A 72,089-nucleotide genomic window follows, 5' to 3' on the forward strand; every position below is an offset into this window, starting at 1 on the left:
CGAGTTAAGTTCTCAAAAGCACAAAAACGTGAAAAGCTCCTCTATGGAGAGAGTAGAGCAACTCCAATGCATCAAAGTGGACCGTTATACTCTATTTAGTATTCTTAGAAGTCTAAGAAGTTAGTGTAGCTTTGGTATAATGTTTTGTAACCAAAATATACCGAAAGACCAAGTTATGTTTTTAAAAGCACAAAAATGTTAAAAGCTCCTCTATGGAGAGAGTAGAGCAAAACCAAGGCATCAAAGTGGACTGTTATACTCTATTTAGTGTTCTTAAATGTCTAGGAAGTTAGTGTAGCTTTCGTACAACGTTTCGTAACCAAAAGATACCAATAGACCAAGTTATGTTCCTTAATGCACAAAAACGTTAAAAGCTCATCTATGGAGAGAGTTGAGTAATTCCAAGGCATCAAAGTGGACCGTTATACTCTATTTAGTGTTCTTAGAAGTCTAAGTTATATGTGCGGCTTTCGTACAACGTTTCGTAACCAAAAGATGCCAATAGACCAAGTTATGTTCTCAAATGCACAAAAACGTGAAAAGCTCTTCTATGGAGAGAGTAGAGCAACTCCAAGGCATCAAAGTGGACCGTAGCACTCTATTTCATGTTCTTAGAAGTCTAAAAATTTAATGTAGCTTTCGTACAACGTTTCATAACCAAAAGCTCCCAATAGACCGAGTTAAGTTCTCAAAAGCACAAAAACGTGAAAAGCTCCTCTATGGAGAGAGTAGAGCAACTCCAATGCATCAAAGTGGACCGTTATACTCTATTTAGTATTCTTAGAAGTCTAAGAAGTTAGTGTAGCTTTGGTATAATGTTTTGTAACCAAAATATACCGAAAGACTAAGTTATGTTTTTAAAAGCACGAAAACGTTAAACGCTCCTCTATGGAGAGAGTAGAGCAAATCCAAGGTATCAAAGTGGACTGTTATACTCTATTTAGTGTTCTTAGATGTGTAGGAAGTTAGTGTAGCTTTCGTACAACGTTTCGTAACCAAAGGATGCCAATTAACCAAGTTATGTTCTCAAAAGCATAAAAACGTTAAAGGCTCCTCTATGGAGAGAGTAGAGCAAATACAAGGCATCAAAGTGGACCGATATACTCTATTTTGTGTTCTTAGAAGTCTAAGAAGTTAGTGCAGCTTTCGTACAAGGTTTCGTAACGAAAGGATACCAATAGACCAAGTAACGTTATTTAATGCACAAAAACATTAAAAGCTCATCTATGGAGAGAGTTGAGTAATTCTAGGGCATCAAAGCAGACTGTTGTACTCTATTTAGTGTTCTTAGTAGTCTAAGTTGTTAGTGTAGCCTTCGTACAACGTTTCGTGACCGAAAGGTACCAATAGACCAAGTTATGTTCTCAAAAGCACAAAAACGTGAAAAGCTCATCTATGGAGAGAGTAGAGTAACTCCAAGGCATCAAAGTGGACCGTTATACTCTATCTAGTGTTCTTAGAAGTCTAAGAAGTTAGTGTAGCTCTCGTACAACGTTTCGTAACCAACAGATACCAATGGACCAAGTTATGTTCTCAAAAGCATAAAAACGTTAAAAGCTCCACTATGGAGAGAGTAGAGCAAATCCAAGGCATCAAAGTGGACTGCTATACTCTATTTCGTGTTCTTAGAAGTCTATGAAGTTAGTGTAGCTTTCGTACAACGTTTCGTAACCAAAAGATACCAATAGACCAAGTTACGCTCTTTAATGCACAAAAACGTTAAAAGCTCATCTATGGAGAGAGTTGAGTAATTCCAAGGCATCAAAGTGGACCGTTATACTCTATTCAGTGTTCTTAGCATTCTAAGTTATTCGTGTAGCTTTCATACAACGTTTCGTAACCAAAAGCTGCCAATAGACCAAGTTATGTTCTCAATAGCACAAAAATGGGACAAGTTCGTTTATGGAGAGAGTAGAGCAACTCCAAGGTATCAAAGTGAACCGTAGTACTCTATTTCATGTTCTTAGAAGTCTGAAAAGTTGGTGTAGTTTTCGTACAACGTTTCATAACCAAAAGATACCAATAGACCAAGTTATGTTCTCCAAAGCATAAAAACGTAAAAAGCTCGTCTATGGAGGGAGTAGAGAAAATCCAAAGCATCAAAGTGGACCGTTATACTCTATTTAATGTTCTTAGAAGTCTAAGAAGTTAGTGTAGCTTTCGTAAAATGTTTCGTAACCAAAAGATACCAATAGACCAAGTTACGTTCTTTAATGCACAAAAACGTTAAAAGCTCATCTATGGAGAGAGTTGAGTAGTTCCAAGGCATCAAAGCGGACCGTTATACTCTATTTAGTGTTCTTAAAATTCTAAGTTATTCGTGTAGCTTTCGTACAACGTTTCGTAACCAAAAGATGCCAAAAGTTATGTTCTCAATTGCACAAAAATGGGAAAAGCTCGTCTATGGAGAGAGTAGAGCAGCTCCAAGGTATCAAAGTGAACCGTAGTACTCTATTTCATGTTCTTAGAAGTCTAAAAAGTTAGTGTAGTTCTCGTACAACGTTTCGTAACCAAAAGATACCAATAGACCAAGTTATGTTCTCAAAAGCACGAAAGGTGAAAAGCTCGTCTATGGAGGGAGTAGGGCAAATCCAAAGCATCAAAGTGGACCGTTATACTCTATTTAGTGTTCTTAGAAGTTTAAGTTGTTTGTGTAGCTTTCGTACAATGTTTCGTAACCAAAAGATGCCGATTGACTAAGTTATGTTCTTCAATGCACAAAAACGTTAAAAGCTGATCTACGGAGAGAGTTGGGCAATTCCAAGGCCTCAAAGTGGACCGTTGAACACTATTTAGCGTTTTTAGAAGTCTAAGTTGTTAGTGTATCTTTCGTACAACATTTCGTCACCAAAAGATTCCAATAGACCAAGTTATGTTCTTAAATACACAAAAACGAGAAAAGCACTTCTATGGAGAGAGTAGAGCAACTCCAAGGCATCAAAGTGGACCGTAGTACTCTATTTCAAGTTGTTAGAAGTCTAAAAAGTTAGTGTAGCTTTCGTACCACGTTTCGTAACCAAAAGATCCCAATAGACCAAGTTAAGTTCTCAAAAGCATAAAAACGTGAAAAACTCCTCTATGGAGAGTACAGCAACTCCAATGCATCAAAGTGGACCATTATACTCTGTTTAGTGTTCTTAGAAGTCTAAGAAGTTAATGTAGCTTTTGTGCAACATTTTGTAACCAAAATATACCAATAGACCAAGTTATGTTCTCAGAAGCACAAAAATGTTAAAAGATCCTCTATGGAGAGAGTAGAGCAAATCCAAGGCATCAAAGTGGACCGTTATACTCTATTTAGTGTTCTTAGATGTCTAAGATGTTAGTGTAGCTTTCGTACAACGTTTCATAACCAAAAGATACCAATAGACCAAGTTATGTTCTCAAAAGCATAAAAAGGTTAAAAGCTACTCTATGGAGAGAGTAGAGCAAATCCAAGGCATCAAAGTGGACAGATATACTCTATTTTGTGTTCTTAGAAGTCTGAGAAGTTAGTGCAGCTTCCGTACAATGTTTCGTAACCAAAAGATATCAATAGACCAAGTTATGTTATTTAATGCACAAAAACATTAAATGCTCATCTATGGGGAGAGTTGAGTAATTCCAGGGCATCAAAGTGGACTATTGTACTCTATTTAGTGTTCTTAGCTGTCTAAGTTGTTAGTGTAGCCTTCGTACAACGTTTCGTGACCGAAATGTACCAATAGACCAAGTTATGTTCTCAAAAGCACAAAAACGTGAAAATCTCGTCTATGGAGAGTGTAGAGTAACTCCAGGGCATCAAAGTGGACCGTTATACTCTATTTCAAGTTGTTAGTAGTCTAACAAGTTGGTGTAGCTTTCGTACAACGTTTCGTAACCAAAAGATACCAATAGACCAAGTCAGGTTCTCAAAAGCATAAAACGTTAAAAGCCCCTCTATGGAGAGAGTAGAGCAAATCCAAGGCATCAAAGTGGACGGCTATACTCTATTTAGTCTTCTTAGAAGTCTAAAAGGTTAGTGCAGCTTTCGTACAACGTTTCGTAACCAAAAGATACCAATAGACCAAGTTATGTTCTCAATTACAAAAAAATAGGAATAGCTCGTCTATGGAGAGAGTAGAGCAACTCCAAGGTATCAAAGTGGACCATGGTACTCTATTTCATGTTCTTAGAAGTCTAAAAAGTTAGTGTAGTTTTCGTACAACGTTTCATAACCAAAAGATACCAATGGACCAGGTTATGTTCTCAAAAGCATAAAACGGGAAAAGCTCGTATATGGAGGGAGTAGAGCAAATCCAAATCATCAAAGTGGACCGTTATAGTCTATTTAGTGTTCTTAGAAGTTTAAGTTGTTAGTGTAGCTTTCGTACAATGTTTCGTAACCAAAAGATGTCAATTGACCAAGTTATGTTCTTTAATGCAAAAAAACGATAAAAGCTGTTCTACGGAGAGAGTTGGGTAATTCCAAGGCCTCAAAGTGGACCGTTGAACTCTATTTAGCGTTCTTAGAAGTCTAAGTTGTTAGTGTATCTTTCGTACAACGTTCGTAACCAAAAGATTCCAATAGACCATGTTATGTTCTTAAATGCACAAAAACGTGACAAGCTCTTCCATAGAGAGAGTATAGCAACTCCAAGGCATCAAAGTGGACCATAGTACTCTATTTCAAGTTGTTAGAAGTCAAAAAGTTAGTGTAGCTTACGTACCGTAGTACTCTATGGAGATAGTAGAGCAACTCCAATGCATCAAAGTAGACCGTTATACTCTACTTAGTGTTCTAAGAAGTCTAAGAAGTTAATGTAGCTTTTGTACAACGTTTTGTAACCAAAATATACCAATAGACCAAGTTATGTTCTCAAAAGCACACTAACGTTAAAAGCTCCTCTATGGAGAGAGTAGAGCAAATCCAAGGCATCAAAGTAGACTGTTATACTCTATTTAGTGTTCTTAGAAGTCTAGGAAGTTAGTGTAGCTTTCGTACAACGTTTCGTAACCAAAAGATACCAATAGACCAAGTCATGTTCTTTAATGCACAAAAACGTTAAAAGCTCATCTATGGAGAGAGTTGAGTAGTTCCAAGGCATCAAAGCGGACCGTTATACTCTATTTAGTGTTCTTAAAATTCTAAGTTATTCGTGTAGCTTTCGTACAACGTTTCGTAACCAAAAGATGCCAAAAGTTATGTTCTCAATTGCACAAAAATGGGAAAAGCTCGTCTATGGAGAGAGTAGAGCAGCTCCAAGGTATCAAAGTGAACCGTAGTACTCTATTTCATGTTCTTAGAAGTCTAAAAAGTTAGTGTAGTTCTCGTACAACGTTTCGTAACCAAAAGATACCAATAGACCAAGTTATGTTCTCAAAAGCACGAAAGGTGAAAAGCTCGTCTATGGAGGGAGTAGGGCAAATCCAAAGCATCAAAGTGGACCGTTATACTCTATTTAGTGTTCTTAGAAGTTTAAGTTGTTTGTGTAGCTTTCGTACAATGTTTCGTAACCAAAAGATGCCGATTGACTAAGTTATGTTCTTCAATGCACAAAAACGTTAAAAGCTGATCTACGGAGAGAGTTGGGCAATTCCAAGGCCTCAAAGTGGACCGTTGAACACTATTTAGCGTTTTTAGAAGTCTAAGTTGTTAGTGTATCTTTCGTACAACATTTCGTCACCAAAAGATTCCAATAGACCAAGTTATGTTCTTAAATACACAAAAACGAGAAAAGCACTTCTATGGAGAGAGTAGAGCAACTCCAAGGCATCAAAGTGGACCGTAGTACTCTATTTCAAGTTGTTAGAAGTCTAAAAAGTTAGTGTAGCTTTCGTACCACGTTTCGTAACCAAAAGATCCCAATAGACCAAGTTAAGTTCTCAAAAGCATAAAAACGTGAAAAACTCCTCTATGGAGAGTACAGCAACTCCAATGCATCAAAGTGGACCATTATACTCTATTTAGTGTTCTTAGAAGTCTAAGAAGTTAATGTAGCTTTTGTGCAACATTTTGTAACCAAAATATACCAATAGACCAAGTTATGTTCTCAGAAGCACAAAAATGTTAAAAGATCCTCTATGGAGAGAGTAGAGCAAATCCAAGGCATCAAAGTGGACCGTTATACTCTATTTAGTGTTCTTAGATGTCTAAGATGTTAGTGTAGCTTTCGTACAACGTTTCATAACCAAAAGATACCAATAGACCAAGTTATGTTCTCAAAAGCATAAAAAGGTTAAAAGCTACTCTATGGAGAGAGTAGAGCAAATCCAAGGCATCAAAGTGGACAGATATACTCTATTTTGTGTTCTTAGAAGTCTGAGAAGTTAGTGCAGCTTCCGTACAATGTTTCGTAACCAAAAGATACCAATAGACCAAGTTATGTTATTTAATGCACAAAAACATTAAATGCTCATCTATGGGGAGAGTTGAGTAATTCCAGGGCATCAAAGTGGACTATTGTACTCTATTTAGTGTTCTTAGCTGTCTAAGTTGTTAGTGTAGCCTTCGTACAACGTTTCGTGACCGAAATGTACCAATAGACCAAGTTATGTTCTCAAAAGCACAAAAACGTGAAAATCTCGTCTATGGAGAGTGTAGAGTAACTCCAGGGCATCAAAGTGGACCGTTATACTCTATTTCAAGTTGTTAGTAGTCTAACAAGTTGGTGTAGCTTTCGTACAACGTTTCGTAACCAAAAGATACCAATAGACCAAGTCAGGTTCTCAAAAGCATAAAACGTTAAAAGCCCCTCTATGGAGAGAGTAGAGCAAATCCAAGGCATCAAAGTGGACGGCTATACTCTATTTAGTCTTCTTAGAAGTCTAAAAGGTTAGTGCAGCTTTCGTACAACGTTTCGTAACCAAAAGATACCAATAGACCAAGTTATGTTCTCAATTACAAAAAAATAGGAATAGCTCGTCTATGGAGAGAGTAGAGCAACTCCAAGGTATCAAAGTGGACCATGGTACTCTATTTCATGTTCTTAGAAGTCTAAAAAGTTAGTGTAGTTTTCGTACAACGTTTCATAACCAAAAGATACCAATGGACCAGGTTATGTTCTCAAAAGCATAAAACGGGAAAAGCTCGTATATGGAGGGAGTAGAGCAAATCCAAATCATCAAAGTGGACCGTTATAGTCTATTTAGTGTTCTTAGAAGTTTAAGTTGTTAGTGTAGCTTTCGTACAATGTTTCGTAACCAAAAGATGTCAATTGACCAAGTTATGTTCTTTAATGCAAAAAAACGATAAAAGCTGTTCTACGGAGAGAGTTGGGTAATTCCAAGGCCTCAAAGTGGACCGTTGAACTCTATTTAGCGTTCTTAGAAGTCTAAGTTGTTAGTGTATCTTTCGTACAACGTTCGTAACCAAAAGATTCCAATAGACCATGTTATGTTCTTAAATGCACAAAAACGTGACAAGCTCTTCCATAGAGAGAGTATAGCAACTCCAAGGCATCAAAGTGGACCATAGTACTCTATTTCAAGTTGTTAGAAGTCAAAAAGTTAGTGTAGCTTACGTACCGTAGTACTCTATGGAGATAGTAGAGCAACTCCAATGCATCAAAGTAGACCGTTATACTCTACTTAGTGTTCTAAGAAGTCTAAGAAGTTAATGTAGCTTTTGTACAACGTTTTGTAACCAAAATATACCAATAGACCAAGTTATGTTCTCAAAAGCACACTAACGTTAAAAGCTCCTCTATGGAGAGAGTAGAGCAAATCCAAGGCATCAAAGTGGACCGTTATACTCTATTTAGTGGTCTTTGATGTCTAACAAGTTAGTGTAGCTTTCGTACAACGTTTCGTAACCAAAAGATACCTTCTCAAAAGCACAAAAATGTGAAAAGCTCATCTATGGAGAGAGTAGAGTAACTCCAAGGCATCAAAGTGGACCGATATACTCTATTTTGTGTTCTTAGAAGTCTAAGAAGTTAGTGCAGCTTTCGTACAATGTTTCGTAACCAAAAGATGCCAATAGACCAAGTTATGTTCTCAAGTGCAAAAAAACGTGAAAAGCTAGTCTATGGAGAGAGTTGAGTAACTTCTAGGCATCAAAGTGGACCGCTATACTCTATTTAGTGTTCTTAGATGTCTAAGAAGTTAGTGTAGCTTTCGTACAATGTTTCGTAACCAAAAGATGCCAATTGACCAAGTTATGTTCTCAAAAGCACAAAACGTGAGAAGCTCGTCTATGGAGGGAGTAGAGCAAATCCAAATCATCAAAGTGGACCGTTATACTCTATTGAGTGTTCTTAGAAGTTTAAGTTGTTATTGTAGCTTTCGTACAATGTTTTGTAACCAAAAGATGCCAACTGACCAAGTTATGTTCTTTAATGCAAAAACACGATAAAAGCTAATCTACGGAGAGAGTTGGGTAATCCCAAGGCCTCAAAGTGGACCGTTGAACTCTATTTAGCGTTCTTAGAAGTCTAAGTTGTTAGTGTATCTTTCGTACAACGTTCGTAACCAAAAGATTCCAATAGACCATGTTATGTTCTTAAATGCACAAAAACGTGAAAAGCTCTTCCATAGAGAGAGTATAGCAACTCCAAGGCATCAAAGTGAACCGTAGTACTCTATGGAGAGAGTAGAGCAACTCCAATGCATCAAAGTGGACCGTTATACTCTATTTAGTGTTCTTAGAAGTCTAAGAAGTTAATGTAGCTTTTGTACAACGTTTTGTGACCAAAATATACCAATAGACCAAGTTATGTTCTCAAAAGCATAAAAACGTTAAAAGCTCCTCTATGGAGAGAGTAGAGCAAATCCAAGGCATCAAAGTGGACCGTTATACTCTATTTAGTGGTCTTAGATGTCTAAGAAGTTAGTGTAGCTTTCGTACAACGTTTTGTAACCAAAAGATACCTTCTCAAAAGCATAAAAACGTGAAAAGTTCATCTATGGAGAGAGTAGAGTAACTCCAAGGCATCAAAGTGGACCGATATACTCTATTTTGTGTTCTTAGAAGTCTAAGAAGTTAGTGCAGCTTTCGTACAATGTTTCGTAACCAAAAGATGCCAATAGACCAAGTTATGTTCTCAAGTGCAGAAAAACGTGAAAAGCTAGTCTATGGAGAGAGTTGAGTAACTTCTAGGCATCAAAGTGGACCGTTATACTCTATTTAGTGTTCTTAGATGTCTAAGAAGTTAGTTTAGCTTTCGTACAATGTTTCGTAACCACAAGATGCCAATTGACCAAGTTATGTTCTCAAAAGCACAAAACCTCAGAAGCTCGTCTATGGAGGGAGTAGAGCAAATCCAAATCGTCAAAGTGGACCGTTATACTCTATTTAGTGTTCTTAGAAGTTTAAGTTGTTATTGTAGCTTTCGTACAATGTTTCATAACCAAAATATGCCAACTGACCAAGTTATGTTCTTTAATGCAAAAAAACGATAAAAGCTGATCTACGGAGAGAGTTGGGTAATCCCAAGGCCTCAAAGTGGACCGTTGAACTCTATTTAGCATTCTTAGAAGTCTAAGTTGTTAGTGTATCTTTCGTGCAACGTTCATAGCCAAAAGATTCCAATAGACCATGTTATGTTCTTAAATGCACAAAAACGTGAAAAGCTCTTCCATAGAGAGAGTATAGCAACTCCAAGGCATCAAAGTGGACCGTAGTACTCTATTTCAAGTTGTTAGAAGTCAAAAAGTTAGTGTAGCTTTCATACCGTAGTACTCTATGGAGAGAGTAGAGCAACTCCAATGCATCAAAGTGGACTGTTATACTCTATTTAGTGTTCTTAGAAGTGTAAGAAGTTAATGTAGATTTTGTACAACGTTTTGTAACCAAAATATACCAATAGACCAAGTTATGTTCTCAAAAGCACAAAAACGTTAAAAGCTCCTCTATGGAGAGAGTAGAGCAAATCCAAGGCATCAAAGTGGACCGTTATACTCTATTTCATGTTCTTGGAAGTCTAAGAAGTTAGTGTAGCTCTCGTACAACGTTTCGTAACCAAAGGATACCAATAGACCAAGTTACATTCTCAAAAGCATAAAAATGTTAAAAGCTCCTCTATGGAGAGAATAGAGCAAATCCAAGGCATCAAAGTGGACCGTTATACTCTATTTAGTGTTTTTAGAAGTCTCAGAAGTTCGTGTAGCTCTCGTACAACGTTTCGTAACCAAAAGATACCAATATACCAAGCTACATTCTCAAAAGCATAAAAACGTTAAAAGCTCCTCTATGGAGAGAGTAGAGAAAATCCAAGGCATCAAAGTGGACCATTATACTCTATTTAGTGTTCTTAGAAGTCTAAGAAGTTAGTGTAGCTTTCATACAATGTTTCGTAACCAAAAGATACCAATAGACCAAGTTATGATTTTAAAAGCACAAAAACAATTAAAGCTCCTCCATGGAGAGAGTAGAGCAAATTCAAGGCATCAAAGTGGACCGTTATACTCTATTTAGTGTTCTTAGATGTCTAAGAAGTTAGTGTAGCTTTCATAGAACGTTTCGTAACCAAAAGATACCAATAGACCAAGTTATGCTTTCAAAAGCATAAAAAAGATAGAAAGCTCCTCTATGGAGAGAGTAGAGCAAATCCAAGGCATCAAAGTGGACCAATATACTCTATTTTGTGTTCTTAGAAGTCTAAGAAGTTATTGCAGCTTTCGTACAATGTTTCGTAACCAAAAGATGCCAATTGACCAAGTTATGTTCTTTAATGCACAAAAATGTTAAAAGCTCCTCTATGGAGAGAGTAGATTAAATCCAAGGCATCAAAGTGGACCGATATACTTTATTTTGGGTTCTTACAAGTCTAAGAAGTTAGTGTAGCTTTTGTACAACGTTTCGTAATCAAAAGATACCAACAAACCAAGTGATGTTCTCAAAAGCATAAAAAAGTTAAAAGTTCCTCTATGAAGAGAGTAGAGGAAATCCAAGGCATCAAAGTAGACCGTTATACTCTAATTAGTGTTCTTAGAAGTCTAAGAAGTTAGTGTAGCTTTCGTACAACGTTTCGTAACCAAAAGATACCAATAGACCAAGTTATGTTCTTTGATGCACAAAAACGTTAAAAGCTCATCTATGGAGAGAGTTGAGTAATTCCAAGGCATCAAAGTGGACCGTTATACTTTATCTAGTGTTCTTAGAAGTCTAAGAAGTTAGTGTAGCTTTCGTACAACGTTTCTTAATGAAAAGATATCAATAGACCAAGTTATGTTCTCAAAAGCATAAAAACGTTAAAAGCTCCTCTATGGAGAGAGTAGAGGAAATCCAAGGCATTAAAGTGGACCTTTATACTCTATTTCGTGTTCTTAGAAGTCTAAGAAGTTAGTGTAGCTCTCGTACAACGTTTCGTAACCAAAAGATACCAATAGATCAAGTTACGTTCCCAAAAGCATAAAAATGTTAAAGTTCCTCTATGGAGAGAGTAGAGCAAATCCAAGGCATCAAAGTGGACGGTTATACTCTAATTAGTGTTCTTAGATGTCTAAGAAGTTAGTGTAGCTTTCATACAACGTTTCGTAGCCAAAAGATACCAATAGACCAAGTTATGTTCTTTAACGCACAAAAACGTTAAAAGCTCATCTATGGAGAGAGTTGAGTAATTCCAAGGCATCAAAGTGGACCGTTATACTCTATTTAGTGTTCTTAGCATTCTCAGTTAGTTATTCGTGTAGCTTTCATACAACGTTTCGTAACCAAAAGATGCCAATAGACCAAGTTATGTTCTCAATTGCACAAAAATGGGAGAAGCTCGTCTATGGAGAGAGTAGAGCAACTCCAAGGTATCAAAGTGGACCGTAGTACTCTATTTCATGTTCTTAGAAGTCTAAGTTCGTACAACATTTCGTAACCAAAAGATACCAGTAGACGAAGTTATATTCTCAAAAGCACAAAACGTGAAAAGCTCTTCTATGGAGGGAGTAGAGCAAATCCAAAGCATCAAAGTGGACCGTTATACTCTATTTAGTGTTCGTAGAAGTTTAAGTTGTTAGTGTAGCGTTCGTACGATGTTTTGTAACCAAAAGATGCCAATTGACCAAGTTATGTTCTTTAATGCACAAAAACGTTAAAAGCTCATCCACGGAGAGAATTGAGTAATTCCAAGTCCTCAAAGTGGACAATTGTACTCTATTTATCGTTCTTAGATGTCCAAGTTGTTAGTGTATCTTTCGTACAACGTTTCATAACCAAAAGATGCCAATAGACCAAGTTATGTTCTCAAATGCACAAAAACGTGAAAAGCTCTTCTATGAAGAGAGTAAAGCAACTCCAAGGCATCAAAGTGGACCGTAGTAATCTACCTCATGTTCTTAGAAGCCTAAAAACTTGGTGTAGGTTTCGTACAACGTTTCGTAACCAAAAGGTCCCAATAGACCGAGTTAAGTCCTCAAAAGCACAAAAACGTGAAAAGCTCGGCTATAGAGAGAGCAGAGCAACTCCAATGCACCAAAGTGAACCGTTATACTCTATTTAGTGTTCTTAGAAGTCTAAGAAGTTAGTGTAGCTTTTGTACAACGTTTTGTAACCAAAATATACCAATAGACCAAGTTATGTTTTTAAAAGCACAAAAAGTTTAAAGCTCCTCTATGGAGAGAGTAGAGCAAATCCAAGGCATCAAAGTGGACTGTTATACTCTATTTAGTGTTCTTAGAAGTCTAAGAAGTTAGTGTAGCTTTCGTACAACGTTTCATAACCAAAAGATGCCAATAGACCAAGTTATGTTCTTTAATGCACAAAAACGTTAAAAGCTAATCTATGGAGAGAGTTGAGTAATTCCAAGGCATCAAAGTGGACCGTTATACTCTATTCAGTGTTCTTAGCATTCTAAGTTATTTGTGTAGCTTTCGTACAACGTTTCGTAACCAAAAGATGCCAATAGACCAAGTTATGTTCTCAATTGCACAAAAATGGGAAAAGCTCGTCTATGGAGAGAGTAGAGCAACTCCAAGGTATCAAAGTGGACCGTAGTACTCTATTTCATGTTCGTAGAAGTCTAAAAAGTTAGTGTAGTTCTCGTACAACGTTTCGTAACCAAAAGATACCAATAGACCAAATTATGTTGTCAAAAGCACAAAACGTGAAAACCTCGTCTATGGAGGGAGTAGGCCAAATCCAAAGCATCAAAGTGGACCGTTATACTCTATTCAGTGTTCTTAGAAGTTTAAGTTGTTAGTGTAGCTTTCGTACAATGTTTCGAAACCAAAAGATGCCAATTGACCAAGTTACGTTTTTCAATGCACAAAAACGTTAAAAGCTGATCTACGGAGAGAGTTGGGTAATTCCAAGGCCTCAAAGTGGACCGTGGAACACTATTTAGCGTTTTTGGAAGTCTAAGTTGATAGTGTATCTTTCGTACAATGTTTCGTAACCAAAAGATTCCAATAGACCAAGTTATGTTCTTAAATGCACAAAAACGAGAAAAGCACTTCTATGGAGAGAGTAGAGCAACTCCAAGGGATCAAAGTGGACCGTAGTACTCTATTTCAAGTTGTTAGAAGTCTAAAAAGTTAGTGTATCTTTCGTACCACGTTTCGTAACCAAAAGATCCCAATAGACCAAGTTAAGTTCTCAAAAGCATAAAAACGTGAAAAGCTCCTCTATGGAGAGAGTAGAGCAACTCCAATGCATCAAAGTGGACTGTTATACTCTATTTAGCGTTCTTTGAAGTCTAAGAAGTTAATGCAGCTTTTGTACAACGTTTTGTAACCAAAATATACCAAGAGACGAAGTTATGTTCTCAAAAGCACAAAAATGTTAAAAGATCTTCCATGGAGAGAGTAGAGCAAATCCAAGGCATCAAAGTGGACCGTTATACTCTACTCAGTGTTCTTAGATATCTAAGAAGTTAGTGTAGCTTTGGTACAACGTTTCATAACCAAAAGCTACCAATAGACCAACTTATGTTCTCAAAAGCACAAAACATGAAAAGCTCGTCCATGGAGGGAGTAGAGCAAATCCAAATCATAAAAGTGGACCGTTATACTCTATTTAGTGTTCTTAGAAATTTAAGTTGTTAGTGTAGCGTTCGTACAATGTTTTGTAACCAAAAGATGTCAATTGACCAAGTTATGTTCTTTAATGCACAAACACGTTAAAAGCTAATCCACGAAGAGAGTTGAGTAATTCCAAGTCCTCAAAGTGGACCGGTGTACTCTATTTATCGTTCTTAGATGTCCAAGTTGTTAGTGTATATTTCGTTCAATGTTTCGTAACCAAAAGATGCCAATAGACCAAGTTAGGTTCTCAAATGCACAAAAATGTGAAAAGCTCTTCTATGGAGAGAGTAAAGCAACTCCAAGGCATCAAAGTGGACCGTAGTAATCTATCTCATGTTCTTAGAAGTCTAAAAACTTGGTGTAGCTTTCGTACAACAGTTCGTAACCAAAAGGTCCCAATAGACCGAGTTAAGTCCTCAACAGCACAAAAACGTGAAAAGCTCGGCTATAGAGAGAGCAGAGCAAATCCAATGCACCAAAGTGAACCGTTATACTCTATTTAGTGTTCTTAGAAGTCTAAGAAGTTAGTGTAGCTTTTGTACAACGTTTTGTAACCAAAATATACCAATAGACCAAGTTAAGTTTTTAAAAGCAGAAAAACGTTTAAAGCTCCTCTATGGAGAGATTAGAGCAAATCCAAGGCATCAAAGTGGAACGTTATACTCTATTTAGTGTTCTTAGAAGTCTAAGAAGTTAGTGTAGCTTTCGTACAACTTTTCGTAACCAAAAGATGCCAATAGACCAAGTTATGTTCTTTAATGCACAAAAACGTTAACAGCTCATCTATGGAGAGAGTTGAGTAATTCCAACGCATCAAAGTGGACCGTTATACTCTATTCAGTGTTCTTAGCATTCTAAGTTATTCGTGTAGCTTTCGTACAACGTTTTGTAACCAAAAGATGCCAATAGACCAAGTTATGGTCTCAATTGCACAAAAATGGGAAAAGCTCGTCTATGGAGAGAGTAGAGCAACTCCAAGGTATCGAAGTGGACCATAGTACTCTATTTCATGTTCTTTGAAGTCTAAAAATTTAGTGTAGTTCGTACAACGTTTCGTAACCAAAAGATACCAGTAGACGAAGTTATACTCTCAAAAGCACAAAACGTGAAAAACTCGTCTATGGAGGGAGTAGAGCAAATCCAAAGCATCAAAGTGGACCGTTATACTCTATTTAGTATTCTTAGAAGTTTAACTTGTTAGGGTAGCGTTCGTACAATGTTTCGTAACAAAAAGATGCCAATTGACCAAGTGATGTTCGTTAATGCACAAAAACGTTAAAAGCTCATCCACGGAGAGAGTTGAGTAATTCCAAGTCCTCAAAGTGGACCGTTGTACTCTATTTATCGTTCTTAGATGTCCAAGTTGTTAGTGTATCTTTCGTACAACGTTTCGTAACAAAAAGATGCCAATAGACCAATTTATGTTCTCAAATGCACAAAAACATGAAAAGCTCTTCTATGGAGAGAGTAAAGCAACTCCAAGGCATCAAAGTGGACTGTAGTAATCTATCTCATGTTTTTAGAAGTCTAAAAACTTGGTGTAGCTTTCGTACAACGTTTCGTAACCAAAAGGTCCCAATAGACCGAGTTAAGTCCTCAAAAGCACAAAAACGTGAAAAGCTCGGCAATAGAGAGAGCAGAGCAACTCCAATGCACCAAAGTGAACCGTTATACTCTATTTAGTGTTCTTAGAAGTCTAGGAAGTTAGTGTAGCTTTTGTGCAACGTTTTGTAACCAAAATATACCAATAGCACAAAAACGTTTAAAGCACAAAAAGTTTAAAGCTCCTCTATGGAGAGAGTAGAGCAAATCCAAGGCATCAAAGTGGACCGTTATACTCTATTTATTGTTCTTAGAAGTCTAAGAAGTTAGTGTAGCTTTCGTACAATGTTTCGTAACCAAAAGATACCAATAGACCAAGTTACGTTCTTTAATGCACAAAAACGTTAAATGCTCATCTATGGAGAGAGTTGAGTAAATCCAAGGCATCAAAGTGAACCGTTATACTCTATTAAGTGTTCTTAGCATTCTAAGTTATTCGTGTAGCTTTCGTAGAACGTTTCGTAACCAAAAGCTGCCAATAGACCAAGTTATGTTCTCAATTGCACAAAAATGGGATAAGCTCGTCTATCTAGAGAGTAGGGCAACTCCAAGGTATCAAAGTATACCGTAGTACTCTATTTCATGTTCTTAGAAGTCTGAGAAGTTAGTGTAGTTTTCGTACAACGTTTCGTAACCAAAAGATACCAATAGACCAAGTTATGTTCTCAAAAGCATAAAAACGTGAAAAGCTCATCTATGGAGGGAGTAGAGCAAATCCAAAGCATCAAAGTGGACCGTTATACTCTATTTAGTGTTCTTAGAAGTCTAAGAAGTTAGTGTAGCTTTTGTACAATGTTTCGTAACCAAAAGAAACCAATAGACCAAGTTATGTTCTTTAATGCACAAAAACGTTAAAAGCTCATCAATGGAGAGAGTTGAGTAATTCCAAGGCATCAAAGTGGACCGTTATACTCTATTTAGTATTCTTAAAATTTTAAGTTATTTGTGTAGCTTTCGTACAATGTTTCGTAACCAAAAGATGCCAATAGACCAAGTTATGTTCTCAATTGCACAAAAATGGGAAAAGCTCGTCTATGAAGAGGGTAGAGCAACTCGAAGGTATCAAAGTGGACCGTAGTACTCTATTTCATATTCGTAGAAGTCTAAAAAGTTAGTGTTGTTCTCGTACAACGTTTCGTAACCAAGAGATACCAATAGACCAAATTATGTTCTCAAAAGCACAAAACGTGAAAAGCTCGTCTATAGAGGGAGTAGGGCAAATCCAAAGCATCAAAGTGGACCGTTATACTCTATTTTGTGTTCTTAGAAGTTTAAGTTGTTAGTGTAGCTTTCGTACAATGTTTCGTAACCAAAAGATGCCAATTGACCAAGTTACGTTCTTCAATGCACAAAAATGTTAAAAGCAGATCTACGGAGAGAGTTGGGTAATTCCAAGGCCTCAAAGTGGACCGTGGAACACTATTTAGCATTTTTGGAAGTCTAAGTTGATAGTGTATCTTTCGTACAACGTTTCGTAACCAAAAGATTCCAATAGACCAAGTTATGTTCTTAAATGCGCAAAAATGAGAAAAGCACTTCTATGGAGAGAGTAGAGCAACTCCAAGGGATCAAAGTGGACCGTAGTGCTCTATTTCAAGTTGTTAGAAGTCTAAAAAGTTAGTGTAGATTTCGTACCACGTTTCGTAACCCAAAGATCCCAATAGACCAAGTTAAGTTCTCAAAAGCATAAAAACGTGAAAAGCTCCTCTATGGAGAGAGTAGAGCAACTCCAATGCATCAAAGTGCCCCGTTATACTCTATTTAGCGTTCTTAGAAGTCTAAGAAGTTAATACAGCTTTTGTACAACGTTTTGTAACCAAAATATACCAATAGGCCAAGTTATGTTCTCAAAAGCACAAAAATGTTAAAAGATATTCCATGGAGAGAGTAGAGCAAATCCAAGGCATCAAAGTGGACCGTTATACTCTATTCAGTGTTCTTAGATGTCTAAGAAGTTAGTGTAGCTTTCGTACAACGTTTCATAACCAAAAGATACCAATAAACGAAGTTATGTTCTCAAAAGCACAAAAAGTGAAAAGCTCGTCCATGGAGGGAGTAGAGCAAATCCAAATCATAAAAGTGGACCGTTATACTCGATTTAGTGTTCTTAGAAGTTTATGTTGTTAGTGTAGCTTTCGTACAATGTTTCGTAACCAAAAGATGCCAATTGACCAAGTTTTGTTCTTTAATGGAAAAAAACGTTAATAGCTGATCTACGGAGAGAGTTGGGTAATTCCAAGGCCTCAAAGTGGACCGTTGAACTCTATTTAGCATTCTTAGAAGTCTAAGTTGTTAGTGTGTCTTTCGTACAATGTTTCGTAACCAAAAGATTCCAATAGACCAAGTCATGTTCTCAAAAGCACAAAAAAGTTAAAAGCTCATCTATAGAGAGAGTTGAGTAATTCCAAGGAATCAAAGTGGACCGTTGTACTCTATTTAGTGTTCTTAGCAGTCTAAGTTATTAGTGTAGCTTTCGTACAACGTTTCGTAACGAAAAGATGCCAATAGACCAAGTTATGTTCTCAATTGCACAAAAATGGGAAAAGCTCATCTATGGAGAGAGTAGAGCAACTCCAAGGCATCAAAGTGGACCGTAGTAGATATCTCATGTTCTTAGAAGTCTAAAAAGTTGGTTTAGCTTTCCTACAACGTTTCGTAACCAAAAGATCCCAATAGACCGAGTTAAGTTCTCAAAAGCACAAAAACATGAAAAGCTCGACTATAGAGAGAGTATAGCAACTCCAATGCACCAAAGTGGACCGTTATACTCTATTTAGTGTTCTTAGAAGTCTAAGAAGATCCCAATAGACCGTTATACTCTCTATGTAGATGCGCTTTTAATGTGTTTGTGCATTAAAGAACATAACTTGGTCAATTGGCATCTTTCGGTTACGAAACATTGTACGAACGCTATACTAACAACTTAAACTTCTAAGAACACTAAATAGAGTATAACGGTCTACTTTGATGCTTTGGATTTGCTCTACTCCCTCCATAGATGAGCTTTTCACGTTTTGTGCTTTTGAGAATATAACTTCGTCTATAGGTATCTTTTGGTTACGAAACGTTGTACGAAAACTTCACTAACTTTTTAGACTTCTAACAACATGAAATAGGGTACTACGATCCACTTTGATACCTTGGATTTGCTATACTCTCTCCATAGAGGAGCTTTTAACGTTTTTATGCTTTTGAGAACGTAACTTGGTCTATTGGTATCTTTTGGTTACGAAATGTTGTACGAAAGCTACACTAACTTCTTAGAAATCTAAGAACACTAAATAGAGCATAGCGGTCCACTTTGATGCCTTGGATTTGCTATACTCTCGCCATAGAGGAGCTTTTAACGTTTTTATGCTTTTGAGAACGTAACTTGGTCTATTGGTATCTTTTGGTTACGAAACGTTGTACGAAAGCTACACTAACTTCTTAGAAAGCTAAGAACACTAAATAGAGTATAACGGTCCACTTTGGTGCCTTGGATTTGCTCTACTCTCTCAATAGAGGATCTTTTAACATTTTTGTGCTTTTGAGAACATAACTTGGTCTATTGGTATATTTTGGTTACAAAACATTGTACAAAAGCTACATTAACTTCTTAGACTTCTAAGAACACAAAATAGAGTATAACGGTCCACTTTGCTGCATTGGAGTTGAGTAATTCCAATGCCTCAAAGTGGACCATCCTACTCTATTTATCGTTATTAGATGTCTAAGTTGTTGCTGTATCTTTCGTACAATGTTTCGTAACCAAAAGATGCCAATAAACCAAGTTATGTTCTCGAATGCACAAAACGTGAAAAGCTCTTCTATGGAGAGAGTAGAGCAACTCCAAGGCATCAAAGTGGACCGCAGTAATCTATCTCGTGTTCTTAGAAGTCTAAAAAGTTGGTTTAGCTTTCGTACAACGTTTCGTAACCAAAAGATCCCAATAGACCGAGTTAAGTTCTCAAAAGCATAAAAACATGAAAAGCTCGGCTATAGAGAGAGCAGAGCAACTCCAATGCACCAAAGTGGACCATTATACTCTATTTAGTGTTCTTAGAAGTCTAAGAAGTTTGTGTAGCTTTTGTACAATTTTTTGTAACCAAAATATACCAATAGACCAAGTTATGTTTTTAAAAGCACAAAAGCGTTTAAAGCTCCTCTATGGAGGGAGTAGAGGAAATCCAAGGCATCAAAGTGGACCGTTATACTCTATTTCGTGTTCTTAGATGTCTAAGAAGTTAGTGTAGCTCTCGTAGAACGTTTCATAACCAAAAGATACCAATAGACCAAGTTACGTTCTCAAAAGCATAAAAACGTCAAAAGCTCCTCTATGGAGAGAGTAGAGCAAATCCAAGTCATCAAAGTGGACCGTTATAGTCTAATTAGTGTTCTTAGAAGTCTAAGAAGTTAGTGTAGCTTTCGTACAACGTTTCGTAACCAAAAGATACCAATAGACCAAGTTATGTTCTTTAATACACAAAAACGTTAAAAGCTCATCTATGGAGAGAGTTGAGTAATTCCAAGGCATCAAAGTGGACCGTTATACTGTATTTAGTGTTCTTAGTATTCTAAGTTATTCGTGTAGCTTTCGTACAAAGTTTTGTAACCAAAAGATGTCAATAGACCAAGTTATGTTCTCAGTTGCATAAAAATGGGAAAAGCTCATCTATGGAGTGAGTAGAGCAACTCGAAGGTACCAAAGTGGATCGTAGCACTCTATTTCATGTTCTTAGAAGTCTAAAAAGTTAGTGTGGTTTTCGTACCACGTTTCATAACCAAAAGAAACCAATAGACCAAGTTATGTTCTCAAAAGCACAAAACGTGAAAAACTCGTCTATGGAGGGAGTAGAGCAAATCCAAAGCATCAAAGTGGACCGTTATACTCTATTTAGTGTTCTTTGAAGTTTAGGTTGTTAGTGTAGCTTTCGTACAATGTTTCGTAACCAAAAGATGCCAATTGGCCAAGTTATGTTCTTTAATGAACAAAAACGGTAAAAGTTGATCTACGGAGAGAGTTGGGTAATTCCAAGGCTTCAAAGTGGACCGTTGAACTCTATTTAGCGTTCTTAGAAGTCTAAGTTGTTAGTGTATCTTTCGTACAACGTTTCGTAACCAAAAGATACCAATAGGCCACGTTATGTTCTTTAATGCACAAAAAGGTTAAAAGCTCATCTATGGAGAGAGTTGAGTAATTCCAAGGCATCAAAGTGGACCGTTGTACTCTATTTAGTGTTCTTAGCAGTCTATGTTATTAGTGTAGCTTTCGTACAACGTTTCGTAACGAAAAGATGCCAATTGGCCAAGTTATGTTCTTTAATGCACAAAAATGCTAAAAGTTGATCTACGGAGAGAGTTGGGTAATTCGAAGGCCTCAAAGTGGACCATTGAACTCTATTTAGCGTTCTTAGAAGTCTAAGTTGTTAGTGTATCTTTCGTACAATGTTTCATAACCAAAAGATACCAATAGGCCACGTTATGTTCTTTAATGCACAAAAACGTTAAAAGCTCATCTATGGAGAGAGTTGAGTAATTCCAAGGCATCAAAGTAGACCGTTGTACTCTATTTAGTGTTCTTAGCAATCTAAGTTATTAGTGTAGCTTTCGTACAACGTTTCGTAACGAAAAGATGCCAATAGACCAAGTTATGTTCTCAATTGCACAAAAATGGGAAAAGCTCGTCTACGGAAAGAGTAGAGCAACTCCAAGGTATCAAAGTGGACCGTCGTACTCTATTTCATGTTCTTAGAAGTCTAAAAAGTTAGTGAAGTTTTCGTACAACGTTTCGTAACCAAATGATACCTATAGATGAAGTTATATTCTCAAAAGCACAGAACGTGAAAAGCTCATCTATGGAGGGAGTAGAGCAAATCCAAAGCATCAAAGTGGACCGTTATACTCTATTTAGTGTTCTTAGAAGTTTAAGTCGTTAGTGTAGCGTTCGTACAATGTTTCGTAATCGAAAGATGCCAATTGACGAAGTTATGTTCTTTAATGCACAAAAATGTTAAAAGCTCATCTACAGAGAGAGTTGAGTAATTCCAAGGTCGCAAAGTGGACCGTTGTACTCCATTTTGCGTTCTTAGAAGTCTAAGTTGTTAGTGTAGCTTTCATACAATGTTCCGCAACCGAAAGATGCCAATTAACCAAGTTATGTTCTTTAATGCACAAAAACGTTAAAAGCTCATCTACGAAGAGAGTTGAGTAATTCCAATGACTCAAAGTGGACCATTCTACTTTACTTATCGTTCTTATATGTCTAAGTTGTTGGTGTATCTTTCGTACAACGTTTCATAACCAAAAGATGCCATTAGACCAAGTTATGTTCTCGAATGCACAAAAACGTGAAAAGCTCTTCTATGAAGAGAGTAGAGCAACTCCAAGGCATCAAAGTGGACCGTAGTAATCTATCTCATGTTCTTAGAAGTCTAAAAAATTGGTTTAGCTTTCGTACAACGTTTCGTAACCAAAAGATCCCAATAGACCGAGTTAAGTTCTCAAAAGCACAAAAACATGAAAAGCTCGGCTATAGAGAGAGTAAAGCAACTCCAATGCACCAAAGTGGACCATTATACTCTATTTAGTGTTCTTAGAAGTCTAAGAAGTTTGTGTAGCTTTTGTACTAAGTTTTGTAACCAAAATATTGCAATAGACCAAGTTATGTTTTTAAAAGCACAAAAATGTTTAAAGCTCCTCTAGGGAGGGAGTAGAGGAAATCCAAGACATCAAAGTGGACCGTTATACTCTATTTCGTGTTCTTAGATGTCTAAGAAGTTAGTGTAGCTCTCGTAAAACGTTTCGTAACCAAAAGATACCAATAGACCAAGTTACGTTCTCAAAAGCATAAAAACGTTAAAAGCTCCTCCATGGAGAGTGTAGGGCAAATCCAAGGCATCAAAGTAGACAGTTATACTCTAATTAGTGTTCTTAGAAGTCTAAGAAGTTTGTGTAGCTTTCGTACAACATTTCGTGACCAAAAGATACCAATAGACCAAGTTATGTTCTTTAATGCACAAAAACGTTAAAAGCTCATCTATGGAGAGAGTTGAGTAATTCCAAGGCATCAAAGTGGACTGTTATACTGTATTTAGTGTTCTTAGTATTCTAAGTTATTCGTGTAGCTTTCGTACAAAGTTTCGTAACCAAAAGATATCAATAGACCAAGTTATGTTCTCAATTGCACAGAAATGGGAAAAGCTCGTCTATGGAGAGAGTAGAGCAACTCGAAGGTATCAAAGTGGACCGTAGTACTCTATTTCATGTTCGTAGTAGTCTAAAAAGTTAGTGTAGTTTTCGTACAACGTTTCATAACCAAAAGATACCAATAGACCAAATTATGTTCTCAAAAGCACAAAACGTGAAAAGCTCGTCTATGGAGGGAGTAGAACAAATCCAGAGCATCAACGTAGACCGTTATACTCTATTTAGTGTTCTTAGAAGTTTAGGTTGTTAGTGGAGCTTTCGTACAATGTTTCGTAACCAAAAGATGCCAATTGACCAAGTTATGTTCTTTAATGCACAAAAACGTTAAAAGTTGATCTACGGAGAGAGTTTGGTAATTCCAAGGCCTCAAAGTGGACCGTTGAACTCTATTTAGCGTTCTTAGAAGTCTAAGTTGTTAGTGTATCTTTCGTACAACGTTTCGTAACCAAAAAAATCCAATAGACCAAGTTATGTTCTTAAATGCGCAAGAACGTGAAAAGCCCTTCTATGGAGAGAGTAGAGCAACTCCAACGCATCAAAGTGGACCGTAGTACTCTATTTCAAGTTGTTAGAAGTCTAAAAAGTTAGTGTAGCTTTCGTGCCACGTTTCGTAACCAAAAGATCCCAATAGACCAAGTTAAGTTCTCAAAAGCATAAAAACGTGAAAAGCTCCTCTATGGAGAGAGTAGAGCAACTCCAATGCATCAAAGTGGACCGTTATACTTTATTTAGCGTTCTTAGAAGTCTAAGAAGTTAATGCAGCTTTTGTACAACGTTTTGTAACCAAAATATACCAAGAGACCAAGTTATGTTCTCAAAAGCACAAAAATGTTAAAAGATCTTCCATGGAGAGAGTAGAGCAACTCCAAGGCATCAAAGTGGACCGTTATACTCTATTCAGTGTTCTTAGATGTCTAAGAAGTTAGTGTAGCTTTCGTACAACGTTTCATAACCAAAAGATATCAATAGACCAAGTTACGTTCTCAAAAGCACAAAACATGAAAAGCTCGTCCATGGAGGGAGTAGAGCAAATCCAAATCATAAAAGTGGACCGTTATACTCTATTTATCGTTCTTAGATGTCCAAGTTGTTCGTGTATCTTTCGTACAACGTTTCTTAACCAAAAGATGCCAATAGACCAAGTTATGTTCTCAAATGCACAAAAACGTGAAAAGCTCTTCTATGGAGAGAGTAAAGCAACTCCAAGGCATAAAAGTGGACCGTAGTAATCTATGTCATGTTCTTAGAAGTCTAAAAACTTGGTGTAGCTTTTGTACAACAGTTCGTAACCAAAATGTCCCAATAGACCGAGTTAAGTCCTCAAAAGCACAAAAACGTGAAATGCTCGGCTATAGAGAGAGCAGAGCAACTCCAATGCACCAAAGTGAACCGTTATACTCTATTTAGTGTTCTTAGAAGTCTAAGAAGTTAGTGTAGCTTTTGTACAATGTTTTGTAACCAAAATATACCAACAGACCAAGTTATGTTTTTAAAAGCACAAAAACGTTTAAAGCTCCTCTATGGAGAGAGTAGAGAAAATCCAAGGCATCAAAGTCGACCGTTATACTCTATTTAGTGTTCTTAGAAGTCTAATAAGTTAGTGTAGCTTTCGTACAACGTTTTGTAACCAAAAGATGCCAATAGACCAAGTTATGTTCTTTAATGCACAAAAACGTTAAAAGCTCATCTATGGAGAGAGTTGAGTAATTCCAAGGCATCAAAGTGGACTGTTATACTCTATTCAGTGTTCTTAGCATTCTAAGTTATTCGTGTAGCTTTCGTACAACGTTTCGTAACCAAAAGATGCCAATAGACCAAGTTATGGTCTCAATTGCACAAAAATGGGAAAAGCTCGTCTATGGAGAGAGTAGAGCAACTCCAAGGTATCGAAGTGGACCATAGTACTCTATTTCATGTTCTTAGAAGTCTAAAAATTTAGTGTAGTTTTCGTACAACGTTTCGTAACCAAAAGATACTAGTAGATGAATTTATATTCTCAAAAGCACAAAACATGAAAAGCTCATCTATGGAGGGAGTAGGGCAAATCCAAAGCATCAAAGTGGACCGTTATACTCTATTTAGTGTTCTTAGAAGTTTAAGTTGTTAGGGTAGCGTTCGTACAATGTTTAGTAACCAAAAGATGCCAATTGACCAAGTTATGTTATTTAATGCACAAAAACGTTAAAAGCTCATCCACGGAGAGAGTTGAGTAATTCCAAGTCCTCAAAGTGGACCGTTGTACTCTATTTATCGTTCTTAGATGTCCAAGTTGTTAGTGTATCTTTCGTCCAACATTTCTTAACCAAAAGATGCCAATAGACCAATTTATGTTCTCAAATGCACAAAAACATGAAAAGCTCTTCTATGGAGAGAGTAAAGCAACTCCAAGGCATCAAAGTGGACCATAGTAATCTTTCTCATGTTTTTAGAAGTCTAAAAACTTGGTGTAGCTATCGTACAACATTTCGTAACCAAAAGGTCCCAATAGACCGAGTTAAGTCCTCAAAAGCACAAAAACGTGAAAAGCTCTGCTATAGAGAGAGCAGAGCAACTCCAATGCACCAAAGTGAACCGTTATACTCTATTTAATGTTCTTAGAAGTCTAAGAAGTTAGTGTAGCTTTCGTACAATGTTCCGTAACCAAAAGATACCAATAGACCAAGTTATGTTCTTTAATGCACAAAAACGTTAAAAGCTCATCTATGGAGAGAGTTGAGTAATTCCAAGGCATCAAAGTGAACCGTTATACTCTATTCAGTGTTCTTAGCATTCTAAGTTATTCGTGTTGCTTTCGTACAACGTTTCGTAACCAAAAGCTGCCAATGCACCTAGTTATGTTCTCAATTGCACAAAAATGGGATAAGCTTGTCTATCTAGAGTGTAGGGCAACTCCAAGGTATCAAAATGTACCTTAGTACTCTATTTCACGTTCTTAGAAGTCTGAGAAGTTAGTGTAGTTTTTGTACAACATTTCGTAACCAAAAGATACCAATAGACCAAGTTATGTTCTCAAAAGCATAAAAACGTGAAAAGCTCGTCTATGGAGGGAGTAGAGCAAGTCCAAAGCATCAAAGTGGACCATTATACTCTATTTAGTGTTCTTAGAATTCTAGTTAGTGTAGCTTTCGCACAACGTTTCATAACCAAAAGATGCCAATAGACCAAGTTATGTTCTTTAATGCACAAAAATGTTAAAAGCTCATCTATGGAGAGAGTTGAGTAATTCCAAGGCATCAAAGTGGACCGTTGTACTCTATTCAGTGTTCTTAGCATTCTAAGTTATTCGTCTGGCTTTCGTACAACATTTCGTAACCAAAAGATGCCAAAAGACCAAGTTATGGTCTCAATTGCACAAAAATGGGAAAAGCTCATCTATGGAGAGAGTAGAGCAACTCCAAGGTATCGAAGTGGACCATAGTACTCTATTTCATGTTCTTAGAAGTCTAAAAATTTAATGTAGTTTTCGTACAACGTTTCGTAACCAAAAGATACTAGTAGATAAAGTCATATTCTCAAAAGCACAAAACGTGAAAAGCTCATCTATGGAGGGAGTAGAGCAAATCCAAAGCATCAAAGTGGACCGTTATACTCCATTTAGTGTTCTTAGAAGTTTAAGTTGTTAGGGTAGTGTCCGTACAGTGTTTCGTAACCAAAAGATGCCAATTGACCAAGTTATGTTCTTTAATGCACAAAAACGTTAAAAGCTCATCCACGGAGAGAGTTGAGTAATTCCAAGTCCTCAAAGTGGACCATTGTACTCTATTTGTCGTTCTTAGATGTCCAAGTTGTTAGTGTATCTTTCGTACAACGTTTCGTAACCAAAAGATGCCAATAGACCAATTTATGTTCTCAAATGCACAAAAACGTGAAAAGCTCTTCTATGGAAAGAGTAAAGCAACTCCAAGGCATCAAAGTGGTCCGTAGTAATCTTTCTCATTTTTTTAGATGTCTAAAAACTTGGTGTAGCTATCGTACAACATTTCGTAACCAAAAGGTCCCAATAGACCGAGTTAAGTCCTCAAAAGCACAAAAAAGTGAAAAGCTCGGCTATAGAGAGAGCAGAGCAACTCCAATGCACCAAAGTGAACCGTTATACTCTATTTAGTGTTCTTAGAAGTCTAAGAAGTTAGTGTAGCTTTTGTACAACATTTTGTAACCAAAATATACCAATAGACCAAGTTATGTTTTTAAATGCACAAAAACATTTAAAGCTCCTCTATGGAGAGAGTAGAGCAAATCCAAGGCATCAAAGTGGACCGTTATACTCTATTTAGTGTTCTTAGAAGTCTAAGAAGTTAGTGTGGCTTTCGTACAATGTTTCGTAACCAAAAGATACCAATAGACCAAGTTATGTTCTTTAATGCACAAAAACGTTAAAAGCTCATCTATGGAGAGAGTTGAGTAATTCCAAGGCATCAAAGTGAACCGTTATACTCTATTCAGTGTTCTTAGCATTCTAAGTTATTCGTATAGCTTTCGTACAACGTTTGTAACCAAAAGCTGCCAATAGACCAAGCTATGTTCTCAATTGCACAAAAATGGGATAAGCTTGTCTATCTAGAGAGTAGGGCAACTCCAAGGTATCAAAGTGTACCGTAGTACTCTATTTCATGTTCTTAGAAGTCTGAGAAGTTAGTGTAGTTTTCGTACAACATTTTGTAACCAAAAGATACCAATAGACCAAGTTATGTTCTCAAAAGCATAAAAACGTGAAAAGCTCGTCTATGGAGGGAGTATAGCAAATCCAAAGCATCAAAGTGGACCGTTATACTCTATTTAGTGTTCTTAGAAGTCTAAGAAGTTAGTGTAGTTTCGCACAATGTTTCGTAACCAAAAGAAACCAATAGACCAAGTTATGTTCCTTAATGCACAAAAACGTTAAAAGCTTATCAATAGAGAGAGTTGAGTAATTCCAAGGCATCAAAGTGGACCGTTATACTCTATTTAGTGTTCTTAAAATTCTAAGTTATTTGTGTAGCTTTCGTACAATGTTTCGTAACCAAAAGATGCCAATAGACCAAGTTATGTTCTCAATGGCACAAAAATGGGAAAAGCTCGTCTATGGAGAGGGTAGAGCAACTCCAAGGTATCAAAGTGGACCGTAGTACTCTATTTCATGTTCGTAGAAGTCTAAAAAGTTAGTGTAGTTCTCGTACAACGTTTCGTAACCAAAAGATACCAATAGACCAAATTATGTTCTCAAAAGCACAAAACGTGAAAAGCTCGTCTATGGAGGGAGTAGGGCAAATCCAAAGCATCAAAGTGGACCGTTATACTCTATTCAGTGTTCTTAGAAGTTTAAGTTGTTAGTGTAGCTTTCGTACAATGTTTCGTAACCAAAAGATGCCAAGTGACCAAGTTACGTTCTTCAATGCATAAAAACATTAAAAGCATATCTACGGAGAGAGTAGGGTAATTACAAGGCCTCAAAGTGGACCGCGGAACACTATTTAGCATTTTTGGAAGTCTAAGTTGATAGTGTATCTTTCGTACAAAGTTTGGTAACCAAAAGATTCCAATAGACCAAGTTATGTTCTTAAATGCACAAAAACGAGAAAAGCACTTCTATGGAGAGAGTAGAGCAACTCCAAGGGATCAAAGTGGACCGTAGTACTCTATTTCAAGTTGTTAGAAGTCTAAAAAGTTAGTGTAGCTTTTGTACCACGTTTCGTAACCCAAAGATCCCAATAGACCAAGTTAAGTTCTCAAAAGCATAAAAACGTGAAAAGCTCCTCTATGGAGAGAGTAGAGCAACTCCAATGCATCAAAGTGGACCGTTATACTCTATTTAGCGTTCTTAGAAGTCTAAGAAGTTAATGCAGCTTTTGTACAACGTTTTGTAACCAAAATATACCAATAGACCAAGTTATGTTCTCAGAAGCACAAAAATGTTAAAAGATCTTCCATGGAGAGAGTAGAGCAAATCCAAGGCATCAAAGTGGACCGTTATACTCTATTCAGTGTTCTTAGATGTCTAAGAAGTTAGTGTAGCTTTCGTACAACGTTTCATAACCAAAAGATACCAATAGACCAAGTTATGTTCTCAAAAGCACAAAACGTGAAAAGCTCGTCCATGGAGGGAGTAGAGCAAATCCAAATCATAAAAGTGGACCGTTATACTCGATTTAGTGTTCTTAGAAGTTTATGTTGTTGGTGTAGCTTTCGTACAATGTTTCGTAACCAAAAGATGCCAATTGACCAAGTTTTGTTCTTTAATGCAATAAAACGTTAAAAGCTGATCTACGGAGAGAGTTGGGTAATTCCAAGGCCTCAAAGTGGACCGTTGAACTCTATTTACCATTCTTAGAAGTCTAAGTTGTTAGTGTATCTTTCGTACAACGTTTCATAACCAAAAGATTCCAATAGACCAAGTCATGTTCTCAAAAGCACAAAAACGTTAAAAGCTCATCTATGGAGAGAGTTGAGTAATTCCAAGGAATCAAAGTGGACCGTTGTACTCTCTTTAGTGTTCTTAGCAGTCTAAGTTATTAGTGTAGCTTTCGTACAACGTTTCGTAATGAAAAGATGCCAATAGACCAAGTTATGTTCTCAATTGCACAAAAATGGGAAAAGCTCGTCTATGGAGAGAGTAGAGCAACTCCAAGGCTTCAAAGTGGACCGTAGTAATCTATCTCATGTTCTTAGAAGTCTAAAAAGTTGGTTTAGCTTTCCTACAACGTTTCGTAACCAAAAGATCCCAATAGACCAAGTTAAGTTCTCAAAAGCACAAAAACATGAAAAGCTCGGCTATAGAGAGAGTAGACCAACTCCAATGCACCAAAGTGGACCGTTATACTCTATTTAGTGTTCTTGGAAGTCTAAGAAGATCCCAATAGACCATTATACTCCTCTGTAGATGTGCTTTTAATGTTTATGTGCATTAAAGAACATAGCTTGGTCAATTGGCATCTCTCGGTTACGAAACATTGTACGAACGCTACACTAACAACTTAAACTTCTAAGAACACTAAATAGAGTATAACGGTCTACTTTGATGCTTTGGATTTGCTCTACTCCCTCCATAGACGAGCTTTTCACGTTTTGTGCTTTTGTGAATATAACTTCGTCTATAGGTATCTTTTGGTTACGAAACGTTGTACGAAAACTTCACTAACTTTTTAGACTTCTAAGAACACGAAATAGAGTACTACGATCCACTTTGATACCTTGGATTTGCTATACTCTCTCTATAGAGGAGCTTTTAACGTTTTTATGCTTTTGAGAACGTAACTTGGTCTATTGGTATCTTTTGGTTACGAAACGTTGCACGAATGCTACACTAACTTCTTAGAAATCTAAGAATACTAAATAGAGTATAACGGTCCACTTTGGTGCCTTGGATTTGCTCTACTCTCTCCATAGAGGATCTTTTAACATTTTTGTGCTTTTGAGAACATAACTTGGTCTATTGGTATATTTTGGTTACAAAACATTGTACAAAAGCTACATTAACTTCTTAGACTTCTAAGAACACAAAATAGAGTATAACGGTCCACTTTGTAGCATTGGAGTTGAGTAATGCCAATGCCTCAAAGTGGACCATTCTACTCTATTTATCGTTATTAGATGTCTAAGTTGTTGGTGTATCTTTCGTACAACGTTTCGTAACCAAAAGATGCCAATAAACCAAGTTATGTTCTCGAATGCACAAAAACGTGAAAAGCTCTTCTATGGAGAGAGTAGAGCAACTCCAAGGCATCAAAGTGGACCGTAGTAATCTATCTCGTGTTCTTAGAAGTCTAAAAAGTTGGTTTAGCTTTCGTAGAACGTTTTGTAACCAAAAGATCCCAATAGACCGAGTTAAGTTCTCAAAAGCATAAAAACATGAAAAGCTCGGCTATAGAGAGAGCAGAGCAACTCCAATGCACCAAAGTCGACCGTTATACTCTATTTAGTGTTCTTAGAATTCTAAGAAGTTTGTGTAGCTTTTGTACAACGTTTTGTAACCAAAATATACCAATAGACCAAGTTATGTTTTTAAAAGCACAAAAGCGTTTAAAGCTCCTCTATGGAGGGAGTAGAGGAAATCCAAGGCATCAAAGTGCACCGTTATACTCTATTTCGTGTTCTTAGATGTCTAAGAAGTTAGTGTAGCTCTCGTAGAACGTTTCGTAACCAAAAGATACCAATAGACCAAGTTACGTTCTCAAAAGCATAAAAACGTTAAAAGCTCCTCTATGGAGAGAGTAGAGCAAATCCAAGGCATCAAAGTTTACCGTTATAGTCTAATTAGTGTTCTTAGAAGTCTAAGAAGTTAGTGTAGCTTTCGTACAACGTTTCGTAACCAAAAGATACCAATAGACCAAGTTATGTTCTTTAATGCGCAAAAACGTTAAAAGCTCATCTATGGAGAGAGATGAGTAATTCCAAGGCATCAAAGTGGACCGTTGTACTCTATTTAGTGTTCTTAGCAGTCTAAGTTATTCGTGTAGCTTTCGTACAAAGTTTCGTAACCAAAAGATGTCAATAGACCAAGTTATGTTCTCAATTGTACAAAAATGGGAAAAGCTCGTCTATGGAGAGAGTAAAGCAACTCGAAGGTACCAAAGTGGACCATAGTACTCTATTTCATGTTCTTAGAAGTCTAAAAAGTTAGTGTAGTTTTCCTACAACGTTTCATAACCAAAAGATACCAATAGACCAAGTTATGTTCTCAAAAGCACAAAACGTGAAAAGCTCATCTATGGAGGGAGTAGAGCAAATCCAAAGCATCAAAGTGGACCGTTATACTCTATTTAGTGTTCTTTGAAGTTTAGGTTGTTAGTGTAGCTTTCGTACAATGTTTCGTAACCAAAAGATGCCAATTGGCCAAGTTATGTTCTTTAATGCACAAAAATGCTAAAAGTTGATCTACGGAGAGAGTTGGGTAATTCCAAGGCCTCAAAGGGGACCGTTGAACTCTATTTAGTGTTCTTAGAAGTCTAAGTTGTTAGTGTATCTTTCGTACAACGTTTCGTAACCAAAAGATACCAATAGGCCACGTTATGTTCTTTAATGCACCAAAAGGTTAAAAGCTCATCTATGGAGAGAGTTGAGTAATTCCAAGGCATCAAAGTGGACCGTTGTACTCTATTTAGTGTTCTTAGCAGTCTAAGTTTTTAGTGTAGCTTTTGTACAATGTTTCGTAACGAAAAGATGCCAATTGGCCAAGTTATGTTCTTTAGTGCACAAAAATGCTAAAAGTTGATCTACGGAGAGAGTTGGGTAATTCCAAGGCCTCAAAGTGGACCGTTGAACTCTATTTAGCGTTCTTAGAAGTCCAAGTTGTTAGTGTATCTTTCGTACAACGTTTCGTAACCAAACGATACCAATAGGCCACGTTATGTTCTTTAATGCACAAAAACGTTATAAGCTCATCTATGGAGAGAGTTGAGTAATTCCAAGGCATCAAAGTGGACCGTTGTACTCTATTTAGTGTTCTTAGCTGTCTAAGTTATTAGTGTAGCTTTCGTACAACGTTTCGTAACGAAAAGATGCCAATAGACCAATTTATGTTCTCAATTGCACAAAAATGGGAAAAGCTCGTCTATGGAGAGAGTAGAGCAACTCCAAGGTATCAAAGTGGACCGTAGTACTCTATTGCATGTTCTTAGAAGTCTAAAAAGTTTGTGAAGTTTTCGTACAACGTTTCGAAACCTAATGATACCTATAGACGAAGTTATATTCTCAAAAGCACAGAACGTGAAATGCTCATCAATGGAAGGAGTGGAGCAAATCCAAAGCATCAAAGTGGACAGTTATACTCTATTAAGTGTTCTTAGAAGTTTAAGTCGTTAGTGTAGCGTTCGTACAATGTTTCGTAACCGAAAGATGTCAATTGACGAAGTTATGTTCTTTAATGCACAAAAACGTTAAAAGCTCATCTACAGAGAGAGTTGAGTAATTCCAAGGTCTCAAAGTGGACCGTTGTACTCCATTTTGCGTTCTTAGAAGTCTAAGTTGTTAGTGTAGCTTTCGTACAATGTTCCGCAACCAAAAGATGCCAATTAACCAAGCTCATCTACGAAGAGAGTTGAGTAATTCCAATGACTCAAAGTGGACCGTTCTACTCTATTTATCGTTTTTATATGTCTAAGTTGTTGGTGTATCTTTCGTACAACGTTTCGTAACCAAAAGATGCCAATAGACCAAGTTATGTTCTCGAATGCATAAAAACGTGAAAAGCTCTTCTATGGAGAGAGTAGAGCAACTGCAAGGCATCAAAGTGGACCGTAGTAATCTATCTCATGTTCTTAGAAGTCTAAAAAGTTAGTTTAGCTTTCGTACAACGTTTCGTAACCAAAAGATCCCAATAGACCGAGTTAAGTTCTCAAAAGCACAAAAACATGAAAAGCTCGGCTATAGAGAGAGTAGAGCAACTCCAATGCACCAAAGTGGACCGTTATACTCTATTTAGTGTTCTTAGAAGTCTAAGAAGTTTGTGTAGCTTTTGTACTAACTTTTATAACCAAAATATACCAATAGACAAAGTTATGTTTTTGAAAGCACAAAAATGTTTAAAGCTCCTCTACGGAGGGAGTAGAGGAAATCCAAGGCATCAAAGTGGACCGTTATACTCTATTTCGTGTTCTTAGATGTCTAAGAAGTTAGTGTAGCTCTCGTAGAACGTTTCGTAACCAAAAGATACCAATAGACCAAGTTACGTTCTCAAAAGCATAAAAACGTTAAAAGCTCCTCTATGGTGAGAGTAGAGCAAATCCAAGGCATCAAAGTAGACCGTTATACTCTAATTAGTGTTCTTAGAAGTCTAAGAAGTTAGTGTAGCTTTCGTACAACGTTTCGTAACCAAAAGATACCAATAGACCAAGTTATGTTCTTTAATGCACAAAAACGTTAAAAGCTCATCTATGGAGAGAGTTGAGTAATTCCAAGGCATCAAAGTGGACCGTTATACTGTATTTAGTGTTCTTAGTATTCTAAGCTATTCGTGTAGCTTTCGTACAAAGTTTCGTAACCAAAAGATATCAATAGACCAAGTTATGTTCTCAATTGCACAAAAATGGGAAAAGCTCGTCTATGGAGAGAGTAGAGCAACTTGAAGGTATCAAAGTGGACCGTAGTACTCTATTTCATGTTCTTAGAAGTCTAAAAAGTTAGTGTAGTTTTCGTACAACGTTTCATAACCAAAAGATACCAATAGACCAAATTATGTTCTCAAAAGCACAAAACGTGAAAAGCTCGTCCATGGAGGGAGTAGAGCAAATCCAAAGCATCAAAGTAGACCGTTATACTCTATTTAGTGTTCTTAGAAGTTTAGGTTGTTAGTGTAGCTTTCGTACAATGTTTCGTAACAAAAAGATGCCAATTGACCAAGTTATGTTCTTTAATGCACAAAAAAGTTAAAAGTTGATCTACGGAGAGAGTTTGGTAATTCCAAGGCCTCAAAGTGGACCGTTGAACTCTATTTAGCGTTCTTAGAAGTCTAAGTTGTTAGTGTATCTTTCGTACAACGTTTCGTAACCAAAAAATTCCAATAGACCAAGTTATGTTCTTAAATGCGCAAAAACATGAAAAGCCCTTCTATGGAGAGAGTAGAGCAACTCCAACGCATCAAAGTGGACCGTAGTACTCTATTTCAAGTTTTTAGAAGTCTAAAAAGTTAGTGTAGCTTTCGTACAACGTTTCATAACCAAAAGATCCCAATAGACCAAGTTAAGTTCTCAAAAGCATAAAAATGTGATAAGCTCCTCTATGGAGAGAGTAGAGCAACTGCAATGCAGTAAAGTGGACGTTATACTCTATTTTGCGTTCTAAGAAGTCTAAGAAGTTAATGTAGCTTTTGTACAACGTTTTGTAACCAAAATATACCAGTAGACTAAGTTATGTTCTCAAAAGCACAAAAACGTTAAAAGATCCTTTATGGAGAGAGTAGAACAAATCCAAGGCATCAAAGTGGACCGTTATACTCTATTTAGTGTTCTTAGATGTCTAAGAAGTAAGTGTAGCTTTCGTACAATGTTTCATAACCAAAAGATACCAATAGACCAAGTTACGTTCTCAAAAGCATAAAAACGTTAAAAGCTCCTCTATGGAGAGAGTAGAGCAAAGCCAAGGCATCAAAGTGGACCGTTATACTCTATTTAGTTTTCTTAGAAGTCTAAGAGGTAAGTGCAGCTTTCGTACAACGTTTCGTAACCAAAAGATACCAATAGGCCACGTTATGTTCTTTAATGCACAAAAATGTTAAAAGCTCATCTATGGAGAGAGTTGAGTAATTCCAAGGCATCAAAGTGGACCGTTGTACACTATTTAGTGTTCTTAGCAGTCTAAGTTATCTGTGTAGCTTTTGTACAATGTTTTGTAACCAAAAGATGCCAATAGACCAAGTTATGTTCTCAATTGCACAAAAATGGGAAAAGCTCGTCTATGGAGAGAGTAGAGCAACTCCAAGGTATCAAAGTGGACCGTAATACTCTATTTCATGTTCTTAGAAGTCTAAAAAGTTAGTGAAGTTTTCGTACAGCGTTTCGTAACCAAAAGATACCTATAGACGAAATTATATTCTCAAAAGCACAAAACGTGAAAAGCTCGTCTATGGAGGGAGTAGAGCAAATCCAAAGCATCAAAGTGGACTGTTATACTCTATTTAGTGTTCTTTGAAGTTTAGGTTGTTAGTGTAGCTTTCGTACAATGTTTCGTAACCAAAAGATGCCAATTGGCCAAGTTATGTTCTTTAATGCACAAAAATGCTAAAAGTTGATCTACGGAGAGAGTTGGGTAATTCCAAGGCCTCAAAGTGGACCGTTAAACTCTATTTAGCGTTCTTAGAAGTCTAAATTGTTAGTGTATCTTTCGTACAACGTTTCGTAACCAAAAGATACCAATTGGCCACGTTATGTTCTTTAATGCACAAAAAGGTTAAAAGCTCATCTATGGAGAGAGTTGAGTAATTCCAAGGCATCAAAGTGGACCGTTGTACTCTATTTAGTGTTCTTAGCAGTCTAAGTTATTAGTGTAGCTTTCGTACAACGTTTCGTAACGAAAAGATGCCAATAGACCAAGTTATGTTCTCAATTGCACAAAAATGAGAAAAGCTCGTCTATGGAGAGAGTAGAGCAACTCCAAGGTATCAAAGTGGACCGTAGTACTCTATTTCATGTTCTTAGAAGTCTAAAAAGTTAGTGAAGTTTTCGTACTACGTTTCGTAACCAAATGATACCTATAGACGAAGTTATATTCTCAAAAGCACAGAACGTGAAAAGCTCATCTATGGAGGGAGTAGAGCAAATCCAAAGCATCAAAGTGGACTGTTATACTCTATTTAGTGTTCTTAGAAGTTTAAGTCGTTAGTGTAGCGTTCGTACAATGTTTCGTAACCAAAAGATGTCAATTGATGAAGTTATGTTCTTTAATGCACAAAAACGTTAAAAGCTCATCTACCGAGAGAGTTGAGTAATTCCAAGGTCACAAAGTGGACCGTTGTACTCCATTTTGCGTTCTTGGAAGTCTAAGTTGTTAGTGTAGCTTTCGTACAATGTTCCGCAACCGAAAGATGCCATTTAACCAAGTTATGTTCTTTAATGCACAAAAACGTTAAAAGCTCATCTACGAAGAGAGTTGAGTAATTCCAATGACTCAAAGTGGACCGTTCTACTCTATTTATCGTTCTTATATGTCTATGTTGTTGGTGTATCTTTCGTACAAAGTTTCGTAACCAAAAGATGGCAATAGACCAAGTTATGTTCTCGAATGCATAAAAACGTGAAAAGCTCTTCTATGGAGAGAGTAGAGCAACTGCAAGGCATCAAAGTGGACCGTAGTAATCTATCTCATGTTCTTAGAAGTCTAAAAAGTTAGTATAGCTTTCGTACAACGTTTCGTAACCAAAAGATCCCAATAGACCGAGTTAAGTTCTCAAAAGCACAAAAACATGAAAAGCTCGGCTATAGAGGGAGTTGAGCAACTCCAATGCACCAAAGTGGACCGTTATACTCTATTTAGTGTTCTTAGAAGTCTAAGAAGTTTATGTAGCTTTTGTACTAACTTTTGTAACCAAAATATACCAATAGACCAAGTTATGTTTTTGAAAGCACAAAAATGTTTAAAGCTCCTCTATGGAGGGAGTAGAGGAAATCCAAGGCATCAAAGTGGACCGTTATACTCTATTTCGTGTTCTTAGATGTCTAAGAAGTTAGTGTAGCTCTCGTAGAACGTTTCGTAACCAAAAGATACCAATAGACCAAGTTACGTTCTCAAAAGCATAAAAACGTTAAAAGCTCCTCTATGGTGAGAGTAGAGCAAATCCAAGGCATCAAAGTAGACCGTTATACTCTAATTAGTGTTCTTAGAAGTCTAAGAAGTTAGTGTAGCTTTCGTACAACGTTTCGTAACCAAAAGATACCAATAGACCAAGTTATGTTCTTTAATGCACAAAAACGTTAAAAGCTCATCTATGGAGAGAGTTGAGTAATTCCAAGGCATCAAAGTGGACCGTTATACTGTATTTAGTGTTCTTAGTATTCTAAGCTATTCGTGTAGCTTTCGTACAAATTTCGTAACCAAAAGATATCAATAGACCAAGTTATGTTCTCAATTGCACAAAAATGGGAAAAGCTCGTCTATGGAGAGAGTAGAGCAACTCGAAGGTATCAAAGTGGACCGTAGTACTCTATTTCATGTTCTTAGAAGTCTAAAAAGTTAGTGTAGTTTTCGTACAACGTTTCATAACCAAAAGATACCAATAGACCAAATTATGTTCTCAAAAGCACAAAACGTGAAAAGCTCGTCCATGGAGGGAGTAGAGCAAATCCAAAGCCTCAAAGTATACCGTTATACTCTGTTTAGTGTTCTTTGAAGTTTAGGTTGTTAGTGTAGCTTTCGTACAATGTTTCGTAACCAAAAGATGCCAATTGACCAAGTTATGTTCTTTAATGCACAAAAACGTTAAAAGTTGATCTACGGAGAGAGTTTGGTAATTCCAAGGCCTCAAAGTGGACCGTTGAACTCTATTTAGCGTTCTTAGAAGTCTAAGTTGTTAGTGTATCTTTCGTACAACGTTTCGTAACCAAAAAATTCCAATAGACCAAGTTATGTTCTTAAATGCGCAAAAACATGAAAAACCCTTCTATGGAAAGAGTAGAGCAACTCCAACGCATCAAAGTGGACCGTAGTACTCTATTTCAAGTTGTTAGAAGTCTAAAAAGTTAGTGTAGCTTTCGTACAACATTTCGTAACCAAAAGATCCCAATAGACCAAGTTAAGTTCTCAAAAGCATAAAAATGTGATCAGCTCCTCTATGGAGAGAGTAGAGCAACTGCAATGCAGCAAAGTGGACTGATATACTCTATTTTGTGTTCTTAGAAGTCTAAGAAGTTAACGTAGCTTTTGTACAACGTTTTGTAACCAAAATATACCAATAGACCAAGTTATGTTCTCAAAAGCATAAAAACTTTAAAAGATCCTTTATGGAGAGAGTAGAACAAATCCAAGGCATCAAAGTGGACCGTTATACTCTATTTAGTGTTCTTAGATGTCTAAGAAGTTAGTGTAGCTTTCGTACAATGTTTCATAACCAAAAGATACCAATAGACCAAGTTACGTTCTCAAAAGCATAAAAACGTTAAAAGCTCCTCTATGGAGAGAGTAGAGCAAAGCCAAGGCATCAAAGTGGACCGTTATACTCTATTTAGTTTTCTTAGAAGTCTAAGAGGTAAGTGCAGCTTTCGTACAACGTTTCGTAACCAAAAGATACCAATAGGCCACGTTATGTTCTTTAATGCACAAAAACGTTAAAAGCTCATCTATGGAGAGAGTTGAGTAATTCCAAGGCGTCAAAGTGGACCGTTGTACTCTATTTAGTGTTCTTAGCAGTCTAAGTTATCTGTGTAGCTTTCGTACAATGTTTTGTAACGAAAAGATGCCAATAGACCAAGTTATGTTCTCAATTGCACAAAAATGGGAAAAGCTCGTCTATGGAGAGAGTAGAGCAACTCCAAGGTATCAAAGTGGACCGTAATACTCTATTTCATGTTCTTAGAAGTCTAAAAAGTTAGTGAAGTTTTCGTACAGCGTTTCGTAACCAAAAGATACCTATAGACGAAATTATATTCTCAAAAGCACAAAACGTGAAAAGCTCGTCTACGGAGGGAGTAGAGCAAATCCAAAGCGTCAAAGTGGACTGTTATACTCTATTTAGTGTTCTTTGAAGTTTAGGTTGTTAGTGTAGCTTTCGTACAATGTTTCGTAACCAAAAGATGCCAATTGGCCAAGTTATGTTCTTTAATGCACAAAAATGCTAAAAGTTAATCTACGGAGAGAGTTGGGTAACTCCAAGGCCTCAAAGTGGACCGTTGAACTCTATTTAGCGTTCTTAGAAGTCTAAGTTGTTAGTGTATCTTTTGTACAATGTTTCGTAACCAAAAGATACCAATAGGCCACGTTATGTTCTTTAATGCACAAAAAGGTTAAAAGCTCATCTATGGACCAAAGTGGACCGTTGTACTCTATTTAGTGTTCTTAGCAGTCTAAGTTATTAGTGTAGCTTTCGTACAACGTTTCGTAACGAAAAGTTGCCAATAGACCAAGTTATGTTCTCAATTGCACAAAAATGGGAAAAGCTCGTCTATGGAGAGAGTAGAGCAAATCCAAGGTATCAAAGTGGACCGTACTACTCTATTTCATGTTCTTAGAAGTCTACAAAGTTAGTGAAGTTTTCGTACAACGTTTCGTAACCAAATGATACCTATAGACGAAGTTATATTCTCAAAAGCACAGAACGTGAAAAGCTCATCTATGGAGGGAGTAGAGCAAATCCAAAGCATCAAAGTGGACTGTTATACTCTATTTAGTGTTCTTAGAAGTTTAAGTCGTTAGTGTAGCGTTCGTACAATGTTTCGTAACCGAAAGATGTCAATTGATGAAGTTATGTTCTTTAATGCACAAAAACGTTAAAAGCTCATCTACAGATAGAGTTGAGTAATTCCAAGGTCACAAAGTGGACCGTTGTACTCCATTTTGCGTTCTTAGAAGTCTAAGTTGTTAGTGTAGCTTTCGTACAATGATCCGCAACCAAAAGATGCCAATTAACCAAGTTATGTTCTTTAATGCATAAAAACGTTAAAAGCTCATCTACGAAGAGAGTTGAGTAATTCCAATGACTCAAAGTGGACCGTTCTACTCGGTTTATCGTTCTTATATGTCTAAGTTGTTGGTGTATCTTTCGTACAACGTTTCGTAACCAAAAGATGCCAATAGACCAAGTTATGTTCTCGAATGCATAAAAACGTGAAAAGCTCTTCTATGGAGAGAATAGAGCAACTGCAATGCATCAAAGTGGACCGTAGTAATCTATCTCATGTTCTTAGAAGTCTAAAAAGTTAGTTTAGCTTTCGTACAACGTTTCGTAACCAAAAGATCCCAATAGACCGAGTTAAGTTCTCAAAAGCACAAAAACATGAAAAGCTCGGCTATAGAGAGAGTAGAGCAACTCCAATGCACCAAAGTGGACCGTTATACTCTATTTAGTGTTCTTAGAAGTCTAAGAAGTTTGTGTAGCTTTTGTACTAACTTTTGTAACCAAAATATACCAATAGACCAAGTTATGTTTTTGAAAGCACAAAAATGTTTAAAGCTCCTCTATGGAGGGAGTAGAGGAAATCCAAGGCATTAAAGTGGACGTTATACTCTATTTCGTGTTCTTAGATGTCTAAGAAGTTAGTGTAGCTCTCGTAGAACGTTTCATAACCAAAAGATACCAATAGACCAAGTTACGTTCTCAAAAGCATAAAAACGTTAAAAGCTCCTCTATGGTGAGAGTAGAGCAAATCCAAGGCATCAAAGTAGACCGTTATACTCTAATTAGTGTTCTTAGAAGTCTAAGAAGTTAGTGTAGCTTTCGTACAACGTTTCGTAACCAAAAGATACCAATAGACCAAGTTATGTTCTTTAATGCACAAAAACGTTAAAAGCTCATCTATGGAGAGAGTTGAGTAATTCCAAGGCATCAAAGTGGACCGTTATACTGTATTTAGTGTTCTTAGTATTCTAAGCTATTCGTGTAGCTTTCGTACAAAGTTTCGTAACCAAAAGATATCAATAGACCAAGTTATGTTCTCAATTGCACAAAAATGGGAAAAGCTCGTCTATGGAGAGAGTAGAGCAACTCGAAGGTATCAAAGTGGACCGTAGTACTCTATTTCATGTTCTTAGAAGTCTAAAAAGTTAGTGTAGTTTTCGTACAACGTTTCATAACCAAAAGATACCAATAGACCAAATTATGTTCTCAAAAGCACAAAACGTGAAAAGCTCGTCCATGGAGGAAGTAGAGCAAATCCAAAGCATCAAAGTAGACCGTCATACTCTATTTAGTGTTCTTAGAAGTTTAGGTTGTTAGTGTAGCTTTCATACAATGTTTTGTAACCAAAAGATGCCAATTGACCAAGTTATGTTCTTTAATGCACAAAAACGTTAAAAGTTGATCTACGGAGAGAGTTTGGTAATTCCAAGGCCTCAAAGTGGACCGTTGAACTCTATTTAGCATTCTTAGAAGTCTAAGTTGTTAGTGTATCTTTCGTACAACGTTTCGTAACCAAAAAATTTCAATAGACCAGGTTATGTTCTTAAATGCGCAAAAACATGAAAAGCCCTTCTATGGAGAGAGTAGAGCAACTCCAACGCATCAAAGTGGACCGTAGTACTCTATTTCAAGTTGTTAGAAGTCTAAAAAGTTAGTGCAGCTTTCGTACAACGTTTCGTAACCAAAAGATCCCAATAGACCAAGTTAAGTTCTCAAAAGCATAAAAATGTGATAAGCTCCTCTATGGAGAGAGTAGAGCAACTGCAATGCAGTAAGGTGGACCATTATACTCTATTTTGTGTTCTTAGAAGTCTAAGAAGTTAATGTAGCTTTTGTACAACGTTTTGTAACCAAAATATACCAATAGACCAAGTTATATTCTCAGAAGCACAAAAACGTTAAAAGATCCTTTAGGGAGAGAGTAGAACAAATCCAAGGCATCAAAGTGGACCGTTATACTCTATTTAGTGTTCTTAGATGTCTAAGAAGTTAGTGTAGCTTTCGTACAATGTTTCATAACCAAAAGATACTAATAGACCAAGTTACGTTCTCAAAAGCATAAAAACGTTAAAAGCTCCTCTATGGAGAGAGTAGAGCAAAGCCAAGGCATCAAAGCGGACCGTTATACTCTATTTAGTTTTCTTAGAAGTCTAAGAGGTAAGTGCAGCTTTCGTACAACGTTTCGTAACCAAAAGATACCAATAGGCCACGTTATGTTCTTTAATGCACAAAAATGTTAAAAGCTCATCTATGGAGAGAGTTGAGTAATTCCAAGGCATCAAAGTGGACCGTTGTACTCTATTTAGGTTTCTTAGCAGTCTAAGTTATCTGTGTAGCTTTCGTACAATGTTTCGTAACCAAAAGATGCCAATAGACCAAGTTATGTTCTCAATTGCACAAAAATGGGAAAAGCTCGTCTATGGAGAGAGTAGAGCAACTCCAAGGTATCAAAGTGGACCGTAATACTCTATTTCATGTTCTTAGAAGTCTAAAAAGTTAGTGAAGTTTTCGTACAACGTTTCGTAACCAAAAGATACCTATAGACGAAATTATATTCTCAAAAGCACAAAACGTGAAAAGCTCGTCTACGGAGGGAGTAGAGCAAATCCAAAGCGTCAAAGTGGACTGTTATACTCTATTTAGTGTTCTTTGAAGTTTAGGTTGTTAGTGTAGCTTTCGTACAATGTTTCGTAACCAAAAGATGCCAATTGGCCAAGTTATGTTCTTTAATGCACAAAAATGCTAAAAGTTGATCTACGGAGAGAGTTGGGTAATTCCAAGGCCTCAAAGTGGACCGTTGAACTCTATTTAGCATTCTTAGAAGTCTAAGTTGTTAGTGTATCTTTCGTACAACGTTTCGTAACCAAAAGATACCAATAGGCCACGTTATGTTCTTTAATGCACAAAAACGTTAAAAGCTCATCTATGGAGAGAGTTGAGTAATTCCAAGGCATCAAAGTGGACCGTTGTACTCTATTTAGGTTTCTTAGCAGTCTAAGTTATCTGTGTAGCTTTCGTACAATGTTTCGTAACCAAAAGATGCCAATAGACCAAGTTATGTTCTCAATTGCATAAAAATGGGAAAAGCTCGTCTATGGAGAGAGTAGAGCAACTCCAAGGTATCAAAGTGGACCGTAATACTCTATTTCATGTTCTTAGAAGTCTAAAAAGTTAGTGAAGTTTTCGTACAGCGTTTCATAACCAAAAGATACCTATAGACGAAATTATATTCTCAAAAGCACAAAACGTGAAAAGCTCGTCTATGGAGGGAGTAGAGCAAATCCAAAGCATCAAAGTGGACCGTTATACTCTATTTAGTATTCTTTGAAGTTTAGGTTGTTAGTGTGCTTTCGTACAATGTTTGGTAACCAAAAGATGCCAATTGGCCAAGTTATGTTCTTTAATGCACAAAAATGCTAAAAGTTGATCTACGGAGAGAGTTGGGTAATTCCAAGGCCTCAAAGTGAACCGTTGAACTCTATTTAGCGTTCTTAGAAGTCTAAGTTGTTAGTGTATCTTTCGTACAACGTTTCGTAACCAAAAGATACCAATTGGCCACGTTATGTTCTTTAATGCACAAAAAGGTTAAAAGCTCATCTATGGAGAGAGTTGAGTAATTCCAAGGCATCAAAGTGGACCGTTGTACTCTATTTAGTGTTCTTAGTAGTCTAAGTTTTTAGTGTAGCTTTCGTACAACGTTTCGTAACGAAAAGATGCCAATTGGCCAAGTTATGTTCTTTAATGCCCAAAAATGCTAAAAGTTGATCTACGGAGAGAGTTGGGTAATTCCAAGGCCTCAAAGTGGACCGTTGAACTCTATTTAGCGTTCTTAGAAGTCTAAGTTGTTAGTGTATCTTTCGTACAACGTTTCGTACCCAAAAGATACCAATAGGCCACGTTATGTTCTTTAATGCACAAAAAGGTTAAAAGCTCATCTATGGAGAGAGTTGAGTAATTCCAAGGCATCAAAGTGGACCGTTGTACTCTATTTAGTGTTCTTAGCAGTCTAAGTTATTAGTGTAGCTTTCGTACAACGTTTCGTAACGAAAAGATGCCAATAGACCAAGTTATGTTCTCAATTGCACAAAAATGGGAAAAGCTCGTCTATGGAGACAGTAGAGCAACTCCAAGGTATCAAAGTGGACCATAGTACTCTATTTCATGTTCTTAGAAGTCTAAAAAGTTAGTGAAGTTTTCGTACAACGTTTCGTAACCAAATGATACCTATAGACGAAGTTATATTCTCAAAAGCACAGAACGTGAAAAGCTCATCTATGGAGGGAGTAGAGCAAATCCAAAGCATCAAAGTGGACTGTTATACTCTATTTAGTGTTCTTAGAAGTTTAAGTCATTAGTGTAGCGTTCGTACAATGTTTCGTAACCGAAAGATGTCAATTGACAAAGTTATGTTCTTTAATGCACAAAAACGTTAAAAGCTCATCTACAGAGAGAGTTGAGTAATTCCAAGGGCACAAAGTGGACCGTTGTACTCCATTTTGCGTTCTTAGAAGTCTAAGTTGTTAGTGTAGCTTTCGTACAATGTTCCGCAACCGAAAGATGCCAATTAACCAAGTTATGTTCTTTAATGCACAAAAACGTTAAAAGCTCATCTACGAAGAGAGTTGAGTAATTCCAATGACTCAAAGTGGACCGTTCTACTCTATTTATCGTTCTTATATGTCTAAGTTGTTGGTGTATCTTTCGTACAACGTTTCGTAACCAAAAGATGCCAATAGACCAAGTTATGTTCTCGAATGCATAAAAACGTGAAAAGCTCTTCTATGGAGAGAGTAGAGCAACTCCAAGGCATGAAAGTGGACCGTAGTAATCTATCTCATGTTTTTAGAAGGCTAAAAAGTTGGTTTAGCTTTCGTACGACGTTTCGTAACCAAAAGATCCCAATAGACCGAGTTAAGTTCTCAAAAGCACAAAAACATGAAAAGCTCGGCTATAGAGAGAGTAGAGCAACTCCAATGCACCAAAGTGGACCGTTATACTCTATTTAGTGTTCTTAGAAGTCTAAGAAGTTTGTGTAGCTTTTGTACTAAGTTTTGTAACCAAATTATACCAATAGACCAAGTTATGTTTTTGAAAGCACAAAAATGTTTAAAGCTCCTCTATGGAGGGAGTAGAGGAAATCCAAGGCATCAAAGTGGACCGTTATACTCTATTTCGTGTTCTTAGATGTCTAAGAAGTTAGTGTAGCTCTCGTAGAACGTTTCATAACCAAAAGATACCAATAGACCAAGTTACGTTCTCAAAAGCATAAAAGCGTTAAAAGCTCCTCTATGGTGAGAGTAGAGCAAATCCAAGGCATCAAAGTAGACCGTTATACTCTAATTAGTGTTATTAGAAGTCTAAGAAGTTAGTGTAGCTTTCGTACAACGTTTTGTAACCAAAAGATACCAATAGACCAAGTTATGTTCTTTAATGCACAAAAACGTTAAAAGCTCATCTATGGAGAGAGTTGAGTAATTCCAAGGCATCAAAGTGGACCGTTATACTGTATTTAGTGTTCTTAGTATTGTAAGTTATTCGTGTAGCTTTCGTACAAAGTTTCGTAACCAAAAGATATCAATAGACCAAGTTATGTTCTCAATTGCACAAAAATGGGAAAAGCTCGTCTATGGAGAGAGTAGAGCAACTCGAAGGTATCAAAGTGGACCGTAGTACTCTATTTCATGTTCTTAGAAGTCTAAAAAGTTAGTGTAGTTTTCGTACAACGTTTCATAACCAAAATATACCAATAGACCAAATTATGTTCTGAAAAGCACAAAACGTGAAAAGCTCGCCCATGGAGGGAGTAGAGCAAATCCAAAGCATCAAAGTAGACCGTTATTCTCTATTTAGTGTTCTTAGAAGTTTAGGTTGTTAGTTTAGCTTTCGTACAATGTTTCGTAACCAAAAGATGCCAATTGACCAAGTTATGTTCTTTAATGCACAAAAACGTTAAAAGTTGATCTACGGAGAGAGTTTGGTGATTCCAAGGCCTCAAAGTGGACCGTTGAACTATATTTAGCGTTCTTAGAAGTCTAAGTTGTTAGTGTATCTTTCGTACAACGTTTCGTAACCAAAAAATTCCAATAGACCAAGTTATGTTCTTAAATGGGTAAAAACATTAAAAGCCCTTCTATGGAGAGAGTAGAGCAACTCCAACGCATCAAAGTGGACCGTAGTACTCTATTTCAAGTTGTTAGAAGTCTAAAAAGTTAGTGTAGCTTTCGTACAACGTTTCGTAACCAAAAGATCCCAATAGACCAAGTTAAGTTCTCAAAAGCATAAAAATCTGATAAGCTCCTCTATGGAGAGAGTAGGGCAACTGCAATGCAGTAAAGTGGACCGTTATACTCTATTTTGTGTTCTTAGAAGTCTAAGAAGTTAATGTAGCTTTTGTACAACGTTTTGTAACCAAAATATACCAATAGACCAAGTTATGTTCTCAAAAGCACAAAAACGTTAAAAGATCCTTTATGGAGAGAGTAGAACAAATCCAAGGCATCAAAGTGGACCGTTATACTCTATTTAGTGTTCTTAGATGTCTAAGAAGTTAGTGTAGCTTTCGTACAATGTTTCATAACCAAAAGATACCAATAGACCAAGTTACGTTCTCAAAAGCATAAAAACGTTAAAAGCTCCTCTATGGAGAGAGTAGAGCAAAGCCAAGGCATCAAAGTGGACCGTTATACTCTATTTAGTTTTCTTAGAAGTCTAAGAGGTAAGTGCAGCTTTCGTACAACGTTTCGTAACCAAAAGATACCAATAGGCCACGTTATGTTCTTTAATGCACAAAAACGTTAAAAGCTCATCTATGGAGAGAGTTGAGTAATTCCAAGGCATCAAAGTGGACCGTTGTACTCTATTTAGGTTTCTTAGCAGTCTAAGTTATCTGTGAGTTTTCGTACAATGTTTCGTAACCAAAAGATGCCAATAGACCAAGTTATGTTCTCAATTGCACAAAAATGGGAAAAGCTCATCTATGGAGAGAGTAGAGCAACTCCAAGGTATCAAAGGGGACCGTAGTACTCTATTTCATGTTCTTAGAAGTCTAAAAAGTTAGTGAAGTTTTCGTACAACGTTTCGTAACCAAATAATACCTATAGACGAAGTTATATTCTCAAAAGCACAGAACGTGAAAAGCTCATCTATGGAGAGAGTAGAGCAAATCCAAAGCATCAAAGTGGACTGTTATACTCTATTTAGTGTTCTTAGAAGTTTAAGTCGTTAGTGTAGCGTTCGTACAATGTTTCGTAACCGAAAGATGTCAATTGACGAAGTTATGTTCATTAATGCACAAAAAGTTAAAAGCTCATCTACAGAGAGAGTTGAGTAATTCCAAGGTCACAAAGTGGACCGTTGTACTCCATTTTGCGTTCTTAGAAGTCTAAGTTGTTAGTGTAGCTTTCGTACAATGTTCCGCAACCGAAAGATGCCAATTAACCAAGTTATGTTCTTTAATGCACAAAAACGTTAAAAGCTCATCTACGAAGAGATTTGAGTAATTCCAATGACTCAAAGTGGACCGTTCTACTCTATTTATCGTTCTTATATGTCTAAGTTGTTGGTGTATCTTTCGTACAACGTTTCATAACCAAAAGATGCCAATAGACCAAGTTATGTTCTCGAATGCATAAAAACGTGAAAAGCTCTTCTATGGAGAGAGTAGAGCAACTCCAAGGCATCAAAGTGGACCGTAGTAATCTATCTCATGTTCTTAGAAGTCTAAAAAGTTGGTTTAGCTTTCGTACGACGTTTCGTAACCAAAAGATCCCAATAGACCGAGTTAAGTTCTCAAAAGCACAAAAACATGAAAAGCTCGGCTATAGAGAGAGTAGAGCAACTCCAATGCACCAAAGTGGACCGTTATACTCTATTTAGTGTTCTTAGAAGTCTAAGAAGTTTGTGTAGCTTTTGTACTAAGTTTTGTAACCAAAATATACCAATAGACCAAGTTATGTTTTTGAAAGCACAAAAATGTTTAAAGCTCCTCTGTGGAGGGAGTAGAGGAAATCCAAGGCATCAAAGTGGACCGTTATACTTTATTTCGTGTTCTTAGATGCCTAAGAAGTTAGTGTAGCTCTCGTAGAACGTTTCATAACCAAAAGATACCAATAGACCAAGTTACGTTCTCGAAAGCATAAAAACGTTAAAAGCTCCTCTATGGTGAGAATAGAGCAAATCCACGGCATCAAAGTAGACCGTTATACTCTAATTAGTGTTCTTAGAAGTCTAAGAAGTTAGTGTAGCTTTCGTACAACGTTTCGTAACCAAAAGATACCAATAGACCAAGTTATGTTCTTTAATGCACAAAAACGTTAAAAGCTCATATATGGAGAGAGTTGAGTAATTCCAAGGCATCAAAGTGGACCGTTATACTGTATTTAGTGTTCTTAGTATTCTAAGCTACTCGTGTAGCTTTCGTACAAAGTTTCGTAACCAAAAGATATCAATAGACCAAGTTATGTTGTCAATTGCACAAAAATGGGAAAAGCTCGTCTATGGAGAGAGTAGAGCAACTCGAAGGTATCAAAGTGGACCGTAGTACTCTATTTCATGTTCTTAGAAGTCTAAAAAGTTAGTGTAGTTTTCGTACAACGTTTCATAACCAAAAGATACCAATAGACCAAATTATGTTCTCAAAAGCACAAAACGTGAAAAACTCGTCCATGGAGGAAGTAGAGCAAATCCAAAGCATCAAAGTAGACCGTCATACTCTATTTAGTGTTCTTAGAAGTTTAGGTTGTTAGTGTAGCTTTCGTACAATGTTTCATAACCAAAAGATGCCAATTGACCAAGTTATGTTCTTTAATGCACAAAAACGTTAAAAGTTGATCTACGGAGAGAGTTTGGTAATTCCAAGGCCTCAAAGTGGACCGTTGAACTCTATTTAGCGTTCTTAGAAGTCTAAGTTGTTAGTGTATCTTTCGTACAACGTTTCGTAACCAAATGATGCCAATAGACCAAGTTATGTTCTCGAATGCATAAAAACGTGAAAAGCTCTTCTATGGAGAGAGTAGAGCAACTCCAAGGCATCAAAGTGGACCGTAGTAATCTATCTCATGTTCTTAGAAGTCTAAAAAGTTGGTTTATCTTTCGTACAACGTTTCGTAACAAAAAGATCCCAATAGACCGAGTTAAGTTCTCAAAAGCACAAAAACATGAAAAGCTCCTCTATGGAGAGAGTAGAGCAACTCCAATGCACCAAAGTGGACCGTTATACTCTATTTAGTGTTCTTAGAAGTCTAAGAAGTTTGTGTAGCTTTTGTACTAAGTTTTGTAACCAAAATATACCAATAGACCAAGTTATGTTTTTGAAAGCACAAAAATGTTTAAAGCTCCTATATGGAGGGAGTAGAGGAAATCCAAGGCATCAAAGTGGACCGTTATACTCTATTTCGTGCTCTTAGATGTCTAAGAAGTTAGTGTAGCTCTCGTAGAACGTTTCGTAACCAAAAGATACCAATAGACCAAGTTACGTTCTCAAAAGCATAAAAACGTTAAAAGCTCCTCTATGGTGAGAGTAGAGCAAATCCAAGGCATCAAAGTAGACCGCTATACTCTAATTAGTGTTCTTAGAAGTCTAAGAAGTTAGTGTAGCTTTCGTACAACGTTTCGTAACCAAAAGATACCAATAGACCACGTTATGTTCTTTAATGCACAAAAACGTTAAAAGCTCATCTATGGAGAGAGTTGAGTAATTCCAAGGCATCAAAGTGGACAGTTATACTGTATTTAGTGTTCTTAGTATTCTAAGCTATTCGTGTAGCTTTCGTACAAAGTTTCGTAACCAAAAGATATCAGTAGACCAAGTTATGTTCTCAATTGCACAAAAATGGGAAAAGCTCGTCTATCGAGAGAGTAGAGCATCGAAGGTATCAAAGTGGACCGTAGTACTCTATTTCATGTTCTTAGAAGTCTAAAAAGTTAGTGTAGTTTTCGTACAGCGTTTCATAACCAAAAGATACCTATAGATGAAATTATATTCTCAAAAGCACAAAAGGTGAAAAGCTCGTCCATGGAGGGAGTAGAGCAAATCCAAAGCATCAAAGTGGACCGTTATACTCTATTTAGTGTTCTTTGAAGTTTAGGTTGTTAGTGTAGCTTTCGTACAATGTTTCGTGCCCAAAAGATGCCAATTGGCCAAGTTATGTTCTTTAATGCACAAAAATGCTAAAAGTTGATCTACGGAGAGAGTTTGGTAATTCCAAGGCCTCAAAGTGGACCGTTGAACTCTATTTAGCATTCTTAGAAGTCTAAGTTGTTAGTGTATCTTTCGTACAACGTTTCGTAACCAAAAGATACCAATAGGCCATGTTATGTTCTTTAATGCACAAAAAGGTTAAAAGCTTATCTATGGAGAGAGTTGAGTAATTCCAAGGCATCAAAGTGGACCGTTGTACTCTATTTAGTGTTCTTAGCAGTCTAAGTTTTTAGTGTAGCTTTCGTACAACGTTTCGTAACGAAAAGATGCCAATAGACCAAGTTATGTTCTCAATTGCACAAAAATGGGAAAAGCTCATCTATGGAGAGAGTAGAGCAACTCCAAGGTATCAAAGTGGACCGTAGTACTCTATTTCATGTTCTTAGAAGTCTAAAAAGTTAGTGAAGTTTTCGTCCAACGTTTCGTAACCAAATGATACCTATAGACGAAGTTATATTCTCAAAAGCACAGAACGTGAAAAGCTCATCTATGGAGGGAGTAGAGCAAATCCAAAGCATCAAAGTGGACTGTTATACTCTATTTAGTGTTCTTAGAAGTTTAAGTCGTTAGTGTAGCGTTCGTACAATGTTTCGTAACCGAAAGATGTCAATTGACGAAGTTATGTTCTTTAATGCACAAAAAGTTAAAAGCTCATCTACAGAGAGAGTTGAGTAATTCCAAGGTCACAAAGTGGACCGTTGTACTCCATTTTGCGTTCTTAGAAGTCTAAGTTGTTAGTGTAGCTTTCGTACAATGTTCCGCAACCGAAAGATGCCAATTAACCAAGTTATGTTCTTTAATGCACAAAAACGTTAAAAGCTCATCTACGAAGAGAGTTGAGTAATTCCAATGACTCAAAGTGTACCGATCTACTCTATTTATCGTTCTTATATGTCTAAGTTGTTGGTGTATCTTTCGTACAACGTTTCATAACCAAAAGATGCCAATAGACCAAGTTATGTTCTCGAATGCATAAAAACATGAAAAGCACTTCTATGGAGAGAGTAGAGCAACTCCAAGGCATCAAAGTGGACCGTAGTAATCTATCTCATGTTCTTAGAAGTCTAAAAAGTTGGTTTAGCTTTCGTACAACGTTTCGTAACCAAAAGATCCCAATAGACCGAGTTAAGTTCTCAAAAGCACAAAAACATGAAAAGCTCGGCGATAGAGAGAGTAGAGCAACTCCAATGCACCAAAGTTGACCGTTATACTCTATTTAGTGTTCTTAGAAGTCTAAGAAGTTTGTCTAGCTTTTGTACTAAGTTTTGTAACCAAAATATACCAATAGACCAAGTTATGTTTTTGAAAGCACAAAAATGTTTAAAGCTCCTCTATGGAGGGAGTAGAGGAAATCCAAGGCATCAAAGTGGACCGGTATACTCTATTTCGTGTTCTTAGATGTCTAAGAAGTTAGTGTAGCTCTCGTAGAACGTTTCATAACCAAAAGATACCAATAGACCAAGTTACGTTCTCAAAAGCATAAAAACGTTAAAAGCTCCTCTATGGTGAGAGTAGAGCAAATCCAAGGCATCAAAGTAGACCGTTATACTCTAATTAGTGTTCTTAGAAGTCTAAGAAGTTAGTGTAGCTTTCGTACAACGTTTCGTAACCAAAAGATACCAATAGACCAAGTTATGTTCTTTAATGCACAAAAACGTTAAAAGCTCATCTATGGAGAGAGTTGAGTAATTCCAAGGCATCAAAGTGGACCGTTGTACTCTATTTAGGTTTCTTAGCAGTCTAAGTTATCTGTGAGTTTTCGTACAATGTTTCGTAACCAAAAGATGCCAATAGACCAAGTTATGTTCTCAATTGTACAAAAATGGGAAAAGCTCGTCTATGGAGAGAGTAGAGCAACTCCAAGGTATCAAAGTGGACCGTAATACTCTATTTCATGTTCTTAGAAGTCTAAAAAGTTAGTGAAGTTTTCGTACAGCGTTTCGTAACCAAAAGATACCTATAGACGAAATTATATTCTCAAAAGCACAAAAGGTGAAAAGCTCGTCTATGGGGGGAGTAGAGCAAATCCAAGGCATCAAAGTGGACCGTTATACTCTATTTAGTGTTCTTTGAAGTTTAGGTTGTTAGTGTAGCTTTCGTACAATGTTTCGTAACCAAAAGATGCCAATTGGCCAAGTTATGTTCTTTAATGCACAAAAATGCTAAAAGTTGATCTACGGAGAGAGTTGGGTAATTCCAAGGCCTCAAAGTGGACCGTTGAACTCTATTTAGCGTTCTTAGAAGTCTAAGTTGTTAGTGTATCTTTCGTACAACGTTTCGTAACCAAAAGATACCAATAGGCCACGTTATGTTCTTTAATGCACAAAAAGGTTAAAAGCTCATCTATGGAGAGAGTTGAGTAATTCCAAGGCATCAAAGTGGACCGTTGTACTCTATTTAGTGTTCTTAGCAGTCTAAGTTATTAGTGTAGCTTTCGTACAACGTTTCGTAACGAAAAGATGCCAATAGACCAAGTTATGTTCTCAATTGCACAAAAATGGGAAAAGCTCGTCTATGGAGAGAGTAGAGCAACTCCAAGGTATCAAAGTGGACCGTAGTACTCTATTTCATGTTCTTAGAAGTCTAAAAAGTTAGTGAAGTTTTCGTACAACGTTTCATAACCAAATAATACCTATAGACGAAGTTATATTCTCAAAAGCACAGAACGTGAAAAGCTCATCTATGGAGAGAGTAGAGCAAATCCAAAGCATCAAAATGGACTGTTATATTCTATTTAGTGTTCTTAGAAGTTTAAGTCGTTAGTGTAGCGTTCGTACAATGTTTCGTAACCGAAAGATGTCAATTGACGAAGTTATGTTCTTTAATGCACAAAAAGTTAAAAGCTCATCTACAGAGAGAGTTGAGTAATTCCAAGGTCACAAAGTGGACCGTTGTACTCCATTTTGCGTTCTTAGAAGTCTAAGTTGTTAGTGTAGCTTTCGTACAATGTTCCGCAACCGAAAGATGCCAATTAACCAAGTTATGTTCTTTAATGCACAAAAACGTTAAAAGCTCATCTACGAAGAGAGTTGAGTAATTCCAATGACTCAAAGTGGACCGTTCTACTCTATTTATCGTTCTTATATGTCTAAGTTGTTGGTGTATCTTTCGTACAACGTTTCATAACCAAAAGATGCCAATAGACCAAGTTATGTTCTCGAATGCATAAAAACGTGAAAAGCACTTCTATGGAGAGAGTAGAGCAACTCCAAGGCATCAAAGTGGACCGTAGTAATCTATCTCATGTTCTTAGAAGTCTAAAAAGTTGGTTTAGCTTTCGTACAACGTTTCGTAACCAAAAGATCCCAATAGACCGAGTTAAGTTCTCAAAAGCACAAAAACATGAAAAGCTCGGCGATAGAGAGAGTAGAGCAACTCCAATGCACCAAAGTTGACCGTTATACTCTATTTAGTGTTCTTAGAAGTCTAAGAAGTTTGTCTAGCTTTTGTACTAAGTTTTGTAACCAAAATATACCAATAGACCAAGTTATGTTTTTGAAAGCACAAAAATGTTTAAAGCTCCTCTATGGAGGGAGTAGAGGAAATCCAAGGCATCAAAGTGGACCGGTATACTCTATTTCGTGTTCTTAGATGTCTAAGAAGTTAGTGTAGCTCTCGTAGAACGTTTCATAACCAAAAGATACCAATAGACCAAGTTACGTTCTCAAAAGCATAAAAACGTTAAAAGCTCCTCTATGGTGAGAGTAGAGCAAATCCAAGGCATCAAAGTAGACCGTTATACTCTAATTAGTGTTCTTAGAAGTCTAAGAAGTTAGTGTAGCTTTCGTACAACGTTTCGTAACCAAAAGATACCAATAGACCAAGTTATGTTCTTTAATGCACAAAAACGTTAAAAGCTCATCTATGGAGAGAGTTGAGTAATTCCAAGGCATCAAAGTGGACCGTTGTACTCTATTTAGGTTTCTTAGCAGTCTAAGTTATCTGTGAGTTTTCGTACAATGTTTCGTAACCAAAAGATGCCAATAGACCAAGTTATGTTCTCAATTGTACAAAAATGGGAAAAGCTCGTCTATGGAGAGAGTAGAGCAACTCCAAGGTATCAAAGTGGACCGTAATACTCTATTTCATGTTCTTAGAAGTCTAAAAAGTTAGTGAAGTTTTCGTACAGCGTTTCGTAACCAAAAGATACCTATAGACGAAATTATATTCTCAAAAGCACAAAAGGTGAAAAGCTCGTCTATGGGGGGAGTAGAGCAAATCCAAGGCATCAAAGTGGACCGTTATACTCTATTTAGTGTTCTTTGAAGTTTAGGTTGTTAGTGTAGCTTTCGTACAATGTTTCGTAACCAAAAGATGCCAATTGGCCAAGTTATGTTCTTTAATGCACAAAAATGCTAAAAGTTGATCTACGGAGAGAGTTGGGTAATTCCAAGGCCTCAAAGTGGACCGTTGAACTCTATTTAGCGTTCTTAGAAGTCTAAGTTGTTAGTGTATCTTTCGTACAACGTTTCGTAACCAAAAGATACCAATAGGCCACGTTATGTTCTTTAATGCACAAAAAGGTTAAAAGCTCATCTATGGAGAGAGTTGAGTAATTCCAAGGCATCAAAGTGGACCGTTGTACTCTATTTAGTGTTCTTAGCAGTCTAAGTTATTAGTGTAGCTTTCGTACAACGTTTCGTAACGAAAAGATGCCAATAGACCAAGTTATGTTCTCAATTGCACAAAAATGGGAAAAGCTCGTCTATGGAGAGAGTAGAGCAACTCCAAGGTATCAAAGTGGACCGTAGTACTCTATTTCATGTTCTTAGAAGTCTAAAAAGTTAGTGAAGTTTTCGTACAACGTTTCATAACCAAATAATACCTATAGACGAAGTTATATTCTCAAAAGCACAGAACGTGAAAAGCTCATCTATGGAGAGAGTAGAGCAAATCCAAAGCATCAAAATGGACTGTTATATTCTATTTAGTGTTCTTAGAAGTTTAAGTCGTTAGTGTAGCGTTCGTACAATGTTTCGTAACCGAAAGATGTCAATTGACGAAGTTATGTTCTTTAATGCACAAAAAGTTAAAAGCTCATCTACAGAGAGAGTTGAGTAATTCCAAGGTCACAAAGTGGACCGTTGTACTCCATTTTGCGTTCTTAGAAGTCTAAGTTGTTAGTGTAGCTTTCGTACAATGTTCCGCAACCGAAAGATGCCAATTAACCAAGTTATGTTCTTTAATGCACAAAAACGTTAAAAGCTCATCTACGAAGAGAGTTGAGTAATTCCAATGACTCAAAGTGGACCGTTCTACTCTATTTATCGTTCTTATATGTCTAAGTTGTTGGTGTATCTTTCGTACAACGTTTCATAACCAAAAGATGCCAATAGACCAAGTTATGTTCTCGAATGCATAAAAACGTGAAAAGCTCTTCTATGGAGAGAGTAGAGCAACTCCAAGGCATCAAAGTGGACCGTAGTAATCTATCTCATGTTCTTAGAAGTCTAAAAAGTTGGTTTAGCTTTCGTACAACGTTTCGTAACCAAAAGATCCCAATAGACCGAGTTAAGTTGTCAAAAGCACAAAAACATGAAAAGCTCGGCTATAGAGAGAGTAGAGCAACTCCAATGCACCAAAGTGGACCGTTATACTCTATTTAGTGTTCTTAGAAGTCTAAGAAGTTTGTGTAGCTTTTGTACTAAGTTTTGTAACCAAAATATACCAATAGACCAAGTTATGTTTTTGAAAGCACAAAAATGTTTAAAGCTCCTCCATGGAGGGAGTAGTGGAAATCCAAGGCATCAAAGTGGACCGGTATACTCTATTTCGTGTTCTTAGATGTCTAAGAAGTTAGTGTAGCTCTCGTAGAACGTTTCGTAACCAAAAGATACCAATAGACCAAGTTACGTTCTCAAAAGCATAAAAACGTTAAAAGCTCCTCTATGGTGAGAGTAGAGCAAATCCAAGGCATCAAAGTAGACCGTTATACTCTAATTAGTGTTCTTAGAATTCTAAGAAGTTAGTGTAGCTTTCGTACAACGTTTCGTAACCAAAAGATACCAATAGACCAAGTTATGTTCTTTAATGCACAAAAACGTTAAAAGCTCATCTATGGAGAGAGTTGAGTAATTCCAAGGCATCAAAGTTGACCGTTATACTGTATTTAGTGTTCTTAGTATTCTAAGTTATTCGTGTAGCTTTCGTACAAAGTTTCGTAACCAAAAGATATCAATAGACCAAGTTATGTTGTCAATTGCACAAAAATGGGAAAAGCACGTCTATGGAGAGAGTAGAGCAACTCGAAGGTATCAAAGTGGACCGTAGTACTCTATTTCATGTTCTTAGAAGTCTCAAAAGTTAGTGTAGTTTTCGTACAACGTTTCATAACCAAAAGATACCAATAGACCAAATTATGTTCTCAAAAGCACAAAACGTGAAAAGCTCGTCCATGGAGGGAGTAGAGCAAATCCAAAGCATCAAAGTAGACCGTTATACTCTATTTAGTGTTCTTCGAAGCTTAGCTTGTTAGTGTAGCTTTCGTACAATGTTTTGTAACCAAAAGATGCCAATTGACCAAGTTATGTTCTTTAATGCACAAAAACGTTAAAAGTTGATCTACGGAGAGAGTTTGGTAATTCCAAGGCCTCAAAGTGGACCGTTGAACTCTATTTAGCGTTCTTAGAAGTCTAAGTTGTTAGTGTATCTTTCGTACAACGTTTCGTAACCAAAAAAATTCCAATAGACCAAGTTATGTTCTTAAATACGTAAAAACATGAAAAGCCCTTCTATGGACAGAGTAGAGCAACTCCAACGCATCAAAGTGGACCGTAGTACTCTATTTCAAGTTGTTATAAGTCTAAAAAGTTAGTGTAGCTTTCGTACAACGTTTCGTAACCAAAAGATCCCAATAGACCAAGTTAAGTTCTCAAAAGCATAAAAATGTGATAAGCTCCTCTATGGAGAGAGTAAAGCAACTGCAATGCAGTAAAGTGGACCGTTATACTCTATTTTGTGTTCTTAGAAGTCTAAGAAGTTAATGTAGCTTTTGTACAAAGTTTTGTAACCAAAATATACCAATAGACCAAGTTATGTTTTTGAAAGCACAAAAATGTTTAAAGCTCCTCTATGGAGGGAGTAGAGGAAATCCAAGGCATCAAAGTGGACCGTTATACTCTATTTCGTGTTCTTAGATGTCTAAGAAGTTAGTGTAGCTCTCGTAGAACGTTTCGTAACCAAAAGATACCAATAGACCAAGTTACGTTCTCAAAAGCATAAAAACGTTAAAAGCTCCTCTATGGAGAGAGTAGAGCAAAGCCAAGGCATCAAAGTGGACCGTTATACTCTATTTAGTTTTCTTAGAAGTCTAAGAGGTAAGTGCAGCTTTCGTACAACGTTTTGTAACCAAAAGATACCAATAGGCCACGTTATGTTCTTTAATGCACAAAAACATGAAAAGCTCATCTATGGAGAGAGTTGAGTAATTCCAAGGCATCAAAGTGGACCGTTGTACTCTATTTAGTGTTCTTAGCAGTCTAAGTTATTAGTGTAGCTTTCGTACAACGTTTCGTAACGAAAAGATGCCAATAGACCAAGTTATATTCTCAATTGCACAAAAATGGGAAAAGCTCGTCTATGGAGAGAGTAGAGCAACTCCAAGGTATCAAAGTGGACCGTAGTACTCTATTTCATGTTCTTAGAAGTCTAAAAAGTTAGTGAAGTTTTCGTACAACGTTTCATAACCAAATAATACCTATAGACGAAGTTATATTCTCAAAAGCACAGAACGTGAAAAGCTCATCTATGGAGAGAGTAGAGCAAATCCAAAGCATCAAAGTGGACTGTTATATTCTATTTAATGTTCTTAGAAGTTTAAGTCGTTAGTGTAGCGTTCGTACAATGTTTCGTAACCGAAAGATGTCAATTGACGAAGTTATGTTCTTTAATGCACAAAAAGTTAAAAGCTCATCTACAGAGAGAGTTGAGTAATTCCAAGGTCACAAAGTGGACCGTTGTACTCCATTTTGCGTTCTTGGAAGTCTAAGTTGTTAGTGTAGCTTTCGTACAATGTTCCGCAACCGAAAGATGCCAATTAACCAAGTTATGTTCTTTAATGCACAAAAACGTTAAAAGCTCATCTACGAAGAGAGTTGAGTAATTCCAATGACTCAAAGTGGACCGTTCTACTCTATTTATCGTTCTTATATGTCTAAGTTGTTGGTGTATCTTTCGTACAACGTTTCATAACCAAAAGATGCCAATAGACCAAGTTATGTTCTCGAATGCATAAAAACGTGAAAAGCTCTTCTATGGAGAGAGTAGAGCAACTCCAAGGCATCAAAGTGGACCGTAGTAATCTATCTCATGTTCTTAAAAGTCTAAAAAGTTGGTTTAGCTTTCGTACAACGTTCCGTAACCAAAAGATCCCAATAGACCGAGTTAAGTTCTCAAAAGCACAAAAACATGAAAAGCTCGGCTATAGAGAGAGTAGAGCAACTCCAATGCACCAAAGTGGACCGTTATACTCTATTTAGTGTTCTTAGAAGTCTAAGAAGTTTGTGTAGCTTTTGTACTAAGTTTTGTAACCAAAATATACCAATAGACCAAGTTATGTTTTTGAAAGCACAAAAATGTTTAAAGCTCCTCCATGGAGGGAGTAGTGGAAATCCAAGGCATCAAAGTGGACCGGTATACTCTATTTCGTGTTCTTAGATGTCTAAGAAGTTAGTGTAGCTCTCGTAGAACGTTTCGTAACCAAAAGATACCAATAGACCAAGTTACGTTCTCAAAAGCATAAAAACGTTAAAAGCTCCTCTATGGTGAGAGTAGAGCAAATCCAAGGCATCAAAGTAGACCGTTATACTCTAATTAGTGTTCTTAGAAGTCTAAGAAGTTAGTGTAGCTTTTGTACAACGTTTCGTAACCAAAAGATACCAATAGACCAAGTTATGTTCTTTAATGCACAAAAACGTTAAAAGCTCATCTATGGAGAGAGTTGAGTAATTCCAAGGCATCAAAGTTGATCGTTATACTGTATTTAGTGTTCTTAGTATTCTAAGTTATTCGTGTAGCTTTCGTACAAAGTTTCGTAACCAAAAGATATCAATAGACCAAGTTATGTTGTCAATTGCACAAAAATGGGAAAAGCTCGTCTATGGAGAGAGTAGAGCAACTCGAAGGTATCAAAGTGGACCGTAGTACTCTATTTCATGTTCTTAGAAGTCTCAAAAGTTAGTGTAGTTTTCGTACAACGTTTCATAACCAAAAGATACCAATAGACCAAATTATGTTCTCAAAAGCACAAAACGTGAAAAGCTCGTCCATGGAGGGAGTAGAGCAAATCCAAAGCATCAAAGTAGACCGTTATACTCTATTTAGTGTTCTTCGAAGTTTAGCTTGTTAGTGTAGCTTTCGTACAATGTTTCGTAACCAAAAGATGCCAATTGACCAAGTTATGTTCTTTAATGCACAAAAACGTTAAAAGTTGATCTACGGAGAGAGTTTGGTAATTCCAAGGCCTCAAAGTGGACCGTTGAACTCTATTTAGCGTTCTTAGAAGTCTAAGTTGTTAGTGTATCTTTCGTACAACGTTTCGTAACCAAAAAATTCCAATAGACCAAGTTATGTTCTTAAATACGCAAAAACATGAAAAGCCCTTCTATGGACAGAGTAGAGCAACTCCAACGCATCAAAGTGGACCGTAGTACTCTATTTCAAGTTGTTATAAGTCTAAAAAGTTAGTGTAGCTTTCGTACAACGTTTCGTAACCAAAAGATCCCAATAGACCAAGTTAAGTTCTCAAAAGCATAAAAATGTGATAAGCTCCTCTATGGAGAGAGTAAAGCAACTGCAATGCAGTAAAGTGGACCGTTATACTCTATTTTGTGTTCTTAGAAGTCTAAGAAGTTAATGTAGCTTTTGTACAAAGTTTTGTAACCAAAATATACCAATAGACCAAGTTATGTTTTTGAAAGCACAAAAATGTTTAAAGCTCCTCTATGGAGGGAGTAGAGGAAATCCAAGGCATCAAAGTGGACCGTTATACTCTATTTCGTGTTCTTAGATGTCTAAGAAGTTAGTGTAGCTCTCGTAGAACGTTTCGTAACCAAAAGATACCAATAGACCAAGTTACGTTCTCAAAAGCATAAAAACGTTAAAAGCTCGTCTATGGAGAGAGTAGAGCAAAGCCAAGGCATCAAAGTGGACCGTTATACTCTATTTAGTTTTCTTAGAAGTCTAAGAGGTAAGTGCAGCTTTCGTACAACGTTTTGTAACCAAAAGATACCAATAGGCCACGTTATGTTCTTTAATGCACAAAAACATGAAAAGCTCATCTATGGAGAGAGTTGAGTAATTCCAAGGCATCAAAGTGGACCGTTGTACTCTATTTAGTGTTCTTAGCAGTCTAAGTTATCTGTGTAGCTTTCGTACAACGTTTCGTAACCAAAAGATGCCAATAGACCAAGTTATGTTCTCAATTGCACAAAAATGGGAAAAGCTCGTCTATGGAGAGAGTAGAGCAACTCCAAGGTATCAAAGTGGACCGTAATACTCTATTTCATGTTCTTAGAAGTCTAAAAAGTTAGTGAAGTTTTCGTACAGCGTTTCGTAACCAAAAGATACCTATAGAAGAAATTATATTCTCAAAAGCACAAAACGTGAAAAGCTCGTCCATGGAGGGAGTAGAGCAAATCCAAAGCATCAAAGTGGACCGTTATACTCTATTTAGTGTTCTTTGAAGTTTAGGTTGTTAGTGTAGCTTTCGTACAATGTTTCGTAACCAAAAGATGCCAATTGGCCAAGTTATGTTCTTTAATGCACAAAAATGCTAAAAGTTGATCTACGGAGAGAGTTGGGTAATTCCAAGGCCTCAAAGTGGACCGTTGAACTCTATTTAGCGTTCTTAGAAGTCTAAGTTGTTAGTGTATCTTTCGTACAACGTTTCGTAACCAAAAGATACCAATAGGCCACGTTATGTTCTTTAATGCACAAAAAGGTTAAAAGCTCATCTATGGAGAGAGTTGAGTAATTCCAAGGCATCAAAGTGGACCGTTGTACTCTATTTAGTGTTCTTAGCAGTCTAAGTTATCTGTGTAGCTTTCGTACAATGTTTCGTAACCAAAAGATGCCAATAGACCAAGTTATGTTCTCAATTGCACAAAAATGGGAAAAGCTCGTCTATGGAGAGAGTAGAGCAACTCCAAGGTATCAAAGTGGACCGTAATACTCTATTTCATGTTCTTAGAAGTCTAAAAAGTTAGTGAAGTTTTCGTACAGCGTTTCGTAACCAAAAGATACCTATAGACGAAATTATATTCTCAAAAGCACAAAACGTGAAAAGCTCGTCTATGGAGGGAGTAGAGCAAATCGAAAGCATCAAAGTGGACCGTTATACTCTATTCAGTGTTCTTAGAAGTTTAAGTTGTTAGTGTAGCGTTCGTACAATGTTTCGTAACCGAAAACGCCAATTGACCCAGTTATGTTCTTTAATGCACAAAAATGTTAAAAGCTCATCTACGGAGAGAGTTGAGTAATTCCAAGGTCTCAAAGTGGACCGTTGCACTCCATTTTGCGTTCTTAGAAGTCTAAGTTGTTAGTGTAGCTTTCGTACATTATTTCGTAACAGAAAGATGTCAATTGACCAAGTTATGTTCTTTAATGCTCAAAAACATTAAAAGCTCATCTACGGAGAGAGTTGAGTAATTCCAATGCCTCAAAGTCGATCGTTCTACTCTATTTATCGTTCTTAGATGTCTAGGTTGTTGGTGTATCTTTCGTACAACGTTCCGTAACGAAAAGATGCCAATAGACCAAGTTATGTTCTCGAATGCACAAAAACGTGAAAAGCTCTTCTATGGAGAGAGTAGAGCAACTCCAAGGCATCAAAGTGGACCGTAGTAATCTATCTCATGTTCTTAGAAGTCTAAAAAGTTGGTGTGGCTTTCGTACAACATTTCGTAACCAAAAGATCCCAATAGACCGAGTTAAGTTCTCAAAAGCACCAAAACATGAAAAGCTCAGCTATAGAGAGAGTAGAGCAAATCCAAGGCATCAAAGTGGACTATTATACTCTATTTAGTGTTCATAGATGTCTAAGAAGTTAGTGTAGCTTTTGTCCAACGCTTCGTAACCAAAAGATACCAATAGACCAAGTTATGTTCTCAAAAGCATAAAAACGATGTAAAGCTTCTCTATGGAGAGAGTAAAGGAAATCCAAGGCATCAAAGTGGACCGCTACACTCTATTTTGTGTTCTTAGAAGTCTAAGAAGTTTGTGCAGCTTTCGTACAACGTTTCGTAACCAAAAGATGCCAATAGACCAAGTTATGTTCTCAAATTCACAAAAACGTGAAAAGCTCGTCTATGGAGAGAGTAGAGTAACTCCAAGGCATCAAAGTGAACCGTTATACTCTATCTAGTGTTCTTAGAAGTCTAGGAAGTTAGTGTAGCTTTTGTACCATGTTTCGTAACCAAAAGATTCCAATAGACCAAGTTATGTTCTCAAAAGCATAAAAAGTTAAAAACTCCTCTATGGAGAGAGTAGAGGAAATCCAAGGCATCAAAGTGGACCGTTATACTCCATCTAGTGTTCTTAGAAGTCTAAGAAGTTAGTGTAGCTTTCGTACAACGTTTCGAAACCGAAAGATACCAATAGACCAAGTTATGTTCTCACAAGCATAAAAACGTTAAAAGCTCCTCTATGGAGAGAGTAGAGGAAATCCAAGGCACCAAAGTGGACCACTATAATCTATTTCGTGTTTTTAGAAGTCTAAGAAGTTAGTGTAGCTCTCGTACAATGTTTCGTAACCAACAGATACCAATAGACCAAGTTACGCTCTCAAAAGCATAAAATCGTTAAAAAGCTCCTCTTTGGAAAGAGTAGAGCAAATCCAAGGCATCAAATTCGACCGTTATACTCTATTTAGTGTTTTTAGAAGTCTAAGAAGTTAGTGTAGCTTTCGTAAAACGTTTCGTAACCAAAAGATACCAATAGACCAAGTTATGTTTTTAAAAGCACAAAAACATTTAAAGCTCTTCTATGGAGAGAGTAGAGCAAATTAAAGGCATCAAAGTGGACCGTTATACTCTATTTAGTGTTCTTAAATGTCTAAGAAGTTAGTGTAGCTTTCGTACAACGTTTCGTAACTAAAAGATACCAATAGACCAAGTTATGTTCTCAAAACCATAAAAACGATATAAAGCTCCTCTATGGAGAGAGTAGAGCAAATCCAAGGCATCAAAGTGGACTGATATACTCTATTTTATGGTCTTAGCAGTCTAAGAAGTTAGTGCAGCTTTCGTACAATGTATCGTAACCAAAAGATGCCAATTGACCAAGTTATGTTCTTTAATGCGCAAAAATGTTAAACGCTCGTCTATGGAGAGAGTAGAGCAAATCCATGGTATCAAAGTGGACCGATGTACTCTATTTTGTGTTCTTAGAAGTCTAAGAAGTTAGTGTAGTTTTCGCACAAAGTTTCTTAACCAAAAGATGCCAAGAGACCAAGTTATGTTCTCAAATGCACAAAAATGTGAAAAGCCAGTCTATGGAGAGAGTTGAGTAACTCCAAGGCATCAAAGTGGACCGTTATACTCTATCTAGTGTTCTTAGAAGTCTAAGAAGTAAGTGTAGCTTTCGTACAACATTTCGTAATCAAAAGATACCAATAGACCAAGTCATGTTCTCAGAAGCATAAAGAGGCTAAAAACTCCTCTATGGAGAGAGTAGAGGAAATCCAAGGTATCAAAGTGGGCCGTTATAATCTATCTAGTGTTCTTAGAAATCTAAGAAGTTAGTGTAGCTTTCGTGCAACGTTTCGTAACCAAAAGATACCAATAGACCATGTTAAGTTCTCAAAAGCATAAAAATGTTAAAAGCTCCTTTATGGAGAGAGTAGAGGAAATCCAAGGCATCAAAGTGAACCGTTGTACTATATTTGGTGTTCTTAGCAGTCTAAGTTATTAGTGTAGCTTTCGTACAACATTTCGTAACCAAAAGATGCCAAAAGACCAAGTTATGTTCTCAATTGCACAAAAAGGGAAAAGCTCGTCTATGGAGAGAGTAGAGGACCTCCAAGGTATCAAAGTGGACCATAGTACACTATTTCATGTTCTTAGAAGTCTAAGAAGTTAGTGTAGCTTTTGTACCACGTTTCGTAACCAAAAGATACCAATAGACCAAGTTATGTTCTAAAAAGCATAAAAAGTTAAAAACTCCTCTACGGAGAGAGTAGAGGAAATCCAAGGCATCAAAATTGACTGTTATACTCTATCTAGTATTCATAGAAGTGTAAGAAGTTAGTGCAGCTTTCGTACAACGTTTTGTAACCAAAAGATAGCAATAGGCCACGTTATGTTCTTTAATGCACAAAAACGTTAAAAGCTCATCTATGGAGAGAGTTGAGTAATTCCAAGGCATCAAAGTGGACCGTTGTACTCTATTCAGTGGTCTTAGTAGTCTAAGTTATTAGTGTAGCTTTCGTACAACGTTTCGTAACGAAAAGATGCCAATAGACCAAGTTATGTTCTCAATTGCACAAAAATGGGAAAAGCTCGTCTATGGAGAGAGTAGAGCAACTCCAAGGTATCAAAGTGGACCGAAGTACTCTATTTCATGTTCTTAGAAGTCTAAGAAGTTAGTGAAGTTTTTGTACGACGTTTCGTAACCAAAAGATACCCATAGACGAAGTTATATTCTCAAAAGCACAAAATGTGAAAAACTCATCTATGGAGGGAGTAGAGCAAATCCAAAGCATCAAAGTGGACCGTTATACTCTATTTAGTGTTCTTAGAAGTTTAAGTTGTTAGTGTAGCGTTCGTACAATGTTTCGTAATCGAAAGATGCCAATTGACCAAGTTATGTTCTATAATGCACAAAAACGTTAAAAGCTCATCTACAGAGAGAGTTGAGTAATTCCAAGGTCTCAAAGTGGACCGTTGTACTCCATTTTGCGTTCTTAGAAGTCTAAGTTGTTAGTGTAGCTTTCATACAATGTTTCGTAACCGAAAGATGCCAATTGACCAAGTTATGTTCTTTAATGCACAAAAACGTTAAAAGCTCATCTACGGAGAGAGTTGAGTAATTCCAATGCCTCAAAGTGGAACGTTCTACTCTATTTATCATTCTTAGATGTGTAAGTTGTTGGTGTATCTTTCGTACAACGTTTCGTAACCAAAAGATGCCAATAGACCAAGTTACGTTCTCGAATGCACAAAAACGTGAAAAGCTCTTCTATGGAGAGAGTAGAGCAACTCCAAGGCATCAAAGTGGACCGTAGTAATCTATCTCATGTTCCTAGAAGTCTAAAAATTTGGTTTAGCTTTCGTACAATGTTTCGTACCCAAAAGATCCCAATAGACCGAGTTAAGTTCTCAAAAGCCCAAAAACATGAAAAGCTCAGCTATAGGGAGAGTAGAGCAACTCCAATGCACCAAAGTGAATCGTTATACTTTATTTAGTGTTCATAGAAGTCTAAGAAGTTTGTGTAGCTTTTGTACAATGTTTTGTAACCAAAATATACCAATAGACCAAGTTATTTTTTTAAAAGCACAAAAACGTTTAAAGCTCCTCTATGGAGGGAGTAGAGGAAATCCAAGGCATCAAAGTCGACTGTTATACTCTATTTCGTGTTCTTAGATGTCTAAGAAGTTGGTGTAGCTCTCGTACAATGTTTCGTAACCAAAAGATACCAATAGACCAAGTTACGTTCTCAAAAGGATAAAAACGTTAAAAGCTCCTCTATGGAGAGAGTAGAGCAAATCCAAGGCATCTGGACCGTTATACTCCATTTAGTGTTCTTAGAAGTCTAAGAAGTTAGTGTAGCTTTCGTACAACGTTTCGTAACCAAAAGATTCTAATAGACCAAGTGATATTCTCAAAAGCATAAAAACGATATAAAGCTCCTCTACGGAGAGAGTAGAGCAAATGCAAGGCATCAAAGTGGACCGTTATAATCTATCTAGTGCTCTTAGAAGTCTAAGAAGTTAGTGTAGCTTTCGTACAACGTTTCATAACCATAAGATACCAATAAGCCAAGTTATGTTCTCAAAAGCACAAAAACGTTAAAAGCTCCTTTATGGAGAGAGTAGTGGAAATCCAAGGCATCAAAGTGGACCGTTGTACTATATTTGGTGTTGTTAGCTGTCTCAGTTATTAGTGTAGCTTTCGTACTACATTTCTGAACCAAAAGATGCCAATAGACCAAGTTATGTTCTCAATTGCACAAAAAAGGAAAAGCTCATCTATGGAGAAAGTGGAAACCTCCAAGGTATCAAAGTGGACCGTAGTACTCTATTTCATGTTCTTAGAAGTCTAAGAAGTTAGTGTAGCTTTTGTACCACGTTTTGGTAACCAAAAGATACCAATAGACCAAGTTATGTTCTCAAAAGCATAAAAACGTTAAAAGCTCTTCTATGGAGAGAGTAGAGCAAATCCAAGGCATCAAAGTGGACCGCTATGCTCTATTTTGTGTTCTTAGAAGTCTAAGAAGTTAGTGCAGCTTTCGTACAATGTTTCGTAACCAAAAGATGCCAATAGACCAAGTTATGTTCTCAATTGGACAAAAAAGGAAAAGCTCGTCTATGGAGAAAGTAGAGAACCTCCAAGGTATCAAAGTGGACCGTTGTACTCTATGTCATGTTCTTAGAAGTCTAAGAAGTTAGTGTAGTTTTTGTACCACGTTTCGTAACCAAAAGATACCAATAGACCAAGTTATGTTCTCAAAAGCATAAAAAGTTAAAAGCTCCTCTATGGAGAGAGTAGAGGAAATCCAAGGCATCAAAGTGGACCGTTATACTCTATCTAGTGTTCTTAGAAGTGTAAGAAGTTAGTGTAGCTTCCGTACAACGTTTTGTAACCAAAAGATACCAATAGACCAAGTTATGTTCTCAAAAGCATAAAAACGTTAAAAGCTCTTCTATGGAGAGAGTAGAGCAAATCCAAGGCATCAAAGTGGATCGCTATGCTCTATTTTGTGTTCTTAGAAGTCTAAGAAGTTAGCGCAGCTTTCGTACAATATTTCGTAACCAAAAGATGCCAATTGACCAAGTTATGTTCTTTAATGCACAAAAATGTTAAAAGCTCGTCTATGGATTGTGTAGAGCAAATCCAAGGCATCAAAGTGGACCGATATAGTCTATTTTGTGTTCTTAGAAGTCTAAGAAGTTACTGTAGCTTTCGTACCACGTTTTGTAGCCAAAACATGCCAATAGACCAAGTTATGTTATCAAATGCACAAAAAGTGAAAAGCTAGTCTATGGAGAGAGTTGAGTAAATCCAAGGAATGAAAGTGGACCGTTATACTCTATACTCTATCTAGTGTTCTTAGAAGTCTAAGAAGTTAGTGTAGCCTTCGTACAACGTTTCGTAACCAAAAGATACCAATAGACCAAGTTATGTTCTCAAAAGCATAAAAACGTTTAAAAGCTCCTCTATGGAGAGAGTAGAGGAAATTCAAGGCATCAAAGTGGGCTGTTATACTCTATTTCGTGTTCTTAAAAGTCTAAGAAGTTAGTGTAGCTCTCGTACAACGTTTCGCAACAAAAAGATACCAATAGACCAAGTTACGTTCTCAAAAGCATAAAAACGTTAAAAGCTCCTCTATGGAGAGAGTAGAGCAAATCCAAGGCATCAAAGTGGACCGTTATACTCTATTTAGTGTTCTTAGAAGCCTAAGAAGTTAGTGTAGCTTTCTTACAACGTTTCGTAACCAAAAGATACCAATAGACCAAGTTATGTTTTTAAAAGAACTAAAACGTTTAAAGCTCCTCTATAGAGAGAGTAGAGCAAATCCAAAGGCATCAAAGTGGACCGTTATACTCTATGTAGTGTTCTTAGATGTCTAAGAAGTTAGTGTAGCTTTGGTACAACGTTTTGTAACCAAAATATACCAATAGACCAAGTTATGTTCTCAAAAGCATAAAAACGATATAAAGCCCCTCTATGGAGAGAGTAGAGCAAATCCAAGGCATCAAAGTGGACCGATACACTCTATTTTGTGTTCTTAGAAGTCTAAGAAGTTAGTGTAGCTTTCGTACAACGTTTCGTAACCAAAAGATGCTAATAGGACCAAGTTATGTTCTCAAATGCATAAAAACGTGAAAAGCTTGTCTATGGACAGAGTTGAGTAACTCCAAGGCATCAAAGTGGACCGTTATACTCTATCTAGTGTTCTTAGAAGTCTAAGAAGTTAGTGTAGCTTTCGTACAATGTTTCGTAACCAAAACCTACCAATAGACCAAGTTATGTTCTGAAAAGCATAAAAACGTTAAGAACTCCTCTATGGAGAGAGTAGAGGAAATCCAAGGCATCAAAGTGGGCCGTTATACTCTATTTCATGTTCTTAGAAGTCTAAGAAGTTAGTGTCGCTCTCGTACCACGTTTCGCAGCCAAAAGATACCAATAGACCAAGTTTCATTCTCAAAAGCATAAAAACGTTAAAAGCTCCTCTATGGAGAGAGTAGAGCAAATCCAAGGCATCAAAGTGGACCGTTATACTCTATTTTAGTGTTCTTAGAAGCCTATGAAGTTGGTGTAGCTTTCGTACGATGTTTCGTACCCAAAAGATAGCAATAGATCAAGTTATGTTTTTTAAAAGCACAAAAACATTTAAAGCTCCTCTATGGAGAGAGTAGAGCAAATTAAAGGCATCAAAGGTGGACCGTTTACTCTATTTAGTGTTCTTAGTTGTCTAAGAAGTTAGTGTTGCTTTCGTACAACGTTTCGTAACCAAAAGATACCAATAGACCAAATTATGTTCTCAAAAGCATAAAAACGTTATAAAGCTCCCCTATGGAAAGAGTAGAGGAAATTCAAGGCATCAAAGTGGACCGATATACTCTATTTTGTGTTCTTAGAAGTCTAAGAAGTTTGTGCAGCTTTCGTACAATGTTTCGTAAGCAAAAGATGCCAATTGACCAAGTTATGTTCTCAAATGCACAAAAACATGAAAAGCTATTCTATGGAAAGAGTTGAGTAACTCCAAGGCATCAAAGTGGATCGTTATACTCTATCTAGTATTCTTAGAAGTCTAAGAAGTTAGTGTAGCTTTTGTACAACGTTTCGTAACAAAAAGATACCAATTTTGAACTTAACTTGGTCTATTGGCTTCTTTACCTAACGAAACGTTGTCCAAAAGCTAAACTAGCAAGTTAAGAATTTGAAGAACACTAAAAGAGTATAACGGTCCAATTTGATGCCTTAGGAATGCTCAATTCTATGCATAGATAAGTTTTTCACGTTTCATGCAATTTTGAACTTAACTTGGTCTATTGACTTCTTTACCTAACGAAACGTTGTCCAAAAGCTAAACTAGCAAGTTCAGACTTCGAAGAACACTAAATAGAGTGTAACAGTCCAATTTGATGCCTTAGAAATGCTCAATTCTATGCATAGACAAGTTTTTCACGTTTCGTGCAATTTTGAACTTAACTTGGTCTATTGGCTTCTTTACCTAACGAAACGTTGTCCAAAAGCTAAACTAGCAAGCTAAGACTTCTAAGAACCCTAAATAGAGTATAACGGTCCAATTTGATGCCATAGGAATGCTCAATTCTATGCATAGACAAGTTTTTAACGTTTCGTGCAATTTTGAACATAACTTGGTCTATTGGCTTCTTTACCTAACGAAACATTGTCCAAAAGCTAAACTAGCAAGTGAAGACTTCTAAGAACACTACATAGAGTATAACGGTCCAATTTGATGCCTTAGGAATGCTCAATTCCACGCATAGACAAGTTTTTCACGTTCCGTGTAATTTTGAACTTAACTTGGTCTATTGGCTTCTTACCTAACGAAACAATGTCCAAAAGATAAACTAGCAAGTTAAGACTTCCAAGAACACTAAATAGAGCATAACGGTCCACTTTGATGCTTTAGGAATGCTCAATTCTGTCCCTAGACAAGCATTTAATGTTTCGTGCATTTTCAAACATAGCTTGATCTATTGGCATCTTAACCTGACAAAACGTTGTACGAAAGCTAAACTAGTAAGTTAAGATTTCTAAGAACACTAAATAGAGTATAACGGTCCAATTTGATGCCTTAGGAAAGCTCAATTCTATGCATAGAAGAGTTTTTTCACCTTTCGTCCAATTTTGAACTTAACTTGGTCTATTGGCTTCTTTACCTAACGAAAAGCTGTCCAAAAAGCTAAACTAGCAAGTTAAAACTTCTAAGAACACTAAATAGAGTATAACGGTCCAATTTGATGCCGTAGGAATGCTCAGTTCTATGCGTAGACAAGTTTTTCTCGTTTTATGCAATTTTGAACTTAATTTGGTCTATTGGTTTCTTTACCTAACGAAACGTTGTTCCAAAAGCTAGACTAGCAAGTTAAGACTTCTAAGAACACTAAATAGAGTATAACTGTCCAATTTGATGCCTTAGGAATGCTCAATTCTATGCATAGACAAGTTTTTCACTTTTCGTGCAAATTTGAATTTAACTATGTCTATTGGCTTCTTTACCTAACGAAACGTTATCCAAAAGCTAAACTAGAAAGTTAAGAATTCGAAGAACACTAAACAGAGTATAACGGTCCAATTTGATGCCTGAGGAATGCTCAATTCTATGCATAGACAAGTTTTTCACGTTTCATGCAATTTTGAACTTAAGTTGGTCTATTGGCTTCTTTACCTAACGAAACGTTGTCCAAAAGCTAAACTAGCAAGTTCAGACTTCGAAGAACACTAAATAGAGTCTAACGGTCCATTTTGATGCCTTAGGAATGCTCAATTCTATGCATAGACAAGTTTTTCACGTTTGATGCAATTTCGAACTTAACTTGGTCTATTGGCTTCTTTACCTAACGAAACGTTGTCCAAAAGCTAAACTAGCAAGTTAAGACTTCTAAGAACACTAAATAGAGTATAATGGTCCAATTTGACGCCTTAGGAATGCTCAATTCTATGCATAGACAAGTTTTTCACGTTTCGTGCAATTTTGAACTTAACTTGGTCTATTGGCTTCTTTACCTAACGAAACATAGTCCAAAACCTAAACTAGCAAGTTCAGACTACGAAGAACATTAAATATAGTATAACGGTCCATTTTGATGCCTTTGGAATGCTCAATTCTATGCATAGAGAAGTTTTTCACGTTTGGTGCAATTTTGAACTTAACTTGGTCTATTGGCTTCTTTACCTAACGAAACGTTGTCCAAAAGCTAAACTAGAAATTTATGACTTCTAAGAACACTAAATAGAGTATAACGGTGCAATTTGATGCCTTAGGAATGCTCAATTCTATGCATAGGCAAGTTTTTCAAATTTCCTGCAATTTTGAACTTAACTTGGTCTATTGGCTTCTCTACCTAACGAAACGTTGTCCAAAAGCTAGACTAGTAAGTTAAGACTTGTAAGAACACTAAATAGAGTATAACGGTCCAATTTTGATGCCTTAGGAATGCTCAATTCTATGCATAGACAACTTTTTCATGTTTCGTGCAATTTTGCACTTAACTTGGTCTATTGGCTTCTTTACCTAACGAAATAATGTCCAAAAGATAAACTAGCAAGTTAAGACTTCCAAGAACACTAAATAGAGTATAACGGTCCAATTTGATGCCTTAGGAATGCTCAATTCTATGCATAGACAAGTTTTTCACGTTTCATGCAATTTTGAACTTAACTTGGTCTATTGGCTTCTTTACCTAACGACACGTTGTCCAAAAGCTAAACTAACAATTTATGACTTCTAAGAACACTAAATAGAGTATAACGGTGCAATTTGATGCCTTAGGAATGCTCAATTCTATGCGTAGACAAGTTTTTCACGTTTCATGCAATTTTGAACTTAACTTGGCCTATTGGCTTCGTTACCTAACGAAACGTTGTCCAAAAGCTAAACTAGCAAGTTCAGACTTTGAAGAACATTAAATAGAGTATAACAGTCCAATTTGATGCCTTAGGAATGCTCAATTCTATGCATAGACAAGTTTTTCACGTTTCATGCAATTTTGAACTTAACTTGGTCTATTGGCTTCTTTACCTAACGAAACGTATTCCAAAACCTAAACTAGCAAGTTCAGACTTCGAAGAACACTAAATAGAGTATAACGGTCCATTTTGATGCCTTAGGAATGCTCAATTCTATGCATAGACAAGTTTGTCACGTTTGGTGTAATTTTGAACTTAAGTTGGTCTATTGGCTTCCTTACCTAACGAAACGTTGTCCAAAGCGAAACTAGCAATTTATGACTTCTAAGAACACTAAATAGAGTATAACGGTGC

The sequence above is a fragment of the Tripterygium wilfordii genome, chromosome 18 (genome assembly GCF_013401445.1).
Source record: "Tripterygium wilfordii isolate XIE 37 chromosome 18, ASM1340144v1, whole genome shotgun sequence".
In the NCBI taxonomy this organism is placed as follows: domain Eukaryota; kingdom Viridiplantae; phylum Streptophyta; class Magnoliopsida; order Celastrales; family Celastraceae; genus Tripterygium; species Tripterygium wilfordii.